Genomic DNA, 72,089 nt, shown 5'->3' with positions numbered 1-72,089 from the left:
AGGAGTAGATCCCAATTCGTGATAGTGTAGATATGGAGTTCACCTTAGCCCTTCGATTCTCGAAATCCTACATGGGGTAGAGATCTATTACCAACAAAAAACACTCCCAACATATTGGTTGTAAGGGAGATTAGGTATGTGTTTAGTATAGCTTTCGTTTATTAAATAAACATTTGTATTTGATTTGTTTTCAATACCGAGAAAAGTACTTGATAAATCATTTATTGACAACTAGGCACCATACCAATTTCACTCAACCATTGGAAAAAACATTAAAATGAAGCTTTCCCCAACAATTAGTTTGCATATATAAATCAAAACCCACTTTTGTGAATATCAGTGTGTAGAGATAAATATGATGAGATTGGTTGAATGAATAAACGCTCAACCATTGGGAGAAGTATTAAAATAAAGCTTCTCCCAACAATTGGTTTGCATATATAAATCAAAATCCACTTTTGTGAATATCAATACATTGAAATAAATATGATAAGAAAAATGTTAATTTAATGATGATGTTGGCACCCTACAAACATCCCACATCACTATCCATCCGTGCATTGAAATGGGAGATGTTATCAATACACGGGTGGACAATGTGGGCGCCAATCTGATCTCGTTGAAGGGGTTGTTAGGAAGAGATCTGGACTCTTTCCTTTCTATTCAAATTCATAAATAAAGCTAATCTAACGGCTTCGAAAGTCCGTACAGTGTCATGTTATAGATCTGTATTTATGCTATCAGATTTCCATTTCCACGCTCAGTCGCACCCACAAGGCGTCAAGGCGTCAAAGGACAGAGGCCAAAACGCAAGGGGAATAGAGAATTTAGCTCAGCTCTGCTAGAGAGTGTTGTGTGCATACTGCAGAGTGAGTTTACTTCACAAGGAGCTTTGTCAAAGCACAGAACAGGAGAAAAGAAAAATGATGGATGAGGCTAAGAGAGGGGCTGGCTTCCTTAAGCCATCTTTCGATGAGAAGTCGCCGGCGGCATCTCCCTTGGGTGCTCCCAAGAAAATCATCATCAAGAGTGCGGACATGAAGAAAGACATGCAGTATGGGGCTGTCAAGAAGGTCATCATCAAGAGTGCGGACATGAAGGAAGACATGCAGAAGGAAGCGACCGAATGTGCTTTCACTATTAGCTCTCCCACCCTGTTCTAGAATCTTCTCATTCTTCCCATTTTATTTTAGACATTACATCAATTTTGTTCTGTCTTGGGTTCTGCAGAGCACATCAAGAAGGAGCTCGACAAAAAGCATGGACCCACCTAGCATTGTATCGTTGGTCGCAATTTTGGTAACCCCTTATATCAATCTATCTATCTCTGGGTATCAACAACTAAGTTATGTTGTTCTCTTGCTTGAATAAGCCCTTGTGACTCCTTTGGTTCCCATGGTACTTTGTAAACTTTCTTGTAATCACTCAAATAATGAACAAATCCATAATCCTCTTCTTTAGTTTATGCTGTGCAGCGCAGTACATTATTTGTGTAGTTTGTGGCGTAGCAATGAGCTTGATGGTAATCTTGGGTTTTCTTGAGTTTAGTCTTTTATTAAATTTCCCGTAGTTGCTAACTTCCTTGGAGAAGAAAAAGAATAGAGGAAGGAGAAGAAAGAGATACCTGCATTTTTTTTCTCTAACTTCCAAGAGAGTACAAGAAGAAGAATATCACTTTTGGTATGTGTTTGGGTGTATACGCACAGTGCTTCTTGTTCTCTATCCATGAACATGGGCATTCCACGAAAGATGTGAAAAAAAGGAGATAATGAAATTTAAGGTATACTTTTTGTTTCAACTGAAGATCTGTATTCAGTTGAGTCGATATTTCATAGTCCTGAACAGAAGTAATGGCTAAACAGGACTCATGTAGCCAATCCCATATAGTTGAAGCAAGCTTTAGTTGGTGATGATGACTATGACTTAATGATTCCCTAAGCCAATGTACAGTATAATGGTATATATCTTAGAGTACAAGACATCTACACAACATCCAGAAATTTGAAGCCTTTCAGACCAAGATGTAGGCTCATTGGATTGCCTTTGGGCTGGTTGGTAGACTGGTGCTGGATATCTTATTTTCCCTTTTTATGGGCTTCCTTAGAGTTCTAGGGTCTGATCTCATCCCCTTAAAATTTGGTTACATAAAAAGGAGTAGATATCTTATCTTCATTTACTTTTCCTTCATGGCATTCGAAGGACATGAAGTTTTCTCACTAGCCGGTAAGTGGAGAGAAGTGTTGAGAATAGAACGAAAGGAACTGTTGCTGGAGAAGACTTTTTACCAAAAGGAGCTTACGGTTAAGATCAGAGAAGGAAAAAAAGGAACAATTCTGTTAGTGGGAGATGTTGTTCCGTGGTTTCAGAGTTTCCTAGATGGTGTTGTTGGCCCGGTGAGTTGGAGTGAAAGGTGGAAAGGTACACTAAGGATGGCAAGGAGACAGACAATACACATCTGAGAGAAGGAAGAACTATAGTGGTTGGTTTGTTACCTTGGAAGAGAAGTTCGACAAAAGGAAGAGACATATATTAGCTATCCCTGAAGGTGTTCGACAACAGGGATGGACAGCGGTGGCTAATGCTCTACACAGGAGATTAGTCAGTAAGGAATCAAAGGCAGTGAAGGTACAAACAAAGAGAGTAGTTAGCGGACATAGTAAGAAAGAAGAGATGATAGAAAGAAGAAAGAGACCAGAGAGGTTGGGCTTAGAAGACACAATGGGAACCCAAGGAAAGCCAACTGTGGCATTTACTATCCTAGAACCAAGAGTTGCATTGGATGGGGAGAAAGGAAACTGGGAAAAGAAATACATCTTATTTGCGAGGGAGGAGGTGAAGGACTGGAAGGGGCTGCTAGAAGAGGTGACAACGAAGCTTGGATTGAAGCAGACGGTCATCCTTATTCCTTTCAACGATAGGAAAGCAGTCCTTGATGCGGGTGAGTTGTTGATGGATTTCACTATGTTGGAAATGAGTGAAGATCCTGTAAGAATTGAAAACTGGTGTCCTCTTTCAAATGGGGTTGCTGATGTAGATGGAAGCTTTAAACTAAAGCTACTGGTTTTACCCTTTCATCTTTGGCAAAAATCAACCTTGGAGAATCTGGTGCAGGCGATGGGCGGTGTTCCTCTGTCGTATAAGACCACAGATTTGAGGGCAGTACACTTGAGAGTTGCTGGAATGAAGCCTGAGGAAGTTCTAAGGGTAGTACAAATATGTGCAGAAGGCTATTGGTATAAAGTTTGGGTGAGTTTTGAAGTTGAAACATTGTAGTGGCTGGGGAGGTCAAAGCTTGAGGGAGATGATGATGTGGCAAGATGGGTTATAGTTGGCAGGTTTGAGCAAAGGAAGTCTGGACATGTGGCAGCCGCTGGAGTGAAGGTTTCTCTGAATGAGGAAGCTGAAAAGTCGAAGGCCAAAAGCAAAGAGGCATTTGTGGAAAAGTTTTCAAATATTTTTGAAAACCAAAACAACTTTACCATTGTTTTTTCCTATGCGGACTTGGTCAAAGGGGTAACCAGGTCAGACCAGGGGGGTTTGTCCCAAGACTAAGTTCGAGCTACACACCACACTCTCAGAACCAAGTGATCCATTTCTAGGTCGGGTGGTTCTCACCGAGCTTAAGGGCCACAATCAGCTTTTGGACTCATGTGAGTGGTCACGTGAGTTGAATCTCTACTTAGCCGTTGATAGACAAGAATATGGGTCTATCTTCTTCTTCATGTGGCTCAACCCCTGGGAACCAAATTTTTTCTTCAAGCAACCAAAGCTTATTGAAGAGGAAGCTAGGCTGGTTACCGGTGACAAAACACAGAGAAGGCGACTAGGATGGATCAGAACAAGAAAGGCCAAACCCGAGGTACTCCAGGGGGAGTAAAGAAGACTTTGAAGACGAGGACGACGGATGGGTAAGTTGCGACAGTTCAGAGGAGATGTCAGACTTAAATGTTGAAGCTGAACTTCAGTGGGAAGATCATCAAGGAGAGTTGGAAGATGCCCTGAATACTGATATCCTTTCTCAAAGCATGTCATAGAGGATCCTTTCTTGCATAAATCCTCCACTAGGTGCGGAGGGCTGAATGTTGTCGAGCATGCCTTAGAAGATGAGGGGGAAAATCTAACACCAAGTAAGGGAGAACCAAATCAGGTGAGTAACTTAAGACAAGGGACTTGCAAGAGGACTTCGGCTGCTCATCATAATTCGAGCAGAGACGGCACAGATGGGGATGAACGACATAGCCTTGGAGGTACGAACAAGGGTGAAAGTTAGCCTAGGTGCTGACCAGATAAGCCCTACACAAAGAGTGAATGGACTTACCTAGTTGGATGTCTCTTCTCCTTCTCCTTCAGTCCTAGGTATGGTCGTGGTTTCAATTTTAGATACTAATGTTTGCTCTGCCTGTGATGTTTGTCTTTCAGATCCCAGCCGTGCCCCTTTGCTGAATATCCAAGGTCTAGAGTTGATACTGAGGAGGTTGGGGAGTTACAGGAGGGGGTGAGAAGGTGGGGAGGGTGGGGAGAGCAGATCCAAATGAATTAACCAAAGGGGAAACTAAGGAGGACAGTGGTAAGATGGAGGAGGAGGGGAATAGGAGGAGTGAGGTAAGGGGGAAAAGGAAGAGAAGGGAGAGGAAGAAGTGGAGTCATTAGCTGAATTTGTAGAAAAGTTAGGTTGTAAGGTGAGAAACCTAAACGAGCTGAAAAGGTATTTACGGGCTGAAAAAGATGGTGAAAATTGGAGGAAGAGAAGGCTAGGTGAAGCTGAGAAATTAAAGTTGGAAGTGGATGTGAGTACAAAGGCTAGAGTGAGGAAAGGGAGGGGGAGAAAAGGAAGCTACTAGAAGGAAAGGGAGTGGGGCTAGGCAGAGTTGTGGAAGGAGTGAAGATTATAAGTTGGAATGTGAGAGGATTGAGGGGTGTAAGAAAAAGAGCCTTAATAAAGGGAGTTTTGAAGAAAGAAAATCCAGACATTGTTTTAAATCAGGAATCTAAACTTATGACTTTTGACAAAAGGTGGAATAGAAGTGTGTGGAGAGTGAATGGACTGAGGTGGGTTATGAGCCCCTCTTGGGGCTCATCTGGAGGGTTACTTATTTTGTGGAAGGATGTAGTGGAGGGAGTGGAAGAATTAGTGGGAAGGTTCTCAATTTCTATCAAATTTAAGCAGGTGTCAAATGGATTTGAGTGGGTCCTTACCAATGTTTATGGTCCCAATGATTACAAACAAAGAAATGAGCTTTGGGAGGAACTAGGAGATATTAGAGGTCTGTGGGAGGGGCCGTGGTGTGTGGGAGGGGATTTCAATGTGATAAGGTTCATTGAAGAGAGCAATAAGGTGAGACAAAGGAGCACTACCAGTATGAGGAAGTTCAATGAGTTCATTAATGCTTTTGAGTTAAAGGAATTGAACCTTTCTCATAATAGCTTCACTTGGTCTAATCTCCAAGCTGAACTTATTTGCTCCAAATTAGGTAGGTTCTTGTTCACCACAGACTGGGAGGAGCATTGGGGAGATCTGGTGTCAAGGGCTCTACCCAGAGTTACTTCTGATCATTGGCCAATAATGATTGGTAAGTCTAATATTGGTGGTAGTGGGACCTCTCCCTTCAGGTTTGAAAATATGTGGCTACTTCACCCGGAATTCAAAGACAAAGTGAAAAATTGGTGGAATGAAAGTAACTCAAAAGTCAATTGGGAAGGGATGAAATTCCATTGGAAGCTGAAAGAGCTCAAGGTCAAAATTAAGGAATGAAATTCTCTCCACTTTGGTAGGCTAGAAGAGAAGAAGCAGCAGTTGATAAGTAAAATAAAGGAGTTAGATGCTAAGGAAGAAATATGATGTTTTGGGGACCGAGATAAAGAAATGAGGTGGGCATTAAAGAAAAGCTTGGAGGACATAATCTTTAAAGAAGAGGTAAGTTGGAGACAGAAATCTAGACACAAATGGGTGAAGGAAGGAGATAGGAATACAAAACTTTTCCATGCAATAGCCAATGGCAGAAGAAAGAAGAACACCATATCTAAGCTGGTTGTTGATGGGACAGTTTTAACACAACAGCAAGAGATTGCTGGGGCTTTTGTGAAACACTTTAAATCCTTCTTTAGAAAGCCTTTGTAGAAGAGATTAAGGATTGAAGAGTTGGATTGGCCTAAGCTCCTTAATGAGTTGATATTGTGGATGGAAAGAGAGTTTGACTTGTAAGAAATCAAAGAAGCCATTTTCTCTATGGATAGATCCAAAGCCCTGGGCTCTGATGGCTTTACGATGGCCTTTTATCAAGATTGTTGGGAGATAATTAAGGCTGACATTCAAGCAATGTTCTTGGAATTCTTTGAAAGATGTGTGATAAACCCAGGCCTAAATTCTACTTTCATTGCTTTAATACCGAAGAAGGTTGGGGCTTCTCATCCTAAAGAGTTCAGACCCATCAGTTTGGTTAACAACCTCTACAAGATCATTGCTAAGGTGTTATCCAGAAGAATTAGAGAGGTGCTCCCCTCGATCATCTCCCATAACCAAGGTGCCTTCGTGACAAATAATCCCACAAGGAGTTTGTAGGGAGTTGAAAAAATTAATGAAGGACTTCTTATGGGAACCCTGGGGAGGAGAGAAAGGACCATAGAGTTAGGTGGGATCTAGTTATAAGACCTAAAAGTGAAGGGGGATTGGGGTTGGGAAATCTGTGGAAGAAGAATGAAGCTCTTTTAGGGAAATGGTTATGGAGATGGTCCAAAGAAAAAGAAAATTTGTGGGCTAAAATAACCCTAAGTATTCATGGGCAAGAGGCAGATGGCTAGGATCCGGGACTATCATTTAGGGCTTCAAGAGCCTCCCCTTGGAAGTCAATTCATGCTGTTCTACAATCTTTTATTCCATTTATCAGGTACGATATTGGTTCTAGTTTGTTTGTACTTTTTTTGGAACACACTTGAGTAGGGGATTTTCCCTTGAAAGAGTAGTTTTCCTCTTTGTTTTCTCTGTCTAGGTTTAAAAATGAACTAGTAGCAACATTTGCTAACTTGTCTAATTCCGCTACTGGTTGGAACTTGGGTCTCATAAGGGATCTCAGAGATATTGAGTTGGAATCCATTTCGAATCTGCTTAAAATCTTGGATGAAGTAGTCCTTGAACCTTCCATTGTGGACTCCAGGGTGTGGTTTCTTGTTCCCTCGGGTATCTTCTCCTGCTCCTTCTTCAATGCATTGACACAGTCTAGTCCGGTACCTGGGCCTCTTTTTCCAGTTCGGGAAGTTTGGGGTAGCCCCATCCCTCCTAGGGTAGGTGCTTTTTGCTGGGAAGCAATCCTAGAAAAGTGTAACACTTGTGACCTACTTCAAAAGAAAAGGCCTAATTGGTGTTTATCCCCACACTGGTGCATCTTATGTAAGAAGAATGGTGAAAGCTGTTGTCATTTGTTTGTCTCTTGCCCTTTTGTTTCAGATATTTGGTGTTGGTTCTTTTCTTTATTTGGTTGTAGGCAGCCCTCCCCTTCAAGTGTGCAAAGCTTGTTTAGCTCCACTCCAGTGAGGGGTCTAAAGAAGAGAGGTAAAATTTTGTGGAGATGCGCTAGAGCTACTGTTTGCTGGGAAGAAAGAAATCAAAGACTATTTTATGAAAAAGAGAAAAGCAGGGAAACCCTCATAGAACTTGTATATGTCAGGTCAGCTCCTATGTCTAGTGATATCAGACCTGTTTGGACTCCACTGGACTTGGATTTCATCAAATTGAACTTTGATGGTAGTAGTGAAGGAAATCCAGGCCCTTCAAGCATATGTGGTATTTTAAGGAATGAAGAAGGGAAAATTATTTCTATATTCTTAGGATCTATAGGCTGGGGGGATTCTCTGAGAGCTGAAATCCTAGCAGTTGTAGAAGGAATCAAAAGGGCTAAGCAATTGAATATTAGCAAGTTGCTGGTGGAAGGTGACTCCCAACTGACTGTTAGATGGTTGCAGATGGAAGAGTCCAGCATGTGGAAGTTCTCAAATGAAAGAAAGAAAATCAAGCAACTAACTCAGAACATGACCATAAGGTTTCAATGGGCTAAGAGGAGTACCAACTCCATGGCTGACTTCTTGGCTAAACAGGAGGTGGGAAGATCTAATTTGTTTTGGGCTATTCTATAATATTTTTTTTTCGGGTTTGAAAGGGAGGGTTAAGACATTTTACCCCTCATTTCTGATTGTATCTTACTTATCTCTTTTAATAAAAGTGCTGTTATTGATAAAAAAAAAAAGGAATAGATATCTTAAAGATATAAATTGCCTCCTTGTGTATTTGTAAACTGTGGAGGTAAATAGGCTTACCTCCACACACACACACACACACACATATATATATATATATATATATATATATATTTTTTTTATATATATATATATATATATATATATATCATGAGAACATGATAGAATATGTGATGCAAACTATGATATCCAAACATGGATTCTGACATGGAACGGATATGGCAGATGTGTATATGACCCTCCATTTCTAAAAAATCTTGGACATGACACAGGTATGGGCATCCCTTCTTATTTGTTTATACTTTTATATATAGTTTTTGAAGCTAGGTGTCATTTCTCAAGATTCTCAAGACCTATGTCTTAGTAAATTTAATTAAATTACTAGTATATACACATTCCCACAAACAGTGTCAATTTGTTGCCCATAGACAATGCCAATTTGTTGCTGCTTGGTTTGGCAAAACGGAGCATCAAATAACCTGTATTTTAGATTCATTTTATACAAAATAAACAAAGCTATGCTTGGTTTTGTGTTGATAGTAAATTCCAGTTAATGGCTGATTGGGTAAGACATATTGACTTGCATTTCATGGCTACACTTATTCTCACATCCTTAACACATATAAAAATTCTATAGCATGTAAAAGTTAATCCATAGTAATACAATGATATCCTTAGTCATGTTGACTTTACTCTGTATATGTATATGCATATAGTAATGTATCGTATTTACCATCTTAAAAGATAAATCATTATAATGTAATCTGTTTATACAAATATGGTGCGTTAAGATAATATGTAGATGCCATACTGGAGAATGGGTCTTGATGATCTTAAGAATTGAATTATCTACTTTCTGTTATTGCCAGCTTCAGGTGCATCTCACTGTAATCACCTTATTGGCTTGTATCACATGTAACGTGCACAAGCATGACACCACTGATGAAAAATAGTCTAGATTTAGTGAATGAATGGATGGATGTAGACTTCTCTTTCCATGTAATAGCTTATTTGAGCAATTAATTGAATGAATGACCAAACAACAGGTCATCCAAACCCTATTCTCATGATACAATCTGATTATCAACATGATTGTTTGTGTGTGGTCTGGGCTTCCAATATCTTAGTTATGCAGGATGAAAAGAAAAAAAAAAAAAGTTTCACCCTCCAAGTTGAACCATTGCATAGTAGGCTAGCAGCCACACTAATCTTCCCCTTTTCTTTTGTATATTTTTGGGTGTGGGGCGGGACTGTTGGATTTACTAATTTCCGGAATTTGTGTAATATTTTTCTCATTTATTTTTTCTTTACTTTTTTTGGTGGTCAAAGCTTCCTTCTAGGTGTTAGATGTTGTTTAGGCTCAGTTTGGAAGGAGTACAAATACAAAATAATATTTGTACTCCTTTCAAATTTGTATTTGTACTCACAAATTGAGCCTTAGGCCCAGTTTGGAAAGAGTACAAATACAAATATGTAAAGTGCAAAACCACATATTGTTTTTTCTAAACCTTGTATTTGCACTGTACATATTTGTATCTGTACTCTTCCCAAACTGAGCTTTATTGTCCAATTTATCGGTCTCTAGGTTTTCAACTTTTTCGGTCTTAGACATGAATCCTTGTTCCTATCTTGGTGTCACTCCATCCTGTCCCCTTGGATTTAAGATATGCAAAATGTATTGGTCTACCATAGTTGTTGCTTCCCTCATATAAATTTCCCCAAATATTGGGTTTCCTCATTCATTATCACCAGAAAACGAAAGGGCCCTAATTTAAGAAAACATGACCTACATACATCTTGCATATAAGGGCCCTTAGAATTTGGGCTCATGTTCAATTTTGTATTTGAACACTTTATAATCAACTTACAAATGTACCCTTGAAACCAAAGATCCCAGTTTTTCTATCTTGCATTTGCATATAAAGGCTTTGTGCATTTGAGTCTACTTTGAATTGGTATTTTCATACCGTGTAATACCTCATTTGCTTACCAAAAAAAGTATTAAAATTCATTTACATAGGTGCACTTTATACAAAAAAAAGTCGTATTGAAAATCTAAAAGTTAATGACATAAAATGCTACCATGTCACCCTTTCTATATTTTGGGGTTGTCTTGTCCAACCAACACACATTGTCCATGGGATTTAAGTTGGTGGTGAAAAGTTCTAACCTTTAGATTCCTCTTCTCCAACATATAAACTTTGTCATGCATGATACAGAGCCTGAGTTTTTTTTTTTTTTACTGAAAATGGTAACTTTTCATTCATTAAATCATTAAAAATTACACATCAGGCAGAGCCTGAGGGTTACGATAGGGATTGGTTGGATAGTTCGGTTTGGTAAGAATCTTGAGGGTTCCTGATTACTGGATGCCTTTTTTTATCATATCATGCTGTCACAATTCCCACTGGTTATCTTGCAGCTAAGTTAGACCATGATTTCTATCCTCCAGAGCAACAATCAGAATACCTTTTGATTCTTATAGAGTAAGCATTTATCACCATTATCACCAACAAGTCAACAAAACCATAATAAAAACCCGGTTTTTCATCTATTTCTTCGAGGTGCATAGCCTCTTTTCATATCTTGGTTGGTTAACAAAACCTTCAGGAAGGGTGCCTCCCCCCCCCCCCCCCCCCTCCCTTTCTTCCTTTAGGGTGTTCTTCATCTGATCTTCATCTGATAGTGACTGATACAACCCTAGATTCAGAGCAAGCAAAGAAGTGATAATCTTGGAATATCTCCATAGTTTTGCTATTACTAAAATTAATCAATGTCTACAAGCATTTCCAAAATTTACTTGCATTTCTGATGTTTATGTAACATGTAACACAATTAGTTTGTTAACTGATTGTATTGAATTATTGATATGATCTTGAAACATTGGGAATTTCAAGTAGCAGAAACCGCCAAGATATACAATTGGTAATGTACAACTTTGTGGCACCCATCATATTGTAGTTTATATCATATACCTTGCACACCATATTGTGGCTAGCTGTCTATTTGACTGTTTAGCTATCTGATTCTATGTAGGTTCATATGTGACTCATGAGACCAACCATTTTGTCTACTTCTATCTGGATCAAAAAGCAATATTGTTGTTTAAGTCTGGCTGATAATGGTAGCAATGGTTATGATGCTTATGGCAGTGAATTAGTGATGGGTACTACAGCTAGTGCCTGTATGTATTAATTGAAATCTTGGTGCTGCAAAGTATTTAGCAGGACATTTTTTGGTCTGTCTGTATATTTTCATTAGAATGGTCCTCCTGCAACAGTTCTCTGAGCTATGGATCTGATGCTTACCCTGTAGCTGCAAATTAAGTTGCCATTTGTTCTCCAATATTTTATACAAACTTCTTGGTTACATCACATGGAGTTTGAGAGTAGATTCTATGTTTCGGAATGTAGTTCTGTCGGGGGGGCCCTGGACTCTTGCTTGCATGGCAGTATTCAATTGATGCACTATTAGTCTATTCCAGTCATGTAGATCGTTCAATTGATTGGGCCACTTACAAATTCTCGACTGAATTAATGTCTAAGCATCGGGTAACATTGCGATGCTTTTGGCGTAGGGAACAAAAATATTGGAATGATAAATGATGGATGTTGGATTCCTTGGGTTCTGTTTTGAAGAGGGTGTATCAGCACCACATAGAGAGGAGTCTCAACCCTTGCATTCAAAATTTGTGTTTGGTAGAGCAGATCACAGCCCCCATCATGACCTTTTTAAATTTAGACACATGGCATTTTTTTTATTGCTGTTAATACTTACAATCCACTAGCACCATTTAGATAAATAGCTTTTTCATTTTTTAGAAAGTTAGACACGTGGTCATTTTTGAGAAATTTCTGCTAAAGTCCACAATCCATTAATAGGTTAGAGCCCCCCAACCTTTAGACACATGGCTTTATCATTTTTTTGGAAAGTTAAATACATAGCATTTTCTGAGAAATTGTTGCTAAAGCCCACAATCCACTACTACCATTTTTAATTTATTTTTAAAAAATGTAGAAAATGCAAAAATGATTATCCACAACTACTTCTCTTATATTCTATCAATCTCAATTAATAATAAACCCTTTACGTATCATAACAAAGAAAACTATCTATATTCTAATAATTATTGAAAAGTTATTTTTTATAATAAATATTTCTTGAAATTTTATTAATAAATATAAACTTAACATTATTGATTTTATAATGTAAATTTAATATTAGTGATTCCCCATACTTAATATGGGGTCATTCACTAGTTGAATTGAAAAGGGAACACCACAGCTTGCATTGGGTTTTGTACAGGTGTCATTTGTCGAGTGCCCGCCCCACAATGTCCCACTGTGCATCCCAATTGTGTGTTAGGCCAATGACAAGTACGGGAGATAGTTTCCGATGCATGCTAAGATGTGTATGGGGTGTTAATGTGAACTCGTCATTGGCTAGGAGGGACATTCTTGCCTCACTTGTCCTGTGTGGTCTGGTCCCTAGGGGGAGTTGCCCATGTGTTTGAAATGCTTAGCTTGCGTTTGGTTGCAGTGTAGATGTTGCCTGACTTTTGCTTCAGATTTGATATTGTCTTGTTTGTTTCTGAATGATATAATATAGGAAATAAAATGGTATCGTCCTACTTTAAATGCAAGAAAATGGATGTAAGAGGGGTTATTTGTCAGGGACTTTGGAGTGAATAAACATGCAAGATGGTGTGATCCCCATTTTACAGGAGAGAGAATTGAGTTAGGAGAAAGGTGGTGTAAATAATTGCATCAGTTTTTTGAGATGCAAACTTTACATTGCTAATGCTTAAGGTTTCATGCCAAAATCTCTCTTTCTCTCTCTCAACAAAGTTTTGGATACAATTGGCATTGATTGTCTATTCACTACTGTTTTCTTATTGTATATTGGGATCAAGGTTTAAAGTGTTGATATTGGCCGATATGCCAGTGGAGCATATCGGCCTGTACTGGTCCTTTTTTTTTTTTTTTACTTAATTTTTTATTTTGGTTCAGAGGGGCCGATTTAAGTCCCGGCTACCCTTTGAACTAGGCTCTGACCCGACACAGCCCTTGTAGGGGCGTATCGGGAAGGGCTTGACACGATACGTATCAACCGATATGTAACGATTTTTTGAACCTTGAATAGGATTTGCTTGGTCTTTTTTTCCCTTTTTTTTTTTAATTGGAAATGTTTGGGCAAGGGTCTGCCAACTATTTTACTAGGGAAGAATTGGCATGATCCAGGGGAAAAATAAATAGAAGAATTTAAGATATGACTTGGGATTGTATTTTGCAATGTTTTAAAAAATAACTTGGAATTGGAACCGTTCTAGCCACTATTTTTGGGTTGATGATTTGATCATCTGATTTGAATAGATGGCCCATTTTAACAATAAAATTAAAAATAATAATAAAAATGACCAAAAATTATTGAATGGGTTGATGGTTTGGTTGCTCGAATCAATGAGTCGTTGACCAATTTAATGGTTTTTGGCTAGGGATTGGATTTGAGATAAAATGGAACCGATCGCCTAAATGATTCTTAGGCTGAATGGCTTGACTGTAAAATCTATTATGCAGAATTCCAATGAATTTTAATAAACAACATTTGATTGACTATAGTTGACTGATGAGATGTTTTCACTTTTCAAGATATTATATATCATAGTCAAACCCTTTGAGCTCATGAGTCAGAATTTTTTCCGTAGGAAATCCGCTAATTCTTTTAAAGGCTATATGCCTACATAGCAATAAGTCTAATGTCTACCATAATACCTGGGGAGAGTATTTCCAAATTCTAAACACAATACAAACTGGGCTTAGTCCAAGCTCCACCCTGCCCAGTGAACCCTTGTTCTGGACGGATCTACTTCGAAGTTCGGACTGAGCCTGTTCAGTTAGACCAAGCCAAGTAGCAATAAGTTATGCTCTTATAGTTGTTAATATTTAGGGTAAATTATAATAACCTCCTATATTATGGGATTTGTGATAAAGACCCCTTATACTTTATTTTGAGACAAAGATCCCCTGTACTATGATTACGAGACAAAGACCCTCTTCTATTAGCTTTTTATTAAAATCTAGAGTTGTAATATTTTTTAATCCCCATATTACCTTTGTAATAGCTATTATGAGAAAAACAGTGTTCATCTTCCCTGACCTCAGTACACAAACAACAGCCAAGGCGGACTTCAGAAGTCCTCTCTCTTTCTCCCTCAATATCTCTTCTTTCCCTTCTCCTTTCTCTCCCCAAAAGACCCTGTTTGTACGGCAAAAAGGTCTTCTTCTTCAACTCATCAGATACCGCCCGGTTCACCGTGTAATGCAACTCGTGAGCTGAAACTGGCCCTCTTCTCCTCTTCTCCTCGAACCGGAACTGTCGGTTGACCAGAAGCTCAAGTTCTTTGCGTCGTCTCCGTTGCTCGACCTTCTAAAGCGCTTCGAAACAATAGAAAATCTTTCAGCCTCCTTTTCTTGCTCCCTTTCAAAGACGACGACGATGTAGAAGTGGATTTTGAATTTAACGAAGCGGGTTTGGTGCTATGCTGTTGCTCTTTTTCTTCCCATGCAAACCCAGAAACTTTGAAAGCAACAGCAATCGGGTACCTCTACGGCCAGAATTCGAACCAAAGAACCTTTCTCTCCCTGGATCGCGTTCTGATCCTTTACGCGCTTGCTCTATTGTAGCTGCAAATGGGTTGAAGTCTTTCTTGTGACGTGGGACAACGCTTCATGGATTATCCTTTTCCCCTTCGAGATAGGTGATCTTGGGGACCTCGACGATGAAACAACGCTCTTCCGAGTAGCAAAGTCGTCAACTTTGCTAGGAACCTGCTGTAACCGAGGAGGAAGTTTTAAAGGTTTAATGACGCCTCTGCCAAAGAGTTCATCGGCGGTGAGCGAAGTTGTCTCTAACTGACCACTGAAATCAAAGGTGAAGTCGTCATCGTCGTTCTGGATGTCGCTGGATTTCGACTTTCCAGGCTTTTGTTCCAAGTCAAATGGGATGACCGAAGAAGAGGCATCCCCGCCGCCAATGCCACTGGTGATGGAGAAGTCGTTGAAGCCACGATAAATTGCAGTGGCCCTAGTAGGACTAGTGGGAGCGTTGAAAAACTCACCAAAACGTTTGGGGCTGGAAGGAGCACTGATGTAGGGGGAAGAACATGCGCTGTCGAAGTTGAAATCCATGCCGTTGGGTGGTGCCGGTATCACCACCTCCATTATCAAGTCTGGAATTCTGTCCTTATGGCTCTCTGAATTTTAGAGTTTTTATGAGAGAGAGAGAGAAAGAGAGAGGAAAGAGGGGAGAAGGAGCAAATGGCAAATGGGCAGCAGAGATGATTGACCACAGCATCGTCAATCATCGTCAGCGGCAACCACTGGATCAGCTACGATGGTATTGGGATTGAACTTCGTGCTCGATATGTACTGTTTTTTTTCTCCGGGAAGAAGAAAGGGAAGAAGAGAAAGGAGAAGGGGAAGAAGAGAGAGAGGACATCGGAAGTCCGCTGCTGTTCGTGTATCGTGAGGTCGTGAAAGATGAACAATATTTTTCTCCAAATAGAATGAAAGGGGTCTTTGTCTTATGGTCTTAGTACAGGGGGTCTTTGTTATAAATCCCATAATAGGGGGGTTTTTATAATTTACCCTAATATTTATTTGGATTGTACTCAGAATTAGAATCTGTCTTATAAAATTGGAATTAGAATGGTTCTCTTTAGTTTAGATAAGAATTGAAATCAGCTAAGTGGTTGGAAGGAGTATAAATATAAATATGTAGAGTGCAAAACTTTATATTTTATATGTATTTGCATTTATACTCCTTCCAAATTGAGCCAAGGGAAAGGAGAGAATGTCCATTCCTTCAAATGGAACAATGACATTCCATCCAAACAAATAATTAAAGTTAAAATGGCCCATTCCAATTCAAATTTTAAACCCTTATTTTCGTAAACCAAACGATACCTTAATTGTCACCGACTTCAAGCTCCTCAAAACAAAACAAGGTAACAAACAAAATAACTGGGTTGTATCTTTTTATACCCGGGGACCCTGTTTGACAACAATGGTTTAAGTACTGGGCTATGTGGACAAACTTTTGGGGCCCACTGCTAATAGTGGACCGTAGAGGCTTGTTCCTTGTGGGGGAGGCGGGAAGCTTTTACGTTCACGTGGTACCTGTGCAAAATACTAAATACCACTTAGCGTGCAACTTAGACATTCCTTATACTATTTTGCTAAAATGCTCGTCATTGTTTGTCGTCTTGCAAACCAGCGCTCTATCATTTATTGCAGTTTGTGTTCTTCCCTTCCTTGCTCCTCGTAACGTAGGACATCGTACAGGGAAACATAACCCAAACTGCCCAAGGGCATTATCCCGTAGTTAGTACTCATAGTACCTTCTCTCTTTTATCTCCTTCCAACTTTTAATACAAAACACAAAATTGTAATTCTTTTAAACGTATAGTACCTAGATTTTTAAAAAGTATTAAATTGATCCCTATCGTTTATTGATCGTCAATTATTTAATCATGTGATGTAATTTAAAATTTTTTAAAATGTTAAAATTATTTTTCAAAATAAAAACTGTTTATTATCGTCTACCTTAATACTGAATCGATTGAAGTATTTGTGATTCTGGACTAATGAAGACACCATTCATTATTCTACCTTTAGATGATTGGCCCACCTCTAATCAGAACGAGGGGAGAGGGAGAAACGACGACACCTCTAACCATGAAGGAGGGAGGGTGAAACGATGGCACCCCAGTACCCATTTGGGATCAATCCCTTTCTTGTTATAGAAGCTGATGGCGCGTGTTAGTGAGGAACAACAACCCATGGATGAGCGTTGGTGGCCTGCGACAGTGCTGCAAGAGGCTATTATCAACAACTACTGTATTTTACAGGAGGCATTCGTCTATGATTACAATGCTGCATGGTTTTTAAAAACGAATCGGTGACTGAACCGGTCAGGGGTCCGGTTACCAGTTCGAATAGTCCGATCATTCGATCCGAACGGCCAGCTCATTTTAACAAAAAAATTAGTAAAATTAAAAAATTAGAAAATGGTCAAAACCGTTCGAATGGTTAACTGACCAATTCAGCGGTTTATTGACCAAAATCAATGGTTTTGAGAGAAAAAATGATTTTAGAGGAAAATGGAACCAATCAAATGACCAGTTCCCGATTTTTCCAATCTGACCATTCAATCTGGTCCGATTTTGAAAACTGTATTGCCTGTCTTCTTGACGGGTGACACGTTATCCACCCAAATTTATAAGGAATCAATCTCCACTATATATATAAATAATGGGCTTGACCATGATACCGGAAAGACGTGATCTAGAAAGAGCTTTTAACGAACAATCAGGGAGAGACCAATCAGGCGGTAGGGATAAATAGACTGTATTCCATCTCAGAAATCTCAATTACAGCCCCTCCTATTCTATTAGTAGCGCTTTTAGGCTGAGTTTGGAAAGAGTACAAATGCAAATATGTATAGTGCAAAATCTTATATTTTGTATGTATTTATACTATACATATTTGCATTTGTACTCCTTCCAAATTGAGCCTCATAAACGACATTTATCCATAAATTTAGCATTGATTCATGGTCAGGATTCATCCCACCTGTAGGGTGTAGCTAAGATTTGTTGGAGAGTGAACAACAAAAACTCCTTGGCGGTATTTATTATTTATTTTACACGTTTAAACCACCATGTGAAAAAAAATTTTAACTTTTTTTTTTTTATAAATGAGTGAAAAACCTTGTGCATCTATTTTTCCCTTTTATACATTATTCATCTCTCCCATCTTCCAATGTTATATTAAAAAATTTTGGCCTTTTTGTTTTGGTGGGAAATTCGAAAAATGATAATGGGTCGTTAATTGATTCAACGGTTTTTTTCCAGGGACCAAGATTAGGGTAAAACAAAACCGATTGCCTGGACGATTCTCAATTAAAAAAATAAAAAATAATTGTTTGATCGTCTAGTTCGAACAAATGACCTATTTTGACAACAAAAATTACAAGCAAAAAATTGAGGGTGTGAGGTCCATTAAGTAGTATCATACATGTTATGTCATTCGAGCATGTGGCTCATATGACCCGAAAACATAATTGTTCTGGCCACCAATTTTCAGGTTGATGATTTGATCGTTCGGTTCGAATGGACTGCCCATTCCGACAACAAAAAATTAAAAAATAAAAAATAACCAAAAACCATTGAATGGGTCAATGGGTTGATGGTTCTATTGCCTGGGTCAATGGGTTGATGGTTCTATTGCCTGGGTCAATGGGCTTAACCGATTCAACGTTTTTTGGCCAGTGACTAGGATTAGGATAAAACAGAACCGATTGCTTGAACGGTTCCCAATTCAAAAAATAAAAACGGCCAAAAACCATTGAACGGGTCAACGAGTTGATAGTTCAACTACTCGGGTCAATGGGTCATTGACCGATTCAACGATTTTTTTCCAGGGATCGGGATTGGGGTAAAACGAAACTGGTTGCCTGGATGGTTCCCAGACCGAAATGTTCGTCCGTCTAGGTCAACAACGGTTAAAAAATCATGATTTTTATGCTTTTGGATTTTCACTATTCAAAGGTTTATCTAATGTGGGCTTTATTCGAACATGTGTGGTATGTTCATTTTTTTTTCATTTTCTACTTTTGTTATTTTTTTTTGTGTTTGGTTTTCTTATTCAAGATCCTCCAAAACGGTCTAGGGTTTACCACCATTTTATTTCTTTGCTTTTGTTTTTTCTTTGGATTTTCTTGTGTAATGTTTTCTTTTCTCATTTTATTTTCTTACAAGATGATCTGTTTTGTCTCTTTCTTTGATTGCATGTATGTTTAGCTCCGTCTTGAAGTGGAACTTTGGACTCGATTTTCTGATTTTTTTCCTTGGTTTTTCCAATTTAGTGGATTTATCGCCATTTTTTTGTTTTGTATTTAAGGTCACTTTCAATTTATCTTTCAAGGTTTTGGATTCCCTTGCAATGTTCAACCTTCCCATGACTATGACTACAAAGTTATTTCGTAATTATTGACATCTAGAAAAAACAACCAAAAAATGGAACCATTTTAACCACCGGTTTACATGTTAATGGTTTGACCATACAGTTCAAACGAATGGCCCTTTTTGATAAAAATAAAAATAAAAAATGGCCAAAATCATTGAACGAGTTGACCACCCTGGTCAATAGGTCGTTGATTGATTCAACGATTTTTTGACAGGGACTGAGTTGGGGGTAAAATAGAACCTGTTACCTGGACAATTCCCGGGCCAAACGGTCCTACCATCCCAGTCAACTAAGAGTTTTTGATGTGAAACAAAAGACAACTATGAAGTAGAACATAGAATTACCACTGTATGATAGTGTTATTTTATATGAAATGCCTTACTGAAATAATATTTAAAAACAAGTACATGATATTTTTAAGTATGCAAGAATTTTAAGACTTTGAGTACTTATAATTACACATTTGTTCTTAAGAAATCATTATTTTTTTAATGTAACAAATTAAATTACAAATACAATATTATAATTTCATTCCAGCCCTACAATACAAAGCAGGGGCCCTCCGCTGGTCAAGAAAGTATTACGGAAAGAATTGCGCGACACGAGTCGAGATAAAGAGGAAAAAGATAGACTGACAAACACCAAACCCTTCGAGTCCGGGATCTGTAACATTTCGTGGTTTTGTTTTTCATTCTTACGATTTTATCTTATAATATCTTCTATAATTCTCCACGAAACAAATTTAAAATAGAAAATGGATCAGGTTTTTGAGTTCCTCTCTCATGGTTATAATGTAATTGTCAGCATAAAAACAACACTACACTTTGTATCTATTATCTCTTATGGGCTTAAGCAGCTAGATTATCAAGCCATCGGCATCTATTTATCTGTTTATTTATTGTTCTAAATTTAATGAGTATGAAAAAAAAACATAAAAATAATTAAAAATTAGAAGATTCTTTGGTCGAGGAAGGCGAACTGGAGTTCGTATCTCCCCATATCTATCCACAACACATTACCTCTTGTGAATTGGAAATATCTCTCCCTATATAATATTAATGAAATTGAAACAAAGAACTACCTTTTCTGGCAACACGCCCTCAAGAAAAATTATCAATTGGATATCAATTATAAGAAAAATTAGATAATAAGTGAAGGGCATTTTTACCCTTTTACATAATACTTAACATCCGTTAACGGTTCTCAACCCATTTGATACTTTTTGAAAATTTAGATATTAACAGTGACACGTTTTAAAATTTGGGTTTTAACTTTACAGTACCCTCAAAGTCAGGTACTAAAGTGAAATATTTTCCTTTTTTTCTGTACTCGCTAATTGCACGGACGAACAAATTAATAATCATGGGTTAATTAGATTTAAGCATAATTAGGAGTAGCAAAATACACTTCGCCGACAAGTAATATATCCTGTACCTTTCCGGCAGCGAAGAAAAATGGAAATGCAAAAAGGTCTGGGAGGGGGAAACAGTGGGCACGCTCTGGCCAGTTGCAGCAGGGTTTGTTCAGGGACCTTTTGGTTTCTCATAAGGAAGCAAAGAAAACGATAAAAAGAGCGTCTCTCGGGGATTACACCAGATGTGTAGGGTTAAAATGGCAAAATTAGGACAAGGATTCTGTTCTGCTTTCAGTAGGCAAACGCACCCGCCCGGCTTCTGTTTCCTTTGCGATGACGAGATGACGACGACGACGATGGCGGTCTCATGGCAGCCTGATAGCAGATTTCTCTCTTGATGTTTTCTTCGTCCATTAAGATCTGGCTACACCTGCACTCGACGCTGCAAAAAGCCCGATCTCCTCTGTAGAAAAAAGAAAAACAAGGAGAGGCAGTGGTAAGAAAATAGAAGGATCATCGTACACTGATAATCTAAAGAGCAAACTCAGTTATTAGAATGGTTAAAAGGGAAATCTCGATCTGGGTTTCAAATATAACCACGACATGAAGCTCTTTAGAACAACCCCACTAAACAGTACTCAAAACCTAACACAAAAAACAAGTTCTCGGGTGTTCAAATTATATATTTAAGCAGTAAAATTGGAACAATAAGCTTCAACTAATATAGTTGAAAACAAAGAGGTTTTCTTGTTATAAAACAGGAGCAAAGAAAGAAGAAAGAAGAAGAAGAAGAGCCGTGGAGACTTGAAGTGGTCAGTAGTGAAACAAAAAGATCGACTTCACTCACCTGTACATATAAATGTCATGGCCGGGTAAAAGCCTCTGTTTACAGAGAAAACACTCGTCAAGAAACGAAATCGCCGGGAGAGGTGACGAAGAATACAGCGATGACGACGTTGAAGATGGAGAAAGGATGGGTTTCACCATGGTAGTCTTATTGATGACCTGTGGGCTTTCCTTAAGATTCTTCTGGGCTTCGAGGAGAATACTCAATCCCACCATCTCTCATCGTCCCTTTCTCTCCACCGTCTCTAACTCCTCTCTCTCTCTCTCTTTCTCTCTCGTGGCGACGATGGTAGGTGGTGAGATTTAAGCTCGGATTTTAAAAACACAAAGAAAAGGTATGAGATGGTATTGGGGCTGGTGGGTCCCATTTCTACAGCACGAAGATCAGAGGCAGTACGTACGATTAGCGTGGTGGGACAATCTAACTTCTAGCGCTTATTTAGAGCCACGTTAATTTTCGCTTTTTCTTTTTTTTTCTTTTTTAAACTTTTCGAAGAAGAGGGGTATTTTGGGCTTCATGGTCATGGGCCAGTTCGTTTGCTTTCATGCGCCCAAGCAAGTAAGTTTTGGAGCGTTACAGGTTTCATGTTCATTTTCTTCCAGGTGTTTTTACCGAGACCGATACGATATTTCGCCGATACGGTCCTTCTCCTCTAAAAATCGTACAAGATTCCTCATAAAAGCCGGCACCTCTTAGTCAATTGTAGATGGTGAGAATCGTGAGATAGGACAGACTGAGAGAAAGTAAGAGCAAGGATTAGTTGAATACCGTGGATGTTCAGCCGGATGTGGAATCAATTATAAAATTCAAATTCCACGCTAGTAATAAAATACATAAATTCTTTTTACTGTTGTAATTGGATCGAGAGCTTCAAGGTTTAAAGTATCGGAAACGTAAGGTGTATCGAAAAGATAATTTTAAGAGATGTATCGGGATACATTTTAGATACTTACGGATATGATGAAAAATCAAGATATGTATAAATATGCTAAAAAACTCAAATAAATCCTAAAAATATATTAATAACAATAGTTACAAGTTTTAGATGATTGTAAATAAATTATTTAAAAGAAAAAAATTATAATTTAATAGTCTATATAAAATTCGAGATATCGAGACACACTTAATAACTATTGACAAATGATGAAATAATTAAAATGTGAAAAAACAAAAAAAAAACTAAAATGTATATTGATATACATTAGTTTTAAAATAATTAATATGGTTTATTTTAATATTTATTAATACATAAATTTTAATAATTAATCCTAACATTTATTGATAAGCATACGCTAAGAAAAAGAGACAACTTACTTAAAAATAAAAATGCATAAACCTATAGCAAGCAAATGGGTGTGACTTAATGGTGAACCTCTAGTTCTTAAATCCTAATAGCTTAAGGTCCGAATCTTGTTATTGCTAATTTGTAGTTTCATACTAACAAAACAAATTTAATGAGAAAGAGGGTTATTAATTAATGAAATTAATGAGAAGAGAATTTGATTAGGCGCTAAAATTGAAATTCCAATTTAAAATTATGCATTAATTATATGATTAATTAACTAACTAATGAGAGAGAAATTGCACTTATAGGAGTAAATATAAAATTAATGAAATGTAGTTCAGCCCTAAATATAATTTAATGAAATTAATGAGAGAGAAGGGGACTTGTATCTAGGGGTGATCATGCCCGGAAATTTTAGGCTTGGGCCTGGGTTTTGTGCTCATGCCCGGCCTGGGCCCGAGCCCAAATCAGGCCTACAAAATTTAGGGCCGGGCTTGGGCTTAATGTTTCAAGCCCATCTGGGCTTGGCCAGCCCGCATATATTTAAATTTACACATTTTGTGTATGATGTATATATATATGCATACATGTTATTTTACATTATATTATATATTATATATATAAATATTATACCATGACATGTATAATTTATATCATATATAACATTTTATATTATATAATGTATAAAATAAGTTTATATGCATGTTATGACATTTAATATATAGATATATAATGTTTTATATATGAATGACATTGACCCGGAATCAGGCTTGGCTCGGCCCGAGCCTAAGCTATAGCCCTTATCATAAGTGCAAAGAGTAGCCCAGCCTGGCCCATGATCACCCCTACTTGTATCAGGTTGTATCATACTATTTCAAAACCGTATTAGCTGATACAGACCCGAAATAATCTGATACAGGATCTAAAATAATGTGATACAGATTGATACATACAAAAAGAAACGCTACAAATAATTTGTATACGTTCTATGTTACCAAAATGATACGTATCGGCCCATCATGCGGTATTTTGAACCTTGGAGAACTTTTGACGGTAAAATTTTGATATCACATACAGCAAGTCCTACCAATCTATTCGTCATACCTCCCACGTTGGTCAATAAGCTTGTGGCATCGCATCTACCCTTCATATGAAGGATTTGGCCCCAAAAAACAAGAAATATTGGCCACTTTAGAAGCATATCTACCTCATGGCTAGGGAGTAGGGAGGGGAGAGCAATGCAAAAACATAGAAAGTTGGGCCGTTGGGGACTATAGTATGCATATGTAGGATACATAGTTTTCTTATAGAGGGAGTGGGTAAGTTGGTGGGTTCCAAATAAAAACTCGCATTCGTGTTTTAGTTTATTGTCTTGATTATCTGGGTAATTACTATTCTCTTCCTGACATTTGGGTAAATCAATTTTTGTTTGTATAGAAATTTGATAATAGAATAATATTTCTTATTTGGCTTTTTTGGAGGTTGAATCCCCCTTAGATTTGGTTTATTGATTCCCCAATGTATTTATGCCACTCCCCCCTATAAACACCATCATCTGTGAATTGGAAATCTTTCCGCCCATTGACACTGACCCGAACTGTGCCATATCATTAGGAACTTTGAGGGGAGTTGATCTCAAAATTACCCCGAAAAATATTGCAAATGCAAATATGTATAATATTGCAAATACATATAAAATAATACAAAATATAAAATTTTGCCTTCTACAGATTTCTCTTTCTAAACTGAACCTAACAGGAAAAAATATCGATAATTTTTTTTTTTTTTTTTTTGTGGCAACTGTTTTATCCCTAGATGAGGACAACCTCGGTTGTCTCCATCACAGCGGTGACTGGTGAGTTTAGTGAGATTATTTGGTTGAACCCTTATTAATTTGGAATCTTGCCCACCAGCCACGTCTCTATACGACGAGAACCCATGTAGTTGCTTGTAGATGGGCCTGCAATTATTCCTAAGCGTGAAACTTAACTGTATTAACAAAACTATTTTATTCTTGGAAGGACATTCCCAGTTGTCGCCATCAAGTTCAAAGTGATCATGGTTGGATACGCTACAGAAGGTGACCCTTGGGTCATTGACTCATTGGCTATGGCTGAGCTTTAGAAGAGGTTGCCACGTGGATATGTTGCTTTTGATTAACTTCTTATCATTACCCTACACATGGCCACTGTAAAAGGTTCTTTCGTCCTTCCCTCCCTTCAACACTTCACTGTTGTTTTCATGTTCCAATCTACCCAATTACTTTTATTTGGTTTTAAATGAATGATTGATGAGGAGAAAAGTTAGGGATCGAACAGATTATTGGTCAAATAATCCAGTCCATCTCATCTCTCCACTTGCCAAAACCAAAGGCACAAGGTTCTCTCGTGCAAAAAAAAAATCCTCACAAATTAGAATACAATTCACTTGAGCCACTTTAGCTCTAGTTAGAAAATTAAGACTTTATCTCTTTGTTATATTCATAGACACAAGTCATACAACGTAGAAAGTATATTTAATGATTACTTTATAAATATTCTGACAACTTTTAAAAGTTGTAAATTAAGGGCATTTAAGGGATAGATGTCAAAATAAGGAAACAAAAAAGAAGATAAGACTTTAAAATAGGGAATGCCAAATACTGTCTAAATAGCCTCTGGCCCGGATCTTGTAAGCACAAGATATACTCAATAAGCACTTGATAAATATTCTAGAAACTACCAAAAGTGGTTTTAATATTTTTCAAGAGTATGTTGGGGTTTTTTAAGACTGTGTTTGGAAATAATATAAATGGAATCCCGGTTAAGTTAAATTTGTATTCTGGTTTATTTTTGCATGTGTTTGATAACATTACATTTATGCATTGACAAATGACAGACCAATGCATATTTATATTGATAATAAGATGTAAAAGCACATCAATAAAAAAGAAGTAAATTTACATTCAATTAAACTTTTGATAATATATATATATATATATATATATATATATATTATTGAAATTCATGTTTGTATCCATTATATGAATTAACCCAAATTTACAATTTATATGAACCATTTTATACTCTATATATTTGTATTCACACTTATTTGAATTCATTTCCAAACTCAATCCAAAGAATTAATGTTAAAAAATTTTCTAAATATTCATTGAACGTGATTACAATGTTCAACCTACCTAATCCGGACTGCCCAGACTGGCCCTTGACTAGGAGAGAGGATAAAAGCATTGCCAACATTTCCAGCTAGCCCACGATAGTCATACTTCAATGTTTAATATTAATATTTTGATCGTCTATACATATATATAGAGAGAGAGAGAATCAAATCAAATATCTATGTACGTCTGTTAGCATTTTAAATTTGAAGGAAAAGAAAGGCTAGCACGGGGTCCATTCCACCGGACCTGTTTCTCTCTGTCATAACTATACTGAAGAGAAGAAACTATGGGCTAATTTATATGTACATTCATATCTGGAAGCTGGAGCAGATCGAGATGGAAGTAGCGTTGGTTGGAAAGGGGAAAGGAAAAGGCTTATCATTAGACTTAACTACATACTTGACGTGACATGCCCACAGGAAATGGAGAACGCGGAGGTTAAAGTGCGCAAGAGGATAAGCAAGATATTGATGGATGGATCCTGAGGTGGAGATTGTTATAACGTGAACCAGGTAGAGGATTAAATAAAGAAATGCGCTTTGCTTTGCCTTGCTTCATCCATATCGACGACGACTCCTTCGTCCTAATCTACAGGACTCAGCAGGCTGAAGGGTACGTAGTTCCCTAGTCTCATATATGATGATGCATGTCTGATCAATTGCCCTTTGATGGCGTCCGATATGAAGATTCAGCAAGAATAGACTGAAGAAGGCATATATAATACGCATCATGGCTTTGATTTACGCATATGAACAGTATATATCTTCTATATATATTTTGGTGGGTTATTCGTTCATGATCATCACAGTAGTACTCAGTAGTAGGTCTAGCTAACTCTTTGCTCAAGGCCTCATGGGACGCAATGAAAATTTAGGGTTTCAAGAATTCCACTTCCAAACAGAGCCAAAAGATGTTTTCGTCTATTGATCTCTTTTCTGCTAAACTATATATACTGTTAATAATTGATCTATGCAATTTGTATCATAAAGTACTAAGTTGCCCACATCTGGGTCCTATACTCACAAGCTTGAAATGATGAGCTAGGTCATTTTCACCCCACAACTTCTAGTTTACTTTAAATTAAGAAAGTTGCTTTCAGTTCCACCGCTTTTGGTGAGTAATTTAAACCATGGTTTTTGAAAATGAATCGGTTAGGGGTTCGGTTATCGGTTTGAACGGTCTGATTGTTCGATTCGAATGGCCAGCCCGTTTTAACAAAAAAATAAAAAAAAATTAAAATTATTAGAAAATGGTCAAAATCGTTCGAACGATTAATCAACTGGTTCAGCGGTTTGCTGATCAAAATCAACAATTTTAGAAAAAGAAAAAAACAGTTTTAAAAGGAAACAAAACCGATCATGTGACCGGTTCCCGGTTTTTCCAGTCTAATCTAATTTTGAAAACAGTGATTTAAACACTCAACTAAGCTGATGACTACAATCCCCATTAATTCATTCATTCACTCTGTCCCAAATTAGAAAATGGGGAGCAACCGGCCGGGTCCCTGGTGCCAAACCTACTAGAGGGAAGAATGAAGAAGACCCTAGCTAATAATGGATTTGAGATTGAAATATCAAAGGTGGGGAGTGGGGACAATCAAGAGACGGGGAGGGGGAGGTTCATGCATGTATAATTAATTAATAATTAATATAGTGCAAGAATATGGTATAGTTTAAATCATTAATTAATTAGATATTTATTAATTAGTATACAGTGCATCTCTCTTACACTTTTAACGTTAGAAGAAAGTAGTAGTTGCAACTTGCATGTATAATACATAGAGTGGAAGTTGAATCTCTAAAAGGACCTTATGATGGGTTTGTCGGAACTCATAATGGAAATTTCTTAAATAATAATTTGAGTGGGGAACAACCCGTACCTTGAATTATATTCTCAATCTCATAATTGAGTACTATATCAACATCCTACCATTGCTTAGGCTTTCATGGACTACTCAGTTTTCTTTTTAGATGGTTTACCTGTCCATTTCAAATGCTCTCCAGTCCCCACCATGACTATGAATAACATTTACTATATCAGCCCATACTTACCTTGGCTTCACATTGAAGCTACAATAATTAAATCAAAAAATATTTTAATAATATCATGTAATATTGATATTTGTAAAGAGTAGTAGTTCAAATGTTTTAATTTTTACATTAAATAATTAAATTAAAATATTTTAATACATGCAATAAAAAATTAAAAATATAAATGTCTTTTTATTTGTTTACCCATTGGATTTTACTTGCACATACCATAATATTACTACGTAGTAACTTTTAATAGTATTTTTGTGCAGAAAAATGAATTTAATAATTCCATTGTGATTAATTCTAGATAGGGGTGTCAATGAAGCAACTTGGGTTGGACCCGTCCAAATTAAAATAAATTTGAACATTGAATAGGACTAGTCCGATTTAATTTACCAAAATATTTATTGGGTTGGATTGGACCTGTTCCATTTGTAATGGATTTATATTAGATTGGGTTGGGATGAATCAATATTCGGTCCAATGACATAAGATAAGAATACAGGTGTCAATGGAGCAGGTTTGGTTTAGATCCAATCTAAATCCAATTTAAATAGTTTGGATGGTCCAAACACTGAATTTGACCAGTCCAAAATGGTTCAAAGTATTTATCGGATTGGATGGGACTTGGTCCATCTGTAACAGATTCATATCGGACAGAATCAGATTGGACCAATATCTGGTCCATTGATAATCTTAATTCTAGATAGGCAACACTAGATGATTAATTGGTTATGATCGATAAATTTTCAATTTTATTTAAAGGTTGTTTGGCAAGCCTTTTTAAGTTGATCTTTCAACAACCCAATAGGCCAAAGGACATATTGAGCTTTTATGGTATTGTCACCAAGTATCATTAGTCTATCGAGCTGTTATAAATGAATTAGAAGGTTATTTGAAACATAAAAGACTAAAAGTTTCATTTGAAGACAGACCAAAAGTTTTTCTTGATTTTCAAAAGTTTTAGTTTTACTTTAATTAATTGCCAAATAAAAAGACCAAATTTTAATCTTCTAAGCTTTAAAAATAAAAATAAATAAATAAATAAACCCAAGGAAAGAATTGCCAAACGCCTTCCTTAATAAAACCCCAGCATCGCCTTTATGCAACCAAAACAACAACCCAATGTCAAGGGTACATTGGTTACTTTGCTTTTATACCTTTTATTTATTCACGTGGAAGTAACAAAGTAGCAGTGGTATTTTAGGAATTATATATGAACCTTTTATTCTACAAGATTTAGTTATTCATGTGGGAACACCAATTGCAAACTATCACTTTATTCTACTAAAGTAAGGAAATTCTTTATATCCTCATACATGTTGGATTTTAATTTCACTAGAGATACAGATTAAATTTAATGGTGCTTGATTCATCAATTATATGAAAAACACATTTATATATATGTTTTGAAAAATAGTTTTTTCTCTTGTTAAAACCAGTTTTTAAGTTGTCCCACATTGAAAAATTACAAAACTTGTTTTGATTTTTTTAATAGGAGCCTATTTATACTAGTTTAAAATAAAGAGAAAAGTATGGAGGCCTGCTACCATACAACGTACGTGTGCATGTGTACAGTGCAATGAGGTGCATTTTGTGAGCTGAAGGATTTAGTAAGCTGGAGAGCTAGTAAGCAAGTAATCACACGTACCCCATAGTGTTGGGGTTTGAGCCCTTATATAGGTGAGCATTAAGAGGCACTATTCAAAGTTAACAATCATTAATTGTTAACTATCTTTTTAACAGTCACAATATTTGAAATTCTTATTGTTCAATGAGCCTTTTCTGAACCAACACCTTCCCCTGCTTCATGACTCTTCAAAAATTATTTAAGGAGCGTGAATCAAGCAAATGCACACACAAGTTTTTTGAAATCATTCATGTCTCTCTCAGTTCGATCTATTACTGTCTCATAAGGTTTCTTTGGAGACTCTTCAACTTTATTGGTTGTAGATTTTCGCCCAAGGCTCTATTGTGTCCTGGGGACGGATTTGCCTGTAATCCAACAACAAACTCAGTGGAATTGAGTGAGAAAAAATAGCGTTCTAAAGACAGTGCCTTCAAACACGCCTCAAAGCTTCTCCTCCAAGTTATAGTGACCTCAATTTCCCAACAATACACAAGCACATTTGTACAATGGTTGGGTCATGGCCTGTGGCAGCTCGTGACCAGAGAGCCAACATCCTCATCCTCACCCTGCCTTGCTAATTTTTTATTTTTTATTTTTTGCTTTCATAATTCCTATCTAGCTATTTTAGGTTGATTGATGAAATAGAAAATTGGGCCCAAAACCATTTGACACTTGGTCAAATTAAAGTCTTTTTCCACACAAATTTCATATTAAAATTATGGGAATTTGTCTAAAACTTACTATGACTTTACATCATTTCTCTTAAACTCTTTTCAAAACGTCCAAAAAACCCCATGTTAGTGAGATTTTGTTTTCCAAACTCACCATCCATTAGAGCAGCACCGTTAGTCATCATAAACAGAAGTTGTTCACGTCAGCATGAATACAATTTTCATGTCCAATTTTGCATGAAGTCACAAATCCGGCCCATTGGAAACCCAATCAAAAACTCCAATAGTCAAACCTGTAACAGATGTTTATACACGCCAGAGAACTTCCCATTTCCAAGAAATTCACTAGAAAAAGTTTCAATTCCATCGAAGAAGACCAAACAATTTATGAAGCTCAGGAACTCTGATTTTAGGTCAAGAAAGGTGAGATTTTGTTAGGTGAACTTCGCTGCAAATGTCCGTGCCTATGGAAAAGTGGAAAATACGATTGAAAGATTTCATAAAGAGATGTTTTCAAGGATTCAATGAGTTCTTATTCAAGGGGGAACCCTGAATATTTACAAAGTGATTTGTTGAAGTAAGCATTCATCGACAAACCTAAAAGGAAAAAATAAGAGATTCAAGGGGTGTTTTGAAGTGTGGATGAGAAATTAGTGGGTGTGGATTGGTCCACACCACACCCTGTGGTAAGGACCAATCCACACCACACCACAGTCCACAACTATTCTAAACTGTGAACAAACTATGTGGACTGGACCAACCCACACCCACATTGGCATTCTATAGCGTGGTGTGGACTGGTCTACACCACACTTTTTGATTCCATGTATCTCATATACATTTTATGAATGATATACATGGTTAATCATAGATATCTAGTTTTTGCATAAATATTTTGAAAAATGCATCAATGAATTAATATTAACCAATAAATATTAATTTTTTATAAAACAATAGTAAAATAATTAAAAATTTTAAAATATTTAAAGATATTATTTTATTGATAAAAAACATTAAAATTTTATAAAAATTATAAAAATAAGTAAAATAATCAATATTTATTGACAAAAATATTTAAAATAATATATAAACAATTGAAGCATGCGATCAAAAATAGGGTTTTGATCCAATGGTAATGTGAAATAGACAATAGGGTTTCAGAGAGACTTATGAAGCATGGGATAAAAAATAAACAGTGGAGGGGATGCATCCACGAAATTTTTTCCATTGATGCTTTATTAGGGTGTGGACGGGATGAACAGGTCTTCATCCCATGACAAGATAAATGCGGTGCCAAACACCGCCTTAGATTTTCATAACTTCCTTGGCAGATGGCATGAATGAACTGGATATAGTTTTCCCAACCCATCAAACTAGATTAGGGCTATCAATGGGTTAACTCCAACCCTGCAAACATGATGGACCCGAACCTAATTGGACCGGTTCTGGTTTCAGAAACTGGAACTGACGGGTCAACTTCAAGTCTTGATATAGGGTCTCGATTACTATCACCTAGTCCTAAACTGATTCAAACCTGACCCGATATATATAATGTATAATATATTAAATAAATAAATTATATATACATATAATATAATATATATATATATATAGAATATTTAATATACATTCAACATAAATAATTATTTTTTATTTATTATAATTGGGTCTGACTGGTCTGACCCAATTATCCCGATAACTGATCGGTTTGGTTCCTGGTCCAAAAATTATAGACCCTATCGGGTTCGGATCCTCAACATTTCATATTGGGTCAATTCCGATTCCGGCTGATTCCGACCTAGACTTGACCCACTGACAGTCCTAAACCAAATCTTATTGTCATTGGATGAGAGGTCAAACTCTACCACTTTAATCAGTACTAAAATCATCTTAACTAACTCGAATAACTACATACATACATACATACATATAATAATAATAATAATAATAATAATAATAATAATAATAATAATAATAATAATAATAATAATAATAATAATAAATAAAATATAGTTATAGAAAATAACATATAATAAAAATATTATATATATAATACTTTTACTTTTATATATAATAATAACTAATTATTATAATTCTTAATTTTTTAAATATCAAATAAAAATATTATATATATTTTTTATTTTTATAAAACATTTTTCTTAAGTCGAGCTGCTCAAGGTTCTAGCTAAAACTAAGCTCGAGCTCTTAAGCCTTGTACTCCCTTGGCGAGTTGAGATCGAATAGCATGCTATTCGGCTTAGCTTGGCTTGAATCCACCCCTAATCCGAGTGAAGGAATTAAACCAAACAACACAAATTAGTTTCAATAACAACAAGAGCAATTGTTTGTTGTCCATGGGGTTCGATGGTATCTATCAAAAGAGGAGAAAGAACGAACAAGGCTATAAGAGCAACACTGGAGAACAATCACAACAAGGATCTTGGCAGGGCTCCGTAGGCACGACAACTATAACCTCAGAATTAGAGCTAACATTAATGATGTGATAGTTGTTCTGGTGAGATAGATTGGGTTGGTCATCCTTCCATTTCTTCCCCAACGGTGGTTATCTTTTTCTTCTTAGGCAATGCAACGTAATTGGGATCTGTTACTCACTGAGCTCACCTTGCACCGACCTCACTGCCACATCCCACCCTATATTAGGAATATCTCTATATGAAATTATGAATAATAAATACAAGTAAGGGAGATGTTCTCGATGTGAGGCTTGGACATGTTGTGAGGTCAGTGAAAGGCACGCTCTATGAGGAGTAGATCAGGATTTGATGCAACAAGGGTGATTGTTTTCTTCTCTTTGAATAAGATTCAAACAATTTGGGTTTTGGGTCGAATATAATAGGGGCATTTCTAGAATATTATAAAAGGGTAAAATGGCAATCTAAGAACATCCATTAATTTGTTTAATGTCAAGTTACTAACATGGGGTTCCTTGGACATTTTGAGAAGTTATGGTGAGTATAAGAGAAATGCTGAAAAATCATAGTGAGTTTTATACAATTTCCCTAAAATTATCTAAAGGCTCATCTGTTATATATATATATGTGTGTGTGTGTGTGTGTGTGTGCATGTATGCATGCATGTATGTATGTATGTATGTATGTATGTATTAAAGGAATGTCTTCAACAACAACCCCCACCCTTTAGACACGTGGCATTGTAAAATTTCAATAGTTAGAAGCTAAACTCTCACTCTTAAAAGAGTCTATCCATTTACAAAAAAGTGATAACTCCACTCTCTTAAAATTCACACACGTAGCATCATAATCCCTAAAATGTGGCCACTTCAAATGTTATGGTAGTAACTGAATTTTATTCAAACACAACCATTTCAAAAGTAACTATTAAACAAATAATTTAACTTAAAAATATTCAAAATATTAAATGGATAAAATAAAAATAAATGAAATTCATAAAAATGACTAAACAATTAATACAAATGGTGTGAGTTTCATTCTTTTAGATGAAATATTTTATTAATTGCAAACTAGATTTAACTTTTTTTTGGAAGCGTAACCTAATTTAGATTTTAAAAATAAATTTATCAAATAAATAGTGAATACCAATTAAAGTAGGTTATTGCTTACAAATAAGACCTCATTTAATCTCTTTAAATTATATTAAGAACAACATAAATTAATATGATTACATTAATCCTATGTTTTATTAGTATTTGTTTGTTGATGTTTTTATTGGTTCTTTAAGTACAAAATTCAAAAACAAAAGTGTTTGAAATGATTATAGTTTATTATGACTTATAGCTTATAATAGATCATTTATGGGCAGTAAGTTGTGGGTGGCCCAAGAAACAAAGAGGAGATAAAGAATAGAATATTAAAAAAACATAAAAAAATGTTATTAAGGTTTTGGTATTTCTAATTAAGATTAAGTGATTATCTTAAAAGAAATAAATGATAACATGTAGTAGGGGCTATACAACTATCACGCATATAAACAAATCAGTGTATGATATCATATATATATATATATATATATATATATATATATATATATATATATATATATTTATTTATTTATTTATTTATTTATTTATTTATATATGATATATTAAGGTTCAAGTTGGGTCAAGTTGCCCATGGGGTCAACCCTAACCCAACCCGAAATAAAATTGGGTTCATAAATTTCAATCCTAACCCTAACCCGAGCATCAACCCAACTTTTTAGGATTGGGTTCGGGCCAATCTAGTCCAAGTTGCAGCCTTATGTTAAAGTGACAAATTGTTGAGCACGAGGGCATATCCATGCTACGTAATGGTTAATTAAGGGTCCATTTAATTGACAATCAGAATCAGAATCAAAATGATTTATTCTCATATTATGTTTGATTAAGAGAAGAATGGAAATGAAAATTGAAATCAACATAAATGAGATTTCATTTCCAAAGGAGGGAATGAGTTACGAGTGACCATTTCACCAGAAATGGTAATGGGGTTCCCTATTTCAGCAAACCAAACGGGGCCTAAATGGATCACTATGTGATCAAAAGATTAAATCTTTGAGAAATTTATTTTCGCTTTCTATTTCAATGGATAGCAAGTTCATATTGCAATAGCATAGAAGACCATCAAGAAGAGCCCAGAATTCGGCTTGGAAAGAGGTTGTGAGGCCATAAAAATTGTAGAAAGCCACGATGAAAGAGCCACGAGAATCTCGTCCTTGGAACTTGGCTTACACTGAGAAAGATAAACTCTCTTCGAACAGAAGAAAACAATAATGCTGTAGAAAGGTGACACAAACATATGAGGTGCCTAGCATCGTTTGTTAATGGCGGATCCTAATTTGATTTGAGTGAGAATCTGCTAGTCACTTCATAAACTTGTACCACCTGTCCTCTACAATTGAAAAACAGCTCTTTAAAAATTAATGTATTATTATTAGTAGTAGTAGTTAGAGTATTAGAGATAGCAACGATGTGAAGAAGTGTCGCATGATAACCCTCCATGTTTGTAGGAGAGGGTGCAGACCCAATCCCGATGGTGTAGCTGACGTTTAGTGATGGACAGAGACGTTAGCATCTACTAGAAAACGCCAGTTTGCGACCTACGACGCTGAAGACGATCTTTCTGAAGTGTGTAGCGTTCGATTCGCTTTCTAGTCACTGTCTTGTCTTACTGCCCTACTCGGCACCAACGCGCAGATAAACAGAGCACACAGAATAGGTGAGAGCGGTATTCAATGAACCGTGAGAGTGGTATTCAGGTTGCCAGTGCCCAGTGTCATTATTAATGATGAACCAAAATTTAGCGTGGTCCCATGTGGTTGAGGTTTTTAGGTATTTGGATTCCGACGCCAATGGTTACTTTCATTATTGTGTACTGAATTGTTCCAGAGACGGCATCTATTTGTTTTTGAGCTAGCAAACGATACGACAATGAATCAATACCTACAGGGTATTTTGTTACAGTTCACTGCAATCTTCAAACCACGTTACATTGATAAATGAAAATTTATGCCCTGTCTGGTTCGCAGGTATAGAGATCTGAAATCAGAATCGGAATGGGCCAATCGAAATCTCATTTTCATTTTTGGTGGAATGATATTTTCTCATTTGAGGGAATGATAATTCTTTTCCCCTCTCATTCTAGCTTATTTTAATTCTCATTCCAATTAGTGTTTGAACCAAAACTGAAAATGGGTACAGACCATTCTGATGGATTTTGATTTGGATTCCAATTTCAACTGTGAACCAAATAGGCCCTTAGAAATTATAAGGGATTGATCAGGGCACAATTCATCTTTGATAAAATGAGTACATTCCGCATTCATATAGTACCAAAACAAGCAAAAATAAATAAATAAATAAACAGTCTTCCATATTCATGGGAATCAGGATCTGCTCCTCTTACGGTTGTATGCCGGTCGGTCGGGTTGCCATGTGGCTGCCACCATGTCTTGGGATCGGCCAATATCCTCAGCCACATCAACATGACAGCGGGTGTCATGCACCTCAACATCTCTATGTCACTAATAAGCACCCATGCCAAGGAACATGGAATCATTCAAAGACCTCGGCGACCAGTCACCCCATTCGAGTGCCAAGCACCCCTGCAAGGAACATAACGAGTGCACCATGACAATTGACTATTTAAGGGCATTACCATCAAGGTATTCTCTCTCTTCAACCCTTCAATACTATAGCCTCCTTTCTCTCATGCTTTTCTCATTCTTACTCGGTCCAAACTAGTTTGCCTTTCAACAATTTGGCCTGACCAACCTTTTCACCTTTTATTGACTTGAGCATTAGAATGCCTTCCCTAAAGACCTGATCTCATCTATTACTCGTCCACCTTAATTTGGACTGCAACAGCTCCTCATAGAATATACCTTACATCAACCTTAAAGCACATCCCACTGTGTATTGGAAATATCTCATAAATAACACCACATAAATCCACACTTTAGCTGATGTCACAAGTGGATGCCTTATCAAATTCACGGGATATATATAGTTCATTGAGATTGGCTTTGTAGTAAAATTTAAAATAGTAGCATAATAACATTTGCCAAAAGACAAACACTACTGACCCAAACAAATCAAAATATACGAGGGTCGTTTTGCCTTTGACTTCATGAGCGTACATACTGTTTATAAAAGGGATGTGTCGCCTAATAAACAGTATTACAGTTATGCCTCAAAAAGCAAAAACAATAAGTTAAAAACTTTTTTTTTTTTTAGTTTAAAACAGCCCTTAGGGTAAATTCATTGCACCCAATCTTCTTCCAATGAATGAATAAGAAAATCAGGAGGTAAGAACCAAGTAGTGATCCTACACATATGACAAACAAATTTTGCACTTACATGGGCACCCCTATTGCCTGTACGAGGGATAGGTGTAAAATCAAATTTACATCAATGGAAAAATGTGAACCGGTTCAGTGATACTGATAGATGTAAATTGGAACCGGTTGGAACTAAATATTTACTCCGATTGTGTTTGGTTGTTATAGGTGTAAATTTGATGAAATTTTTTGTCGGTATTTGGAATACACACCAGTGTAAATTTTACATAACTTCTCTTGCATTAATTTGGATTTTGGACTACATTATCTTATTTCCAACGGTTTTTCTTTCTTCTTTATGTTTGTTGCTGCTGCAGTTTTGTTCTCGTGGGGCCCTACCCACATGGGATAAGCAGTCAAGGATAAACTCCTTGCATCTAAAAGAAGGAAGAAGTACAGATTTATTGCGTCTTGCTTTTGATCACCATCCGTGTAGGCATTGTTGTAATATCGCTTTATAGATTTAAGAAACTCCCTAGACTGGGTAGTAGCTTTGGGAAAACCTGAGAATCATGTCACAATCATCCAAATTAATGTACTTGGAGAGAAAACTCAAGCCATGCCACAATAATCCAAATATCATTCTGATCACAACTCGATATTCATAATTTTTTTCAAATGAGTCATACCGGCCTTATAAATTTTTATACATATATATTGATATATACACTTTACCACTTTTTAGTTAATTTTGTCAATGCTGAAGTCCTTATTGGATATGTCATTTGGCTTTTCAGATCAAAGTATCATAAACAGTGTAAGAAATTCCATACCCCAGCAAACAATAAAGAAAAGGTTAACAATGTGAATAAGTAAATGAATGTTTTTCCAGTTCACATAACTTTCTTCTCCTCATTTTTATGTGAATAACAGAACTGCACTTCCATCCAGAATTTTTTGTTTTTGTTTACAATACAGTAATATAACTAGTCAAATGGTTACAACCAGCAGATAAAGTTTATTCCTTCCACCTGAACATAGGTGAGATCCTTTGATGGCCATCAAACGTTTTTTTTTTTTCTTTTTTTCTCTTGATCGATATAAAGAAATGGACCATCAAAACCTCCAACTTCATAATCTATGTAAAAAACAAAGATCTTAGAATCAAGTTAAACAGTAGACCTGAAAGTCAAGATATAACAGAACAAATGAACATATTGAAATTTGAAAGCCCATGGCCATATAACTGCTTAGCATCCAATGCCATATACCAAAGTGACAATGCTTATTGACTACTAGAACAAATTATTGAGAAGTCCTTATGGCTTTCCCATATAGACAACATTTCAGATATATTCAAAACTCTTATCTCACTACATAATCCTGAATAATTTCTGTTACCACTTGAAAAAATCTTCAATTATTTTTGGCATTCTTCATTTCCTATTAGAGCCCTTGTTTGCACCAATTGTTCTTTCTAACTTATGCAGTAGCCTTTCTTTAATATGGTTAAACCATCTATATTATCTTCGCTTATCATATAATTAATGTGACATGTTGGTTCTATCCTCTGTTCATTGGATACACTTATGTAATCTATTAACAAGTCATGCTTACCAGGATCCTCATCACCAGTACTTGTTGATGGGGGCTGTTTCTTGATTGCCTAACATTTCGGTTTATAAAGAATGCATGGCCTGTCTGATAGCTATCCTATGACCTGTTAGCTCTTCTAGAAGGCCTAAGGCTTATCTATTTATCAGGTTGGAATGATTTGGTAATTGAAGGAGGACTGCCAAGTGGGCGAATGCCGAGTGGTAGCTGAGAGGATGAATTCAGCTGCATGTCAGCATGTGGTCTTTGGCCCCTCAGACTATTAAAGTTGCTAAAGCTTTAGCTTACTTTTGAAAATCCGTCTTTAATATCTCTATGTATAAGAATGACAGAATCTAACATGAGATCTAGTTAAACTATAAGCAGAGTCATAAAGCTGGTCAAACCATAGTTTTTTAGTTAAAAACAAGAACTACATGTTGAGCTACAACAATTGGTTTTAAACCAAACATGAATCTCGTTTCTCCATTCTCTTCTGCTCAATGCCCTAATAAGACAAGGATTTCTTCTAACCATTAAATTCTAAATTCTTATTGACATAGTTTAACCCTTCTGTTGGTATTTTCTACAATAAACTCAACCCTAGAAACCAAAATAGCCTAAATTCATCGTTTTAAACCCTGGTTGCTAATGTTGGCTTTGCTGTGTTGCCACTGATTTCTAACATGTCAGCATCTAGGGGTTGTAGCATGGAGACATGACTATAAATGAATAAATTAATACATAAGTTGGCATGCCAACCTCTAGAATCCACGGTATGAGGGTAGGGAAATAAATTTTAATGTTTTAAATTAAATAATAAGTACTAGCCAAAATAATAAAACTAAAGAAAAATTTGGAAACTTGCAATGTTGACGCCTTTGTCATTAAGAGCTTGTGCAGTATTATTGGGTACTTCTTTTTCCAACTTTGGGAACATCATCAGCATTGAGAAGCATCAATGAGCCTCAATGGGTTGATAAGAAAGAAAAGTGAAGTGGGCCATGTAGGGGCAAAGTGTAGAAGAGCAGCAAGGTGATTAGGCAGAATCAATTTAATCACTCTGAGCTGGTTGAACCGATTTAACAACTTGTTTAAGTTTAGGTTGGGTTCATCTTGAAAATAGCTGAGAACTGGATAGGGGCTGTTGTGTGGACAGGGCTGGGTATGGAAGGCTTGTTTAAGTTTAGTAGTCTTGTTGCTTGAGAGTTGAGAGAGAGCCTTTATGGGCTGTAATTGGAAATTATCCAATGAGCATTTATGGGATGTAACTGGAGTATCACCAAATTGTTTGGAGATCTTGGATTTGTATGGATATGAAATCTCTCTCTTAAGATGCACTACAAGATAATAAATCTATAGCCACGGACAAAACCATAGCTATAAATGCAAAAAAACCGTAGCTATAGACTAATAGTTATGAACCAACTATGGTCAAGAAACAGTAGCTATAGTCACGGTAGCTATAGGCAATAGCTACGGATGATAGAATCTGTAATTAAAAGTCACCTATAGCTACAGTTTGTCTGTAGCTAAAGCCTAAATTAATAATTATATGTGCATTTTTAGCTATGGTTTTAAAGTTATCCGTAACTATAAAATTGACTTTATAACTACAATTTGTTTTACAACCGTAGTTAAATGCCACTCTATAACTACAGTTTTTAGATGTCCGTAGTTACAAAATTTGGATCTATAGCTACGGTTTTGTGATGTCCGTAGTTACAATTATGAATTTATAGCTACAGTTTAATGACTAGCTAAAAATGTAAATTTACAACTACGGGTTTAAGTTGTCGTAGTTAAAAATGAAAACCTATAGCTACGGTTTAGTCAATATGTAGCAAAAAAGCATCTATAACTACGATTTTTCTGTGCATAGCTAAAATTGTTAATCTATGGCTAATGGCTAGATCCTAAAATTTTTTCCATTACATTTTTTAAAACTTTTTTCCTGTATTGAATACAATCACAACTTATTTCATTCATAATATAAGATGAAACTTGAACACAAAATTCCAATAAAAGATTATATAATGAAAAAAAGAACTGCATCTCAGGATGATTTAATACATCCATATGTTTAAAATCTATTATAAATTCAAGGATCTTGAATACATGAACCTCAATCCCCCAAAAAAAACTTGACATGTAAAATTTGATCAAATTTGTCTTCATCCGCACATGTGAGGTATATAACCTTTAGCGTATTCAACCTATAAAAAAATAATAAAGAATAAGTTAGAAATCACATTTTTTAAAATAAAAAATACAGAATGATATATTATGTGAAAGCAAATATCCAAATGTGGATTTCAGCCCTGACTACGTTTCAAGCAAATATCCAAGAGTATTACAATTACAATATGCACACAAGGAACTATAGGGTGAGAATATACACCATATATCACTAGCTAGGCCCTTGACATAATTGTGTCCAATCTCATTTCCATTATTATATATACTCTAATCTTTTTACCTTTTTGGTTAGATGAAATCATTAACTTGATCTATTAATTAATTTTCTATTCATTAAAATTAAAATTCTTTCTAACCTTTCATTTTTCTCAACAGCATGGATGAAAAATCCTAGACCAATGCTTCATCTATTGCTAAGAATAAAACGAGAACTCATGAAAGAGAAGATATTAGTTGAAAACACTACATTGAGATAGAAGATGGATCTAGGAAAAGTGGAAGAGTGCTTGAACTTGACTATTGTGAACAGTAGTGGTGGGATACATCAAATTAAGGAATACTTAGAACATATGGCAAGGATGCAAAAAGCTGCCCTAATGTTCCTCCTCAAGTTAATGACTTGATCAGGCGTGCTCTAACATATACATCTTTGCATTTGTCAACTCCTTTTCTCTGTAGAAGAAGATGAAGATGGATTTCACTAATGCCTTCATGGTTGTGATCTTGATTATCGATTCAATTACAACTTCTCTAATACAAGCATTGACAGCCTCACAAAAAGATTCTCTACCTGCATTGTTGCTTGCCCCTATTTTGGTCTATGAATTTCTCAAAAATCTGTAGTTTACAGCCACGATTCATCTTTTAATCAGAATTCCACATTGAAAATAGATGGCTCAGTCTTACACCATATTGTAGCAATGCTGGAATCCGAAGCACCTTAACCAAGTACATTGTTAGATGATTGTTTTAGGTTTGATCAACCATACTTTTGCTGCAAGCTGGCTTCTTAAGTTCTCCACCGATTGACAATTTGTCCCCCTCAATTACTTTTGCTGGATACTTGATCAAATTCAAACCCCAAACAACAGTTAATTCTGTAAACTGGATGATTTTTGTTTTTCCCGATCTAGCTCCTTTTGGTGAGTTCAGGTATGAATGTTTTATAGAAACCTAGTGGCAAGGGAAATAAGGAATGCAGAAAAATGTTTTAACATGGCAAAGTCAGGTGCTAATATCTTAAACCAACCTAGTAAGGGAAATAAGGAATGCAAAAAATGGTAAACCAGACTTGTAGGAAGTTAACCCTATAAACTGGATGCTTTGTGTTTTTCCCAATCCAGCTCCTTTTGGTGAGTTCAGGTATGAATTTTTTATAGCAACCTAGTGGCAAAGGAAATAAGGAATGCAGATAAATGTTAAAAGAGAAACATGCAGTTAATGGAAAATAAACTTTGTAAAACTGATGCTTTGTACTTTCGTGTCTCTTGATTCCTAGCCTACAAAAAGGCTTGAAAGTCCAAGGCTTGGCTTAAAACTCAATTACACATGTATATAATGGAATAACACTTATCACACTAATCCTTGAAATAACTAATTAAGGTTGAGAATAGGAGAGAGAGAGAGAGAGAGTAGGGCATTATATTAATACCTATAAAAAAATATCATGTTCAATGCTTCTTCCTTGCAACTGTTTGCCACTTAATCTAGCACATATAACAAATAGAACAAAATAATCATAACCAAACATCATTATCATCAAAGCTAAAAGTATTGTTAGTATATATGAATATTAAAGAGACAATTTTAAGACATGTATCATGGTACACATAAGAAAGACATGGATATATCAACACATCAGAATTGTTAGGATACACAGGGATTTGGATATACTAAGTTAATCTTTGAAGCGACTTGCTCATGCATAGAACAATGGGTATTAACAGTTTGAACTCCCTCCTCATGTAGGGAAAGGTAAAAGGAAATCTATTTCAATTCTCAAAACCCACACAAACAGAATAGATTTAAAAAATTGGTCATTTTTACTCGCAATATGTAATACCAAGCAATTGCTAACTAATAACTCTGTATTTTGATGCCTTAAGGGCATCATTTTAGGGGTATTTTAGACCTTAAACTGACTAGTGTATACCCTTTGTCCAGTTAAATTCAATGTTGTGACCTCTGAGGGTCCTTGTGCAAATTCTGAGTAAAGCTGGGAAATTTACAAAGTTTTTTACATATTTTGGGAACCTAGTGAGAATTCCAACTAAGATAAGGGGTGTTTCTATGAAAAACTAAGCACATGAGGGTGCCACCTATCTGCGAAACCCAGAAAGGCGCCCCTCCTACTGTATTAGCATACTCCCCTCTCCTTAGCAAACCCTATGGCACCTCCCCACTCATTCTTTTCACCTCTAACAAACCCTAACTGCCCCTAATTGCTAAATCTTCACCTTCCACTACTCCCTAACATCTAATCTCAACCATCCAAGCCTTAGCAACCTCTCATACCCTTAGATCTTCACCTTGCAATCTCCACCCTCCATTCCAGGGGCCATCTCTTTAGCATTCTAACCCTAGGGCGCCACCTAACCCCTAATCTCCACCATTCAATCCTAGGAGCTTAAATCCCAACCCTCCATACTTATGGGTGCCCTCTCCTTTTCACTATAGCCGTAGGATCCCTCTAGTTTAATCCTCACCTTCCATTCTTAAACCCTAGGGGTGCCCATTCTTTGCATAAACCCACTAGTCGCCCCTCTCTTTCTCTCTAATCCCAGTTTTGTCCACCCTTCTCTATAAAAAAGACCCCAAAGGCCCTGGAGAAGGAGTTGGTCAATTCATCTAGTTCACAAGGCTAAGGTTTCTTAAGGAGTTCAAGGGTTGTAGAAAGAAAAAATGCCCAAATCTTGTTATGAGGGGTTCCTGCAAGCAATCTAGCCAATCTGCAACTACCGCCACTGGATTTGATTAGCCATCCCTTTCGTAAATAATAGAGGGGAGCTTATTTACATTGGCCCCAAGATCCAATAGGGCCCGATTGAAAATGATTTCAGAGATGACACAACTTATTAGAAGAGCACCAAGGTCTTTCGTTTTCCAGGGGATTTGGTTTAGGAGAACCGCACTAACATATGCCGAGAGCATCACTTTTTGTGAGGCCGATCGTGACTCCCTCTTTTGAGTACACAGCTCTTTCAAGAACTTGGCATAGGCCAGAACATGTTGGATCGCGTTGAGGAAAGGGATGTTATTATGGACTTGCTTGAATAACTCCCTTATCTCCTTGTTGCAAGTCTCTTTCGTAACAATCCGACTGTGAGTGCGGTTGGAAAGGGAACTACAGGTCGGTTCACTATAGGTTCTAAATTTCCTTTCCTTTTTCTCTCCCCCCCCCCCCAACTTATGGTCTTCTTGCTCATTTTCTTCTTTGATGTTTTCAAATTTCTTTGTCATACGGGTCCTCTAAAATCCTCCCACTCCTTAAGGTCGTAATAGCCTTGGCATTTTCAAACTGAGGGTTCTTAGGAGATTGTTGAACCTGTTGTAGAGGAAAACCCAGTGGCTAATTTCTAAGATTCGCAACCGGTTGACTCGATAGTTGTCCTACTTCTCTCTTCGCATTGACTTCGGCTAGCTGTCCTATTTGGCTCTCTAATCTAGTGATGGACAGCTACTGAGTTAGATCATCTGCTGAAGCTGCATGAATTTGTCATTAACTGTACTAGTCTGAGGAGGTTGTGGGTAACCTGATAAGGTTGGACCGACTAGTTCCTAGGGTAAGTCTGCTTTAGCAACTTACAATTGATGACAAATTTATGCAGCTTCAGCAGTCGATTCTAACTCAGCAGCAATCCATCGCTAGATTAGAGAGCCAAATAGGACAGTCAATGAAAGCCAATGTGATGAAAGAAGTAGGACAACTACCGAGTCAACCAATTGTGAATCCTAGAAATCAGCCACTGGGTTTTCCTTCACAGTAGGTTCAACCACCTCCTAAGAACCTTCAGTTTGAAAATGCCAAAGCTATTATGACCTTAAGGAGTAGGAGGATTTTAGAGGACCCGTATGAGAAAAAAAAATTAAAAACATCAATGAAGAAGAAAATGAGTAAGAAGACCATAAGTTGGGGGGGAGAAAAAGAAAAGGAAAATTTAGAAGAAGAACCTATAGTGAACCAACCTGTAGTTCTCTTTCCAACCACACTCATAATCGGGCCATTACGAAAGACGAAAGAAACTCACAACAAGGAGATCAGGGAGTTATTCAAGTCCATATTAATATCCCTCTCCTCGACGCGATCCAACATGTCCCAACCTACGCCAAGTTCTTAAAAGAGTTGTGTACTCAAAAGAGGGAGCCACAATCAGCCCCACAAAAAATGATTCTCTCGGCAGATGTTAATGCGATTCTCCTAAACCAACTCCCACGGAAAATGAAAGACCCTAGTGCTCCTCTAATAAGTTGTGTAATCTCTAAAATCATTTTTGATCGGGCCCTATTGGATTTTGGGGCCAATGTAAATCTGCTCCCCTCTATTATTTATGAAAGGTTCAGGATCGGCGATTTAAAACCTACCCCGGTAATTCTGCAACTCGTTGATCGATCAGTCAAGACTCCACGAGGTGTTATTGACGATATCACTGTCAGAGTAGAGGATTGTTACTTCCTAGTGGATTTTATCATCTTAGACATGACCCCAACCGAGGAACTGAACCATAACCCGATAATCTTAGGACGTCCGTTTCTAGCAACTGCTAATGCAAATATCAACTGTAAATCGGGAGAAATGGACATTTCATTTAGGGAGCAGAAAGTCCAATTAAATGTATTTAGTGCCACTAAGTATCCAAACCTAAGGGAAGATGAGTTCAAGGTAGATGTAGTGGACGACCTTATAGATGCCCTGTCTACCCTTTGTTTAGCCCAATCTGAGCCCTGTCTGTGTAAAGAAGAAAGCAAGTCCGGAAGTGTAGATATGAGAAGTGAGTGAATGTGTCTGGCTAAAGACATTTAACTTAGCGCTGGTTGGGAGGCAATACAACGTAGTTTTCAGTTGCTTTTACTTTTAGGATTAGAGTTTTTGTTTTCTTGATTCAAGACCAGTTGGCAGACCTTGAACCCCTTGGGAAAAACCCTCTTGATTGTTCCCTTTGGCCCAAGTCCTTTTGTATCATTCTAGTCATGCCATTAGGGACAATGACATTTAAGTTGGGAGGTAAGGAAAAATAATAATAATAATAATAATAATAATAATAATAAGAGCTAAGCCTTTAGAAATGCAGAACTAAAATTTTCACTGAAAATTTTAAAATTTTTCCACTAAAAGAGATTCCCGAACAGAAAAAGTTGAGGAAACTGATAAAAGAATATTGAATTTTGTAGAGATTAATAACAAGTGACAGGAGTTAAATTGGTCTTGTTTGAATGTTGTCAAAACCGTTTAGAAATTGAAAATACTCTCAAGTTTGCCTCTGTGAAGATAAGAAGAGAAAGATTGAGAAATCAGACAAAAAATTCTTCAAATTAATAGAGGCAGTGGACTACCCTGAACAGTGTTGAATTTTACACAGAGCAAAAAAAAGAGTGAGAGAGAGAATAAAATGTCAATGCACATCCTAGACTTAGTAACTAGGTCTCTTCACCTAAGTTAAGTGTCGAGATTCCCGTCAAACGAGAAAGGAAATGCCGAAGACACTTACCTAACACTTAGTAACTAGGTCTCTTCACCTAAGTCAAGTGTCAAGATTCATGTCAAACGGTGGAAGATAGCAATAAAAATGTGTGTGCATATCAAGTTCAGAGGTAGAAATCCACTGTCAGAAGAAGAATACCCGCCTGATTTTAAAAATCAATCTCAACTTATCGAGACAATCTACAAAGGGTATATAAGATTTTTAAGCCAAGTTTTTGTAATGTTTAAGGCATTATGGTTTTAACCTTTAAACCCAACACTGATCTATACAAAGTTTGAGAATTCTGGAATCAGGATACTTGGCTAATTTTGTTAGGGATGATCTTGCAATGGGAATGATCTCTTTACTCAGTGTAATTTTAAGGTTGCATTGCTAAGGGACTAGCAATGGTTAAGTTGGGGAGTGTGATAACTCTGTATTTTGATGCCTTAAGGGCATCATTTTAGGGGTATTTTAGACCTTAGACTGACTAATCTATACCCTTTTTTCGGTTAAATTCAATGTTGTGACCTCTATGGGTCCATGTGCAAATTCTGAGTAAAAACTAGAAAATTTATAGAGTTTTCTATAGATTTTGGAAAGCTAGTGAGAATTTGAACTGAGAAAGGGGTGTTTCTATGAAAAACTAAACACAGGAGGGTGCCACCTATTTGTTAAACCCAGAAAGGCGCCCCTCCTATTGTATTAGCATACTCCCCTCTCCTTAGCAAACCCTAGGGCGCTTCCCCACTCATTCTTTTCACCTCTAACTAACCCTAACCGCCCCTAACTGCTAAATATTCACCTTCCACTCCTCCCTTACATCTAATCTCAACCATCCAAGCCTTAGCAACCTCTCATACCCTTAGATCTTCACCTTGCAATCTCCACCCTCCATTCTAGGGTGCCATCTCTTTAGCATTCTAAGCCTAGGGTGCCAACTAATCCCTAATCTCCACCATTCAATCCTAGGAGCATAAATCCCAACCCTCCATACTTATGGGTGCCCTCTCCTTTTCACTATAGCCGCAAAATCCCTCTAGTTTAATCCTAACCCTCTATTTCTAAACCCTAGGGGTGCCCATTCTCTACATAAACCCACTAGTCGCTCCTCTCTTTCTCTCTAATCCCAGTTTTGTCCATCATTCTCTATAAAAAACAACCCCAAGGGCCCTGGAGGAGTTGGTCAATTCACCCAGTTCACAAGACTAAGGTTTCTTGAGGAGTTCAAGAGTTGTAAAAGGGAAGAACGCCTAGATCTTGTCAGGAGGGGTTCCTGCAAGCAGTCCAGCCAATCTGCAACTACTGCTACCATTAGATCTAATCAGCCATCCCTTTCGTTTTTTTTTTCTTTTATGTTATTTTTATTCTAGCAATCTTTTAGATTTAATTTCCGTTTGTTTGTGTGTTTTGCAGATCTTAATTCGTCTGATTCAAGGCTAAGGTGTCTCGAGGGGTTCGAGGGCTGAACAGAGGGAGAAAGCGTGTTTTTCGTCTTCCCGAACAGCTACCGCCACTGGATCCGAATTTTGGATCCTTTTTTATTATTTTTTGTTGATTTTAGTGTTCTTTAATTTCTGAATTTTAATTATTGCCTTGTTCAATTCAGAACATTTAATTTCAGTATTAATAAATTTTATGTTCTTATTTTCTGCAAATCCCATATCTATTTTCCTTTTATTTGTCCGGAACGAAAATAATAATTTTTATTCTTGCTTCCCTGTGGATTCGACCCCTTCCTTACCACGTACTACATTGTTTAAGGTTATGTGAAGATAGGAAAAATTTACAAATCTCTAAACTGGTGCCACCGGTGTTTGACGATGCATCCCAGATGCACCACTAACCAACCCAGAAAATTAGATTTATCCATATTAGTATTAAAGCAAGCTAAAGCATTCCAAACAAAATCAAAAGGAGATGACCAACTACATAGCAAGACAAGGTAATCCCATGGGCTAGCAAAAGGAATGGCCCTAGAAAAAGGACAAGAACCAAAAGGAATGCCAAATAATAAGCCTAAAATGAGAAGGAATTTTAAGTTTCTAAATTTGATTAAGAGTTTGAATAAGAGAATCATCCAAAATTGCATGAGACCTAATTCAGTGTTTCAACTAGAAATCATTAATACAAAACTTTCCTATAACTGAACCAGTCCAAATAAATTTTTCATTTCTACCCAAAAAAATATGAGATTGCAAGATACCATTGGCCAGACCATCAGTAAACAAATGCCTCACTTTATCACTATCCCATGTCCTATCCAATCGAATTAGATCCCTAACCAAGAAGGACTTTTGCTCTCTGCTAGGAGGACCAAAAACTGACTTAAAAACTTGACCAGGGTTAATCCAAGGAAAAGACCACGTATTCAATTCTGAATGTCTATGAATTTGAACCCCCAGATTAGGATTATCCCAATCTAATGCTTGTAAAACACTTATGAGTCAAGCTTCAATTTCGATTGTTGAACCACTGAACTGTCCCTTGGGATTGAAGGGCTATTGTCTATTCAATAATGTGTCTTTGGGAGGAAAGGAACCGATACATATTAAAGGATGTTGACTCATCATTTAAGGCCTTGAGAGGACATGCTCTATTTCTCCTTGGCTTTTGAATACTTGTTTAATGGAGTTAATGCATGCATAGTGATATAGGACTGATTGGGATTGAAGGGCTATTGTCTATTCAATAATGTGTCTTTGGGAGGAAAGGAACCGATACATATTAAAGGATGTTGAGTCATCATTTAAGGCCTTGAGAGGACATGTTCTATTTCTCCTTGGCTTTTGAATACTTGTTTAAAGGAGTTAATGCATGCATAGTGATATAGGACTGATTGGGGAATTTTGTCAAATAGATTCTATACGCCTGAAAAGGCATAATCCTCTCAATAAACTCCAAAAAAACCCAAAACTCAACCCACAATTCAGTCTGATCAAGATTCTCTTTAATATAGTCATATCATATTTTTAAAACCTGCAACCTATTAATAACTTGCACAAAATAGTTGAATAATTGAATTAATCTATATGCGTGAAACATATTTTATAGGTGGAGTGCTTTAAAAAAGATTTGGGACATATTTTATAGGTGGAGTGCTTTAAAAAAAACAATTCTTTCCAAATCACCATGACCCCAGGGAAACTAATCATTTCATACAAATAGATATCAAATGGGAGAAGATAAACAAGAAAAAAACCTGAGCCTGAGGTATCAACTTCGTTTGTGGTGAAGCTTGGTCAGGGATGGCATTGTGAGAAGATTGGTGAGCAAAAGCGATGAAAATAGAACATCAATGGCAACAAACAGTGGTCTTCAATCCTTCTATAATGGTGAAACTGAGAAAAAGAATAGCTAACCCTAAGTCCCTAACGACTTCAATGGCCACTGGCGGAATAGAGAATTGAGAACTGACAAAAGAGTCTTAAAAGAAGAAATCTTCGACCCTCCATAGCCCCTCCACTCAACCTAGCCTACCTTGGGGTTCCAACAAGCTAGGGTTCGTTTGGGTGAGCGCGGAGGAGATGTTCCAGGCTCGATATATAGATTCTTGACAGAATGAGAGAGAAGGGGATGGAGAAAATTCGATTATGGGAGAAGAAAGTGAAAATTTCCCGCGGGTGCTAATGTTACATTAGTAATGGACCAGGCGTGGGCTGTGTTTTGCACCTAGCTAAGATAAGGGATATGGCCTAGGGTTGGGATGGGATATCCAGGATTGAAACATAAGCCTGAGGCCTGTCCGAGCCTATTTACAGGCCTAGTATATATGTTTTATTATATACAATAAATAATATGGTTTCAAATTAATTTAAATAATTAAATTAATTTTTACGATTATTTTTATTTAATTAAATAATTTTTAATATTTATTTATTTATACTTTAGAGATTATTATCCTTTTATTAATGTACTTATGAAATAATTAATTAATAATTTATTTGCTAGATTTAATATTTATTTATTTGTTACTATTAATAAATAATAAATAGTTCTAAGTAATATTATATATGATTATTATTTATTAAATTTCCATTCATTACATTAATTTTTAATCAATTGAGTAAATATTTAATTAATTATTAATTATTATATATTTATTAGTTTATTAATTTAAAATATATTTATTATTTTATAATATTTTATAATCAATTTATAGCCACAAATAACTAAAATCCATGGCTATAATTATAAATAGTTTTTAATTACAGGCAAAGTGACTTTCAGCCATGAATAAAATGACTAGTCAAAGTGAACTTTATCTTTATAGCAACGGATTTTTATCCATGGCTATAAATTATAAATAGTTTTTAGCCACAAAAAAGCAGATCTTTAGCCACATACGAAATGAGCATAGTTATATGTCAACATATCCTTGTTTGTAATATATAGCCACGGATAAACAACTTTTAACTACGGACAAAATGTCCGTAGCTAAAGTTTAGCTTATAGCCACGGACATGAAATTGTTCGTAGCTATACCCCATGTTTTAGCTACGTTTTTTATGTTCGTAGCTAAATTTTAGTAGTTTCTTCTATTGATGGTTCTGTTTCTGATGACTTATTCATGGCCAGGCTTCAGGCCTAACTTTAGACTATGTAGGGCTCAGGCTTCGGATCGAATTCATTCAAAATTTGATAAAAGCCAAGCCCGAACCTGGTCTTGTTAAACACCCTTTTTAGCCTAGAATAATTTCCAGAATGAAACAACTCTTATAGTCTTGAGAATGAGATGGTCTTTTTAGTCCTTCCAAAACAATTTAGTTCTCCTTGTTTGGCGAGTTATTATGAGCTGAGGTAAGTTGGGGTTTTCTTGTTTTATTGTTTAATAGCCATCTCACCTTTATGCATTTTATTTATCAGTCCAGTTTTATTGTTTAAAAGGTGAGAATAGAAATAAAAAGATGTTATGAACTCATACAAAAGCTTGGGAGAATAGTTGTACATCTGGGCTCATCAACATTGGCGCAAGATCATCCACATTACATGCAAAAATTAATCATCTTTTACTGTTGAACATGGAAAAATGTAAAAATTAAACAGCATTCCATTTTGGATTATACTGTAACTTTAGGTGGAGAGTTTGTTTTTAGAGAGGAAAAGCCATTGCCTTTGGAACAAGACATGAAAATGGAAAGAGGCTTTGTTTATTGGGTAAGATGATTGATGGAGGTTTGTGTTAAAGTTGCTATAATTGTTGATGGGTATTGTGAGTGGAGGTGTTTTGTTGATGGGTATTCCTCTTTTTAATTGGAGGGGGGTAGTCTCTCTCTGTGGTGGTTTTGAAGAAGTTTTTGTAGATAGATTTTCTGGGAGTACTGTTTCTTTTGATTTAGAATGGTGGGTGGTCTTGTCTATCCTTGAATCTTCTTTTTCATTAATGTAATTTTCATTTTATTATAAAAAAAAAAGAGAAGCTGTTGTGTCAATTTGTGGGGAATTGGTTTGAAGGTTTTGATGTTTTCTGAAGACTAGTATTGAATAAAACTTATGATTGAACTTTACTTGCTCAATGCTGAGATTAATGCATGAGGTAACAACAAAACCTATGTGTATTAAAGCTACAAGGGTACCTTTTTTTTATTTTTTTGCATGAAATTAATCAATTAACTAGTCAAGAAAACAAGAAATGCATTACTACTTGGGAAGAACTCTAGATCTCATCTTTGACGAAATCATGAAATCTAAGCAGAAACATATTCTTAGTGCATGATAATATGGTCATAAACAAGATCTCTGTAATTATAATTCAATTAAACACACACAAACCCACGACTCCAAATCAAAGAATCAATTTGATAACCAACAAACACTGAGCATTACATTCCAAAAAAACACACGGGTAGAGAGATGGTTTATCAAAGAGGGATTAAGGAATCTGAACCCTATATTACCTCTTCTATTGATCCGAAAGGGAGAATGAACTGATGAAAGATGATTTGGTCTGACCTCATAAACGGGTGACATGTGTACGTGACTCGATATGAATAACAACTCGACATAAGCAAATTGGCACGTGGACATGACTCGATGTAGATGATGACTCAGCAAGTATCAGTTCGCCTCAGAATGAGCTCGGGTACAATAATGTCCCGAGCTGAAGGTACTTCAGGTTGAGTCCATCCTAGTTCATGGACTAAAACAACCGAGTTCACGATAGTCTAGACCCAAGCAAATGGGTCACCTCGGAGACGACTCACCTCAGGAAGAATCACCTCGGCATGCCACCAGCAACTTTCGTTATCAAATAGCCCTGAGCCCCGCGAGAAGCTTCCTATCTAACAATCGTACCTGTCAACCCTGAAGGCTGCACCCACGTCCCTTGCCTGGTGGCGCAGCATCTGCCAACTCTGAGGATTGCACTCATTGTCTCTCACCTGGCGGCGTCGTGCCTGCCAACCCCGGAGGTTGTCTCCTGCCTGGCGGGACCGTACCCTACAACGATCGCATTAGCCCACCTACTCCCCAGTCCTGATGATAATAGCCAATCACTCCAAGGCGTTACCTGACAATAGATCGTTGCGGTAGAGATTTGGGATCAGCCCCTCCAAACCTGCCAAAATGTTAGTATATAAAGACTTCAACCCCCTAGGAGCCAAGGTATTGCATATTCACCACTCTCTAGCTTCCTCAACTTCTTGCAAAGTCATTTTCTTCCTGTTCACAACTGAGTTCTAACTTATGCATCGGAGTGTTCCCGCTGGGTGAGCAACCCCAGGTTCCTCCATCTCTCTTCACGTAAGTATCTCTTGCCTGTTGCCAGTTAGGAGTGGCCGGATTACACATCATCAATTGGCGTCGTCTGTGGGAAATGCTTTGAAAAGCCTTCTCTACCAAACTTTCACCAGCATCAATGGCGTCTTCTAGCAACGCCGGGCAGAACAATGAAATGAACACTTCTGGGGGGCACCTTTAGGCTCCCACCATGCGTATCAATTAGTTTACTGTGCCTCTCAACACCTTCAAGGTCCCCACGCTGGACCTACCCCAGGTCGCCGAAGTGGCGAACGCCCCATTTCCTCCTGCTGTAACACCACCTTCACTGAACCCTCCATGGTTCCTCCCACCGTGGGGCAAAACCAACTGGGTGACCTAGCACAGTGCGTGCGGGCCATTCAGGCCCAGATGCAACAAGTCCAACAACTTCAACACTACCAACAGCAAGTCCTATGTCATTTCTATCAGTAGCAGTTCCCAACATTGCAACAAAGCCGATAACCAGCCCATCCACAGTACCCAATAATGCCGCAGAACCAGCAGCCACTCAATCGCCACCGAAGTAGCCGCTCTCCTCACCGAGGAGAAACCTCCCAAGCCTCATCGCATAGCAGGAGAGAGCCAGTAGCTCCCACCGCCTCGCGGCAACGAGGCGGATTAGAAGACACTCGCCCCGCCAAGGCCAGTCCGCCCCAGCGCACGCAACCGGAAACCTCACTACTGGGAAACCGATTCGAAGTCCTGACCGCAAGCTCTGAACGAGACCCTTCGGTTCGCGGAAGTCAATACCAGCCTGATTCTCACCAGGCCAAGACCCAGCCTGATAGCACCGAAGCAAGCAGCACCAACACAGATTTAGACAAGAGGCAACGAAGGCGGCGTCCCAAGGCGCACCGCGCGATAATTCCTGGACAGTTCACGGAGCCTAGCCAACCCGATTAACCCAAAGGTAAGATGGGAGTGAGCCTGGGAATCGCGGAGACCACCCCTCTTCTCTCGATGCCATCTCCCCTCTCTCCTGATCTCCTGATAGCTCCCATGCCAAAAGACTTTAAGGTACCTCCTCTAGACAAGTACTATGGGTCGTTTGACCCAAACGATCATGTGGACTCCTTCTAGTCCCAGATGCACCTCACCAAAGCTAGTGAAACCTGCATGTGTGTCGCCTTCTCCACAACGTTCAAAGGAGTAGCACACACGTGGTATCGAAACCTCCCACCCGAAGCAATCCAAAGTTGGGCACAATTCGTACAAGCGTTCACCTCGCACTTCATTACTAGCAAGAAGTGTCCGAGGTCCCAGGAAAGCCTTCTTAGCATAGTCCAGAAAGAGGGAGAATTCATCCAGAGCTACATTAAGCGCTTCAACGACACCTACCTCTTGATCCCGAACTTGGACCCCACGGTGAGACTTGCCGCAGCAAAGAGAGGAGTCACTCATCGAGAGTTCAAGTGGCACGTAGTGGTGAACAAGCCCAAGGACATCACTGCTTTCCTCAAGCTCGCCGACCAATTTATTGAGACTGGAGAGGAAATGAACCAAAAGGCTGGAGCTCCAGCGGGGAAAAGGAGGAGAGACGATGACAGGGCGCACCATGGAAGCGGCAAGAGGAAGAAGAGCAAGTCCCCAACCAGGGGAGATAGCAAGTCAGGTTGGCACCCCCGAACTCTCCCAGTTGAAAGGATAAGTTGCACCCCTCTCAACGCGAAGCGAGGGGAAATTCTAATGATGATTAAAGATGCTCCGTTTATAAGGTGGCCACCCCGGATGAAGGGGGACCCCGCTACCAGGAGTAAGAATGTATATTGTCATTTCCATAAGGATCATGGTCATAGCACCAAAAATTGTAAAAGCCTCCGCGATGAGATTGAGGAACTTATCTATCGCAGATACTTAAAAAACTTTGTACAAAAGAGTAATAAAAGTCAGGCAGATCAACAACGTGAGCAGAGGAGAGATACTCCCAAGCCCCCTCGCAAGTTGAAAGAGGTCTAGAGGTTGAATGGCCGTATGGCCGCCCTAAGCCGCTTTATGTCCAAGTCAGTAGACCGTTGCCTACCCATTTTCAAGGCAACTAAGAAAAGCAGACTTTGAATGGACCGAAAAATGTCCGTTCACCTTCGATGAACTAAAAAAGTACCTGAATAGCATCCCGGTTTTGATCGGACCCAAGGAGGGTGATGTTTTAAAGCTGTACCTCTCCATGAGCGACGAGGTGGTTAGCTCAGTACTAATAAAGGAAGTAGATCAAGTCCAATGACCTATCTACTATGTGAGCAAAGTCTTGTAGGGAGCTGAAACTAGGTACCCAGAGATCGAGAAGTTGGCGTATGCACTGATCACAGCATCTCGGAAGCTTTGGCCATACTTTCAAGCCCACACAGTCATCGTTCTTACCAACCAACCCCTAAGGCAAGTCCTGCTCAAGCCTGAGGTATCTGGACGACTGATGAAGTGGGTTATAGAACTCAGCGAGTACGACATCAGGTACGAGCCCCGAACAGCAATTAAGGCCCAAGCTTTGGCCGACTTCGTGGCAGAATGCACTTTCAACACTACAACACCCAAATTGATGGAAATCAACCACACGAAGGAAGCCTCAACCAGAACATAACCAGTCCCAATTAGGATGAGGTCAACTTGGGTTGAGGAGCCCTAGATCCTTCACGTAGATGGTTCATCGAATCAACAAGGAAGCGGAGCCGGAGTCATCCTATACGGACCAAGCGGAGTGAAACTGGAGTACGCACTCCGTTTCGAGTTCGCAACATCCAACAACGAGGTAGAATATGAAGCACTAATAGCAAGACTCATGTTGGCAAGCGAAGTACAAGCGAAGCACCTCGTCATTTGTAGTGACTCACAGCTCGTGGTCAACTAGGTAACCGGCGATTACGAAGCTCGCAACCCCACCATGGCCGCCTATCTAGCCAAGGCCAGGGAAGTTCTACGCGGCTTCCCATTGTATTTCATAAACAAATTCCAAGATCTGAGAATGTTGAGGCTGACACATTATCCCGGATAGCCAGCACAAGCAACAACTCTATGAGGAGGTAGCTCCTGTTGCGCAAGCAGAGCCGAGTTGGATTGACCCACTCGCGAGCTACCTACTACACGGGACCCTCCCTGTAGATCGTAACGCAACTAGAAGTGTGGAGCAACAAGTAGTCAAGTACGTCATGATAGATGGACGGCTATACCGAATATCCTACACGCTCCCCTACTTGTGCTGCTTACAACCCTCAGAAGCTGAGCTCGTTCTCCACAACACTCATGAAGGGTTGTGCGGTGGACACTTGGGGGGCAGGGCCCTCGCCCAAAAAGCGTTATGACAAGGATACTACTGGCATACAATGAAAGCAGATGCACTTGAGCTCGTCAAGAAATGCGATAAATGCCAGAGGCATGACAACATCCATCATCAACCCGTTGCCGACCTGAAGTACCTCACCAGCCCATGACCCTTCGCACAGTGGGGAATTGACATTCTTTGACAATTCCCACCAGTGACAGGATAGAGGAAATTCCTAGTGTTAGTAGTGGATTACTTTACAAAATGGGTGGAAGCGGAACCCCTAGAGACAAACACAGCTCGAACTGTACAAAACTTTTTCTGGAAGAACGTAGTATGCCACTTCAGACTACTCCGAGTACTTATCTCTAACAATGGCAAACAGTTCGAAGACATCAAGTTTCAAGACTGGTGTGCCAAGATGGGGATACAACAGAACTTTACTTTGATAGCACACCCTCAAGCAAACGGGCAAGCGGAAGTCACAAACAAAGCCATACTCCATGGACTAAAAGCCCACTTAGCCCGAGCCAAAGGACTATGGGTAGATGAGCTGCCCAGCGTACTATGAGCCAATCGAACCACCGTCAAGACCGCCACAGGTGAAACCCCCTTATACCTCACCTACGGCCGGAGGTAGTAATCACGGTTGAAATCGAGGTACCTACATTACGACTGGAAGTATACAACAGAGAAGCGAATGATGACGAGCTCCACACTAACCTCGTCCTGATAGAAGAGGTACGGGACCTTGCATATATCCAGACCGCAGCCTACCAGCAAAAAGTAGCTCGATACTATAACAACTGGGTCAGGAAGCGGTACTTCCGTGTTGGTGACTTGGTCCTTCAAAAATTAATGGTGCCTGAGCCCGGCGTGGGTAAGCTCGGACCAAACTGGGAAGGTCCCTACCGAGTGAAATGAACGCTTGGGGAAGGTACATACGAGCTCGAAATGTTAGAAGGAAAGCAAGTACCTTGGGCTTGGAACATCAACAATCTAAAGCAGTACTACCTGTGATCGTTGAACCAAGGGGGCGGACTGAGAGTTGCTCCCAGAAAGCCTAGGAGTGGAAAAGTCGCCCCTAGAGTCTAAGGATTGACGAACTTGTCACGATATAAGTCCTAGTCGCCTTCACGGCATGGGCACCTAAGTCCTAATCGCCCCCTCGACATGGGCACCTAAGCCCTAGTCGCCTCCTCAGCACAAGCACCTAAGTCCCAGTCAACTCCTCGGCATGGGCACCTTAGTTTCAGTCACCTCTACGGCATGGGAAAAGCTTAGGAGTGGACTTCGAGTCGCTCCCAGAACCCAAGGGCCAAGGTGATGAACTGATAAAGACCTCGACACCGTACAAACCCCAATCGCCTCTACGGTACAGGCAAAGCTTAGGAGTTGACTCTGAGTCGCTCCCCGAGCCTAAGGGCTACAACACTGAACTAACAAAAACTCCGACAACACATAAGACCTCGTTGCCTCGTTACTAGAATCGGTGTAGGCAGCTCGGACGTGAATGGTACAATGTCTACACCACCTCGACGACGATCGTCGTCCAGGTCTGTCAAGGGACCAACATTCAAACTTGCTTGTATGCGGACAACTTTAGGTAAGAAACTTGGAAAAAATTCGCTAAGGTTACCCTTACTTGTTACCAAGCTCGGTAGCCTGATAATTCAGGGTAACTCACGCAATTTGGGATAACTATCCCTACTTCGGGTACCCTCACTTGTTGCCAGCTCGGGAGCTCGACAGTTCGGGTAACCTATACTTGTGTCACATAGATCATAAAAGAATCACTCTAGGCAAAAATAACATCTCATTAAGTTTCCAAGATCTTTTTACAAGAAAACCCAGCTCAACAGCCCAAGAAAGTACATTCACAATCCAAAAAGAAAAGAACAGGAAGACATCATACGGAGGGATCCACCACTTCCACCTCGTTGTCACCCTCCTCTTCTAATGAGTCAGGCTCCTCGTTTGCTACATCTGCTGTCTCCGGAGCCAGGCCCTTCATCGTGATAGCCCCAAGGTCAAGGTCAGGAAACTCCTATCAAACCAGGTGTCTGCAGAGCTTGAACCCAGAATGGTAAGAGCTCGTGCCATACTCGACCTGGAGATCACGGAACTTCGAGGATTCCTTGAAGTGATCTACAGCCTTGGCCCTCTCCTCTGACCAAACCTCCTCAACGGCGATGTCAAAGGCCCGAGCTCGCTTCTGGATCATGGCTTCGAGGCTTTGAATCTTCTGTTGGAGTTGTGCCCTCTCCTCGGCCATCTTCGCAAACTACTACTCCTCCCTCGCGGCCATAGCGGAGACCTGCTCCCTAAGCCTGGTGTTCTCCTCGGTCAGTGAAGAGATTCACCCCTCTTGCTCCTGGATCAGCACCTTCTGGGTTTCATTCCCCTTCTTCGCATGAAGTACTTCACCCCGAGTTAAGCCTAGCCTGCGGTGGAGCTTTCGTGCCTCCACCTTAAAGTCCTGAGCCTGACTGGACTGGATCACGAACTGGCACGCCAGCGTGTGAAGAGTAGAGTTCACCTGTTAGAAGAAAATTTAGGTAAAAAAAAGGAAGAGAGAGAGAGAGAGAAGAAAGGAGGAGGAAGGAAGAAAAAGTATGAAGTACTTATGATCATGCAGTGGGTGGTGGCGAGCCCCAGAAGTTGCTTCGGAACTATATCAGCCCACCGCGCCACCTCATTCGGAAATATCGCATCCCGGTTCTTTCACACTGCGAGCACATGGTTCATGATACTCCCTCCCGCAGTAGAAGCAAGCTCTGACTCAGGAGCAAGCCCCTCTGAAGCTAGAGTGGGAGCATCCTCAGACTCCTGATGAGCCTCCTCATCACCGCTGTCTATAATTTCCACCTCGGGGACCGCGGGTTGGGCCTCCTTGGTGGGTAGCATGGTAGGAACTGGCTCTGTTACCTAGGCCTCGGATGCCCTGGACATTGAAGCTTCATCCAGGAGCGGCCTTTTTGCCGCTCTCTTCTTTCCCTTCAGGGAACTCATCAAGAGACTTCGTGCATCGACCTCTGGCATTGTAGTTGCAAAAGACAAAAATAAGGTTAGCATGAGCTATTAAAACCTTAAAAAAGGAAAAACCCAAAACAACCTACCAGGACTTAAGCCGGCCTGCATGAGCTTATCTTTAGGGAGGTAGTCCACGTAAATAAGGCCGAGCTCTGCCCAGGACTGAAGCGCCTCCCTCGTCTTCAGGTGTAGCCTAACGGTAGAATCCTAAATGGCAGGCCTCCAATGGGTTGGGAGAGGCCATCCCTCAAGGTTGTGGACCACGAAGTAGTCCCATTTCCAAGCCGGGATCTTATTAGGTAGCCTATGAAGAAGCTTGTAGCTCGGGCGGGGAGACAGATAGTAAGACCGCCTGTGCGCGGGGGCACCGCGGGAAGCATTCTTTATGGATAAGATTGAGGAAAAGATTTCAAGGGTGAGAGGGAGACAGTACTCGTGGAAAAGGGAGATAGTCCCTACCACGTTTCGAATAGAATTCGGATGTAATTGGTCTACGGTAACACTGAAAAGCTTAAGGACCTTAATGATTAACGGGTGTAGAGGAAGACGAAAACCAGCCACGAGCTGTTCTTCAAAGATCATGATCTCAAGGGGGAGGGACCAAAGTACTAAAGCCCGGAGCCTGCCCAGGGTCATGGAGGAGGGACCAAAGTTAACTGGCACCCGACCTCAAGGAGAAGCGGGTGCCAGGTTACCGGAGGCCTCCCGAGCCTTCGGGGGAGACTAACCCTCAAGAAGGCTGTGAGCTACCCCTGAGCCCGAAGTAGCCTCGTCTCGGCTACTGACCCGGGCCGAGGTACCCACCTCGGCCTCATCTAAAAGGCTATCAAAACTAGAAGACATAACTGAACTAAATTGAAAGAAAGCAAAGAGACTCACCAAAGAAAGACGATTGGATTAGAGAAGAGATGCGAATTGGGAAGACCCGAGCTAACGTAGCTAGAGCGCCTCAAGTTGAAGGCAGGAGCTTTTGGTGTGAAAAATGAGTCTTGAAACCCCCTATTTATAGCCATTGTATCAAAGCAGCAACGGTCCAGATCAAAGCAATATGATGGCCCACAAAAAAACCGACTGCACGATCCTCGAGACCAAAGACAGTTTAGCGCATTTTTTGGCATCCACAGACTTACAGTTCGTGTGACGTCCGTGCGTAAGCCACATGAGATCAGACGGGGCGGCCTGAACTCCAAGCCAAATCCATTTGTTGCATCATGAACTCCCCACACCAGGTCAGGACCCATAGCTCAGGGAGTGGGGGCCAATTGATGAAGGGTGATTTGGCCCGACCTCATAAACGGGTGACACGGGTACGTGACTCGACATGAATAACAACTCGGCATAAGCAGATCAGCACGTGGACATGACTCGACATAGATGATGACTCAGCAAGTATCAACTCACCTTAGAATGAGCTCGGGTATAATAATGTCCCAAGCTGAAGGTACTTCGGGTTGAGTCCATCACAGTTTGCGGACTAAAACAACTGAGTTCACTAAAGTCTATACCCAGGCAAATGGGTCACCTCGGGTAGAATCACCTCAGCATGCCACCAGCACCTCGACACAAGTAGCTCGCCACAAGGTAGCTCACTACAGGGTTCATTATCAAGTTGAAAGGATGGGAAATCCATCACATGGACGCCCAAAATTGTGGAATAAAGGGGGCGAATTTCAAAAATTTTTCTCTTCCTTCAACAGGGAATCGAATTCCCTATTTAGAAAATCATATTTTCAAGGATCATTCTTGAACCATAAACTGAACCAGATCTGAACCAAAAGGAGTAGGGAGAGATAATACCTGATACAGAGAAATAATATCTCTCAATGGAAGTGTTCACGCCCAAGGTAGGATCCAAAATCTACTCCCACTGAAGGTGGCGCAGTGCAGGGTGGAGCAGAATCAGCAGTGTTCTTCCAAAAGAACTTGATCCTTCTCAAGAATCACCTGGACGGCTTGTGAATACAACTCCCACCAATCTTTTCTCCAAAAGATTGGAATCAAGATCCAATCTTGATTTCTCCCAAGGAATGGAGATCGAACTGCTGTAGGCAGCGGCTGCAGGAAGGAGGCGGCAAGAGAGTATTTGTAGGGTGCAGAATTCTCTCTTCTGTGATTTCAGCTCTAAAGACAAGACTATCTCTGTATTGCTTGTGATTGTCTGTTGTGTTGTATTGTCTAAAGGCTGCCGCCCCCTCTTCCTTTTATAGACTTAAAGGGATCAGCTCCTAATCCCATTAGGAGTTGCTAACCCAAATCATATCTGGATTAGAAGTCCCTTTAAGATAAGGGATAACCCTTATCTTATCTGCAAATTAGATCAGTCATCTCCTAATCTAATTAGGAAGTTTCCATATCTAAATCTTATTCAGATCTTGGACTCTCTAAGTGGGTAGGGTGTGGGCCCAATCCTATCAGCTGATCTTATTTCAGAATTCGCCCCTTAAGCGACTAATCAAATTAGCCCTGTTCGAAATGGGCTTAAGGCCCATTTAGGGTTATGTATTCATTTAGCCTTCCAAACTGCTGCCCAGTTGGGCTTCCTTGTATGACGTGGAACCCAAACATTGATCTACACATCAGCCACATGGGTTCAGCCCAGACTTTGTTACAAGGCCTGGCCGAATACACTGTTATGGACAGTGCACCCCCTGAAACCCATCAGATGGGCTCTATGGGCCCAAAACTTACCCTAAGTGGTCCCTGGGCCAAGCCACCTTTTAACACCCAGGGACTGTGGGCAGATGCAAGATTAGCCCATCAGGTATTATCCTCAATGGTCTTACACTTAACCTCTCAGCCCATAATGATCATACACTACCCGACAAGAGAGGACCTCTCCCTCGGCTGCAAGGAACAGTGTTGCACTCTCTCAAGTATGGATCCCGGGAATTAAAACCTTTTGCAAATCATTTCGAAACCATAATGCATATACTTTTATATCTCATATAAAATATATTTTGCAAAACAAATCTCAATGATTGAAATCGGCTGCCGGCAGTCTTGGTTTCGATTAGTGAGAGTGCATCCCTGATCATTACCTTTGTCTGACAAAGGGGCTGATCCTGTCACTATGATCACCCACTCAGATGAATTCTCAGACTGTCCCAACATACCCAGGTTTTGACCCCCGCTAAGGATCTCACTGATTGGTACATCAAAGACAACCCAATCCGACACCCAGTGCAGTATCATAATCGAGTGTAGGGGTCAGGTGTAACTTTCCAGTTTTTGCCCATCATTCTCCAAGGTCCAGGGCAATACTGGAAATCTGATCTAGTTCAAAGATTCAATTAATCCTACACTGTAAATGCCTAGGGTCTCACCCCGGTAGCTGAGACAAGCCACCCCAACCAAGTTGGTGGTGCCACAGTGTCAGCCTTATCAGGATAGACCTCCCCAGACCGACCCACTGGCTATGAACATTATAAACTAACACGAGTCTCATTAAGTGTCCAGTTTAAGGGTATTACACAGAAACATACTAAGGGAACATGAATCAAATATGCGCTTTTATTCATTTATAATAAACTCATAAAGTACATCATTTTGATTGAAGCTAAGGGCATACAAAACTATCTAACAACTCCCACTTTCACTTAGGTCCAATCAGGTACTAGCCGGAGTCACATGCTTTCCACGTGTTTCTCAAACACTTTCTATGATAATGGCTTTGTCAATGGGTCTGATACATTCCGCTGGCGCTACCTTCTGAATCAGGACGTCCCCTCTACCAACAATCTCCCTCAGTACATGGTACTTCCTCTCGATGTGCTTTGACTTCGAGTGGGCTCGTGGCTCCTTAGCCTTAGCAATAGCTCCATTGTTGTCACACAACAATGGGATGGGTGATGTGCTAGATGGAACTACTCCCAACTTGTGAACGAACTTCTTCATCCACACGGCTTCTTTGGCAGCCTCACTTGCAGCAATGTACTCGGCCTCGGTCGTGGAGTCTACAGTGGACTCCTGTTTGCTGCTTTTCCAGCAAACAGGACACAATCCTATCATGAAAACATATCCAGATGTAGAGTTTCTATCATCTGGATCCGACTGAAAATCGCCATCTGTATAACCTTGGATCTGTAGTGAATTACCATCGAATACTAGACAAAACTCTTTTGTCCTTTGAAGGTACTTTAGTATGTTTTTCACAACAGTCCTGTGCTCCTGCCCTGGGTTGGCCTGAAATCTGCTTACTACACTCACTGCCTGAGCAATGTTAGGACGAGTGCACAACATGGCATACATGATGCTTCCTACGGCAGAGGCATAGGGAACGTTTTTCATGCCATCAATCTCCTCAGATGTCTTGGGAGACATCTTCTTGGAGAGAGTGACTCCGTGCCTGAAAGGAACATTTCCTTTCTTGGAGTTTTCCATGCTGTATCTTTTAACTATTTTGTCAATGTAGGAAGATTGGGTTAATCCTATTCCCAATGAGTAGAATGTCATCTACATACAGAACCAAGAAGGTAACCTTATCTCCACTGTACTTCCTATAAACACATGGTTCATCCGGATTCTGCTTGAAGTCAAATGATTTGACAGCAAAGTCAAAACGGATGTTCCAACTTCTAAAAGCTTGCTTAAGTCCATAAATGGATCTATTGAGCTTACATACCATGTTTTCCTGACCCACAGCTATAAAGCTTTACGACTGCTGCATATAGATATCTTCAATAAGATCTCCATTCAAGAATGCAGTTCTAACATCCATCTGCCAAATCTCATAATCATGGTATACTGCTACAACTAACAGGATCCTAATGGATTTAAGCATGGCCACAGGCGAAAAGGTTTCCTCATAATCGATGCCCTCTTTTTGAGTGTAGCCTTTCGCCACCAGACGAGCTTTGAAGGACTCAATCCTACCATCGGGGCCCTTCTTCCTCTTGTAAATCCATTTGCAACCGATTGCTTTTACCCCGGAGGGTGGATCTACTAGAGTCCAGACTCCATTGGTTTCCATTGAGTCCATCTCTGCTCTCATGGCCTCCACCCACTTCTGGGAATCTATGTCCAACATAGCCTCCACGTAAGTCACGGGATCCTCCTCACTAGTCAAGGTTTCCACCAAGTAACTTTCCTAGTCACAACCATAACGGACTACTGGCCTGGATACCCGGGTGGATCTTCTAGGTTGGTCACTACCTGGAACTTGTGGACATCTCCCACTGCTCCTGAGCTCTCCTCATCAAGAACAATTTCCTGATGATGGGTGTCCAAGATGTAATCGTTCTCCAAGAATTGGGCATTTCGACTATAGAACACTTTCTACTAACTTGGGTCATAGAATAAGTAACCTACAGAGCCCTTTAGGTAGCCTACAAATAGGCAACGGCTGGTCTTAGATTCCAACTTGTCTGCACTCGTTCTTTTAACGTGTGCTGGACAACCCCAAATCTTCAAGTGTCTGACACTTGGTTTCTTTCCGGTCCAAAGTTCATATGGAGTGTTCATAACCGATTTGGTTGGAACCTGATTCAGCACGTAAATCGCAGTCTCTAATGTGTAACACCAAAAGGATGTGGGTAACTCTGAGTGTATGAGAAGTGATCGTACCATATCCAATAAGGTCCTATTCCTCCTCTCTGAAACACCGTTAAGTTGTGGTGTAGCAGGAGGAGCTAATTGTGATACTATCCCATTGTCCTTTAAGTAGTCCCTGATACAACCCCAACTGTTTCTCGACCTCTTGCTAAACTCTTTGAACTTTTCAAAGGATTCAGACTTGTGTCACATTAGCTACACGTAACCATCTTTAAGTAGTCCCTGATACTATCCCATTGTCCTTTAAGAAATCATCTGTGCAGGTGATGAAATACACGTGTTGATTCCGTGTCCTAACACTCAGGGGACCACATACATCCATATGTATTAGGTCAAGTGTGCCTGTACATCTTTCAGGCTTACCGTTAAATGGCCATTTTGTCATCTTGCCTTGTAGGCAAGGCTCAAAGGTGGAAAGATCTTCTATAGTTAGAAAATCCAAAGGACCATTCTTTACCAACCTTGTGATTCGGTCAACACCGATGTGGCCAAGTCGGTAATGCCACAGACATGTGGGATTAATTGTATCACGGGCTCTCTTCTTGGGGATTTCAGCCGATGTAGTTTTGGTTATGTTAGTTTCTAGAGAATGATGTAGAACATAGAGACCGTTCTCCAGTTCCCCGTATGCGATGAATCTGTTATTTCTTTTAATAGTAATCGTATTACTAAAGGAGACAGAATAACCATCTGCACACAGTTTTGAAACAGAAATCAAATTTCTTCTTAAATTTTGTACATAAAGACAATCTTTCAGTACAATTTTTCCTTCTCTAAAAATTAACTCCATGGTTCCTATTGCCGCGGTTGCAACGGTTGTAGTAGTCCCCAAGTAGAGAGTGACTTCTCCTTCACTCAGCCTTCTGCTTACCTTTAACCCCTGCAGTGAGTTACACGCATGAGTTGAAGCCCCAGAGTCAATACACCAGGATGCAGAAGCTACCAATAAATTGGTTTCTATAACACAAGATTCGAAATTACCTTTCTTGGATTCCAGGTAGGCAGGACAGTTCCTTTTCCAGTGGTCGGTCTTCTTGCAGAAGTGACAGGCATCCGATGCTTTGTCTTTCTTCTGCTTCTTACCCTTAGTGGCTTTCTTCTGAGGCTTCTTTGCCTTCCTCTTTCTCTTGCCCGTTTTGCTAGCTTCAACAAGCATAGCAATAGGCTCATCATTTCTAATCAGTTCTTCGGCTCTTTGCAACATATTGCTGAGCTCTTGCAAGCTGACATTCGGCTTGTTCATATTATAGTTCATGATGAACGGATTAAAGGAAAGAGGCAAAGAATTAAGGATAGCATCTATCTGTGTTGCAAGGTCCAGCCCGGATCCAAGAGCCTCCAATTCGTTGATGTAACCCATCATCCAAAGACAATGGTCGTTAACTTGTTGCCCTTTGGACATTTGTGTGGTCATGAACTGTTTCAAGACCTTTTGTCAAGTAGAATGATTCTGCTCTTCATACATCATCCTCAGATTGTCCAAAATGTCATTGGCAAGTTTGATCTGATCGAACTGCCTCTGTATTGGGTTGTCCAAGGAGGCAATGATGTAACACCGGGCTAGGGGGGTTTTCTCCTCCCATTCCTGATAGTCTCTCCTTCGGGCCTCAGAAGCCCTGTCACCCAGATGCTCCGGGGCAGGATTCTTTGCCACTTTGTCCAGCTTTTCAAAAGCTAGGACCAGTGTAAGGTTCCTGTACCAGTCGGCATAGTTTGGGCCCTTAAGCTTGTTGTCGTCAAGAAGCTTTGCAAATGATCCGTTTGCCATTTTCTGATAAAAGAGCAAACATCAGTCCACAACCTAATTTAATTCATGTTCATTTCATAGATATGGATTTTAATCTACGATCCATTTCCATTTATTCATCTCTGAGATTTCCCTCCTTTCTCAGTGACGGAGACTTCGGATTGTCTCTAGAAATGTGGGAAATCACATAGGGTGCATGGACCCAACTGTTTCAGCTGCATAACCCCACCACCTATTTGTGAAGGATCATATCCAGTCATCATATGAGTTTTCCCATTGGCCTCTGTCAGACAAGGTTCAGAACCATTTTCAGGTAAACCTTTCTGTCTAGTGAGTGCTTACCCATCATATTCGTGAACGCCAAGGTACCGTGAGAGAGTTCCCATTTTCTGGTGAAGCCCCTCCCACATCGGTCTATGACACCCCTATCATCTTATGAAACACTCAGACAAGCCTAACAGCAAATGGATAGCCCATTTTCTGGTGCGTTTCCTCATTACTGAAGGACCCATCCTCATGCTAATGATGGAAGGCCTTTAGAGAGTTCATCACATGAATCTCCCTATCAATTGCACTCATATTAGCTAGAGGTAACAGTTAATTACGCCCTAGTTTGATTTATGTCAAACCAAAGTGGCTCCCACTGACTTTCATAAAGTCAGATTTCGGTGGGCCTAAATCGGCTAGGGTTCCGCACGTAACCTCTTGATGAGGTGTGGGGCCCACCACTGAGGGGAGGTCATCCAATGACCAAAAGGGACACCATGGCAATGATGTGCATTCAGCCATGGTGTGCGCAAGAGCCACTGTCGAATAAACATGGGCCAAGCACTTATGGCCCATGTACGGAGCACATCACACATCCAAACATCTCATGCATGGATAAATTGATCCAATCAATTAATTATCTATAAGGCCCATTGGAAACCCGTTAAAAATCCATAATATTAACCATTAATATTATCCAGGTATATGAGCTGAATTAGGGTTACCCAGTTCGGCCCATATAGCTTTATCCTTTGAAGTGGGCTTTTAGCAGTGTTAACTATTTAAAACTGGGCCTTTACAGGTTGGGCCGAATTAACCATTTAACTAAATATCAATCCTTAGGCCCATTAGTGGGAAAATTAGGGCTGACTTTCAGCCTTGATTAAACCCTACATTTGGTCCAAACAGTTTGAACCAATCTTGGTTCGAATGGGTCTAGGGTTTGATTTTTAATTAAATCCTTAATTCAAAAAAATAATCTAAAATTAAATAACTGATAAAAGAAAAACAAGAATCAGTTAATAAGGGCTGTTCGCACACTCCATCCTGCAAAACAAAGGTTAGATCACATATTGCAGTTTCACAAACTGCAAATCGCAGATAGCGAATGTCCCATTTGCGAAATCTCCTTCTCTGCGCCGCCATCTTCGATCCAAAAATAAAAATAAATAGAAATCCTATTTCTATTAATTATTACATCAAATCGAATGCCTATACAATGAGTCTAAAAATAAAAAAAAAAATTATTTACAGACCAAATGTAATAAATAAATTCAAGAAACTGCAAATCTTGCAGTTCTCCCTACGCAAATCAAGAATTCGATCTCCTCTTGTACGAACAGCCCATAAATCAAGAAAATTATAAAGAACTATTCTAAATAATAATCAGATTTATATAAAATTAATTTTAGATTATTTGCCTATCTGTTTTGGGAACAAATTTCCCAAAACCCATATCTGCGCAAATTGGGTAGAACGCCTTCTCCCTATTTGCACAGGTTCAGATCTGAAACAGAATGGTTCAAGATTTGAACCATGGCTCTGATACCACTGAAGGGATGGGAAATCCATCACATGGACGCCCAAAATTGCGGAATAAAGGGGGCGAATTTCAAAAATTTTTCTCTCCCTTCAACTGGGAATTGAATTCCCTATTTAGAAAATCATATTTTCAAGGATCATTCTTGAACCATAAACTGAACCAGATCTGAACCAAAAGGAGTAGGGAGAGATAATACCTGATACAGAGAAACAATATCTCTCAAAGGAGGTGTTCACGCCCAAGGTAGAAACCAAAATCTGCTCCCACTGAAAATGGCGCAGTGCAAGGTGGAGCAGAATCAGCAATGTCCTTCCTAAGAACTTGATTCTTCCCAAGAATCACCTGGACGGCTAGTGAATACAACTCAAGTAAAGAATAACAAAAGCCATGATAGAAGAAATGCATACAAAAGCACCACTACTACAGGCAGTGATTATTAGCTTCTTACGACAAGGCACTACTTTTTACTTCAACTCCTTAATGGGACATGGTTGAGATATGCAATGGGGTGCAGACGTGAATTCAATTGTAGTAGCTTCGTTATCGGTCACGGCAACGAGATTATGGTTTTTAGCAATTTTTTTCTGATAAATCCTTCTCTCTGTAGCTTAAATCTAGACCCATCGAGACTTTGAAAAGAAAGAACTCCTCAACCCCATTAAATAACCTGCAATGGGGCAGCCACTCTTAGATGTGCTCTCTGTGTCTTGATGCATTCATCATTTACAGTCCGTGCAGTTGTTCTTTTCTCATGTCTATGCATGAATACGGTATTGTGTCCCGGAGATGTCACCATAGCCACTGTGGCTAAGCCCAATTCGGTATCCTCCTATCTCTTGGAGCAAGCCTCCAATTCCAATGTGGGAGCTCCTTGGTAGAAAAGTTAATCTACTTCTCAACTGGACCATCATTGTTTCGGTTACCTCTGTGTTATCTTTTTTACTTTTCTGTTTAATTAACCCAATTTTTTTTGTCTAAATTTCCATGGTTTCAGATTTCCTTGTGGATGTGATGGACTTGTTAGACAGGACCTTGTTGGACATGGTCCTGTCACTTCTCATACGCTCAGAATTACCCACATCCTTTTGGGGATATGCATTAGAGACTGCTATCTATGTACTAAATCGGGTTCCAACCAAATCAGTTCCGAAAACTCCATATGAACTATGGACCGGAAGAAAACCAAGTGTGAGACACTTGAAGATTTTGGGTTGTCCTACACACGTTAAAAGAACAAGTGCACACAAGTTGGAATCCAAAACCAGTCGTTGCCTATTTATAGGCTACCCAAAGGATTTAGTGGGTTATCTATTCTATGACCCAAGTGAGCAGAAAGTGTTCTGTAGTCGAAACGCCCAATTCTTAGAATCTGAATACATCATGGATACTCACCGTGAGGAAATAGTTCTTGATGAGGAGTGCTCAGGAGCAGTGGGAGATGTCCCACAAGTTCCAGGTAGTGATCAACCTAGAAGGTCCACCCGGGTATCCAGACCACCAGTCCGATATGGTTATGACCAGGATAGCTACCTAGTGGAAGCCTTGACTAGTGAAGAGGATCCTGTGACTTACGCGGAAGCTATGTTAGACATAGATTCCCAGAAGTGGGTGGAGGCCATGAGAGTTGAGATGGACTCGATGGAAACCATCTGGACTCTAGTAGATCCGCCCTTCAGGGTAAAAGCAATTGGTTGCAAGTGGATCTACAAGAGGAAGAAGGGCCTTGATGGTAGGATTGAGACCTACAAAGCTCGCTTGGTGGCGAAAGGGTATACTCAGAAAGAAGGCATCGATTATGAGGAAACCTTTTCGCCCGTGGCCATGCTTAAATCCATTAGGATCTTGCTAGCTGTAGCAGCATACCATAACTACGAGATTTGGCAAATGGATGTCAAAACCGCGTTCCTGAATGGAGATCTTAGTGACGACATCTACATGTAGCAGCCGCAATGCTTCATTGCTGCTGGTCAGGAACACATGGTATGTAAACTCAATAGATCAATATATAGACTTAAGTAGGCTTCTAGGAGTTGGAACAACCGTTTTGATTCTGCCATCAAAACGTTTGACTTTGAGCAGAATCCGAATGAGCCCTGTGTTTACAGGAAGTCTAGTGGGGATAAGATTGCCTTTTTGGTATTGTATGTGGACGATATCCTACTCATTGGGAATGATGTAGGAATGTTGACTTCGGTCAAGGTATGGCTATCACAGCAGTTCTCCATGAAAGATCTTGGAGAAACTTCATATATACTGGGTCTTCGACTCTATAGAGATAGGTCGAAGCGGATAATTGGATTATCCCAGGCTGCTTACATTGACAAAATTGTCAAAAGGTACAACATGGAAAACTCCAAGAAAGGAAATGTTCCTTTCAAACATGGAGTAACTCTCCAAGAAGATGTCTCCCAAAACTTCTGAGGAGATTGAGGGCATGAGAGACGTTCCCTATGCCTCAGCCATAGGGAGCATCACGTATGCCATGCTGTGCACTCGCCCGGACATAGCTTAGGTGGTGAGTGTGGTAAGCAGATTCCAGGCTAACCCAGGGCAGGATCATTGAACTGTTGTGAAGAACATACTTAAATACTTTCGAAGGACAAAAGAATTTTGTCTGGTATTCGATGGTAGTTCACTACAAGTTCTGGGGTATACTGATGCCGATTTCCAGTCGGATCCAGATGATAGAAAGTCTACATCTAGGTATGTTTTCACGATAGGATCGTGTGCTTTTTGCTAGAAAAGCAGCAAACAGGGGTCCACTGCAGACTCCACAACCGAGGCCGAGTACATTGCCGCAAGTGAAGCTGCCAAGGAAGCCATGTGGATGAAGAAATTCATACACGAATTGGGAGTGATTCCGTCCAGCACATCACCCATCCCATTGTTGTGTGACAACAATGGAGCGATCGCCCAGGCTAAAGAGCCTCGGGCCCACTCAAAGTCAAAGCACATCGGGAGGAAGTACCATGTACTGTGGGAGATCGTTGGTAGAGGGGACGTCCAAATTTTGAAGGTAGCATCAGCGGATAATGTGGCAGACCCATTGACTAAGCCACTGACACAGAAGGTGTTTGAGAAACATGTGGAAAGTATGGGACTCCGGCTTGTACCAAATTGGACCTAAGGGCAAGTGGGAGCTGTTAGACAATCTTGTATTCCCTTAGCTTCAATCAGATTTGATGTACTTTTGTTATTTAGTGGAAATAAATTAAAGTGCATGTTTGATTCATGTTGTTTGGTATAATTCTGTGTAAGACCTTAAAAATGGACACTTATAGAAACTTGTGTTAGTTTTAAATGTTCATAGCCATTGGATAAGTCTGGGGAGATTTATCCTGCCAAGGCTGATACTGGTGTGCCACCAAGTGTTGGGATGGCTTGTTTCGGCCATCAGGGTAAGACCTAAGGCACATGCAGTATGGGATTGCTTGAACCCTTGAACCGGATCAGATTT

General features: G+C 39.1%; 2 protein-coding genes and 2 long non-coding RNA genes across 4 annotated transcripts; 1 reads left to right on the top strand and 3 right to left on the bottom strand.

Annotated features, from left to right (window-relative positions):
* Positions 1-14,921: 14,921 nt before the first annotated feature.
* Positions 14,922-15,467, bottom strand: LOC148861461 (uncharacterized). The gene has a single exon (XM_088985047.1). It carries the CDS (start codon positions 15,465-15,467, stop codon positions 14,922-14,924), a length of 546 nt encoding a protein of 181 aa, XP_088841173.1.
* A 5,160-nt stretch (positions 15,468-20,627) lies between these two features.
* On the bottom strand, positions 20,628-21,772 carry LOC148861460 (FCS-Like Zinc finger 15-like). Its single transcript, XM_088941925.1, has 2 exons — positions 21,476-21,772; positions 20,628-21,091 (listed from the first exon to the last, which is right to left on the bottom strand). The coding sequence occupies exons 1-2, from the start codon at positions 21,688-21,690 to the stop codon at positions 20,920-20,922; spliced, it is 387 nt and encodes a 128-aa protein (XP_088798051.1). The 5' UTR covers positions 21,691-21,772; the 3' UTR covers positions 20,628-20,919.
* Positions 21,773-40,607: 18,835 nt separating this feature from the next.
* On the bottom strand, positions 40,608-50,233 carry LOC148861459 (uncharacterized). The gene is made up of 3 exons (XR_016112420.1): positions 49,683-50,233; positions 42,454-42,508; positions 40,608-40,819 (listed from the first exon to the last, which is right to left on the bottom strand). It is a non-coding gene; the product is annotated as an uncharacterized LOC148861459 (long non-coding RNA).
* Positions 50,234-50,898: 665 nt separating this feature from the next.
* LOC148861458 (uncharacterized) lies at positions 50,899-51,996 on the top strand. Its single transcript, XR_016094779.1, has 2 exons — positions 50,899-51,280; positions 51,368-51,996. It is a non-coding gene; the product is annotated as an uncharacterized LOC148861458 (long non-coding RNA).
* The last annotated feature ends 20,093 nt before the right edge of the window (positions 51,997-72,089 follow it).

Source organism: Nelumbo lutea, chromosome 4 (genome assembly GCF_056320005.1).
Source record: "Nelumbo lutea isolate HS-2025 chromosome 4, American lotus-T2T, whole genome shotgun sequence".
In the NCBI taxonomy this organism is placed as follows: domain Eukaryota; kingdom Viridiplantae; phylum Streptophyta; class Magnoliopsida; order Proteales; family Nelumbonaceae; genus Nelumbo; species Nelumbo lutea.
This window is presented reverse-complemented; position numbering and strand designations above follow the sequence as displayed.

Bases quoted from the DNA above. Each gene is read 5' to 3' on its own strand.
- LOC148861461 (XM_088985047.1), bottom strand. From the start codon at position 15,467: ATGGAGGTGGTGATACCGGCACCACCCAACGGCATGGATTTCAACTTC.
- LOC148861460 (XM_088941925.1), bottom strand. From the start codon at position 21,690: ATGGTGGGATTGAGTATTCTCCTCGAAGCCCAGAAGAATCTTAAGGAA. The intron at 21,092-21,475 runs GTGAGTGAAGTC...TTTTTTCTACAG, and splicing joins CATGACATTTATATGTACAG to AGGAGATCGGGCTTTTTGCA.